The sequence below is a fragment of the Carettochelys insculpta genome, chromosome 1 (genome assembly GCF_033958435.1).
Source record: "Carettochelys insculpta isolate YL-2023 chromosome 1, ASM3395843v1, whole genome shotgun sequence".
NCBI classification, from domain to species: Eukaryota; Metazoa; Chordata; order Testudines; family Carettochelyidae; genus Carettochelys; species Carettochelys insculpta.
The window spans coordinates 300,922,212-300,994,300 of NC_134137.1; positions in this window are offsets into that span (position 1 = coordinate 300,922,212).

The following is a 72,089-nucleotide window of genomic DNA, read 5'->3' on the forward strand; positions in this document are numbered from 1 at the left end:
GCGCAAGGTGCCATATGAACTAGAAGCTATAGATATTTCCTGGCTGAGATTTGTCAGATGGTCTGGACTACATCTATGAGACTTATGAGGTTGGTGACTCTATGTTGTGGGAAGAACATTTCTGCTTGCTCATGGCTGAGTTCAGTGCCTATACACTCCAGTCACTGTGCCAGAATGAGTGTTGGTTTCTGGATGTTGTGCTGTACCCTCAGTTGTGCAAATATGTATATTGTCATCATATGGAGTCCTCGTACAATGGAGACCTAAGGATGCAGTCACCTAAGTATGGCTACATAACAATGCCTACTGTTCACAGGTATGCCACTATGGCAGAGAGGACCTTGGAGGCTACACTGGATGCAGAGGCCAAATGGGAGCTCTCTGCACTGATGATAATCCTGCCCTAAGGTAAACCATAGGACTCTCCTGTGTAATAGTAATACTGAGAAGTGGAAGTAGACATCCTGTAGATTGAGGGATGGACACCAGTCTCCTTGTTCTAGATCTGGAAAAACAGCTGCGAGCCTCACCGTCTTGAACTTCTGCCCCTTCACTTATCTGTTTAATGCCTTGGATCTAGAACAGACCTCCCATATTTGATTTGGGGATCTGGAAATAACAGAAGTAATACCCTTTCCTTCTGAAATGTGCCAGGGCTGCATCTATGGCCCCTAATTGTAACAGATGATCTGTCTCCTGGTGAAGTAGATTCATTTGAAAAATGTTCCTGAAGAGGGACAGGGAAGGTGGGTGAACACAAGGGAAGACATGAATTAAATGGCATAACCCTTTGCAATAATCCCCAAGGCCCATCTACTGGAGTTGATATTCTCCCAAATGGTGTCAAGGAGGGTGTAACAGGTTTGTCTTCTCTCCTAAAAGCATTGCTTGGTTGAGTGTGTGCATTCCTGCAATTTTTTACTTGATTTCTTCCTCTTAGCTGCTCTGTTCATCACTTTAGCCTTTAGTGGCTGTGTGTGACTGATGGAGTCACACACAGTCTGTGTGGAGAACAAGACAACCCCTTCCTGGGGTATATACTCACCAGGCCTTCAAACAGGAGATCCTTGGCCATTCTATGAAGTTCTTTGGTAGTAAAGGTGGTAAGTACAGCATAAGTTCTGGTTACATAACCGCCTCTGGGGAGGGATGGGACATGGGCCTTCAGGGTGCCCAAGGAGCTCCTGTAGTAGGCTGGAGAGTCACTGTGTTGGTGGGGTGGAGAGGTCCCTAATATTGAGGTGGCAGACCCCAACGAGAGGGCAGGAAATAAAATCATCCTAGTCACTGATTCCTCATTGGGTAAGGAAGGAACTGGCCAGGGTGCTGCTGGTAAAAGGCCTGTTGACATTGCTGAGTCCATAGGGTACAGGTAAAGGGGTAGAATGGTGCGGGAGCGGTGGTAGGGACAGAACAGCAGGGAGAGTCAGGGCTGTGCTGGAGGATCCCAGGCCCCACACCCTCCTACAGACAGCCATGCTTGATACTTATGCCCAGTACCAACTAATGGCGATTTCAGTTCTTCCACGATCACCATGTCCATAGGTTACCAGAACTCTGGTGGCATTGTTGACAGACCTGGTACCAAGAAGGAGTATTGGTACTTTGTTGTTGGTGCTGGTAGTTGTTTGTGTGACAAATGCTCCAGTGAGGGGAGCTTTGCTGCAACTCAGTACCAATTTAGTTGGTTCCAGTGTTTTTGAAGTGGTGAGGTCTTTGCCCTTTTTGTGTAGGAGGCAGTACTGCTGCTTCAGAGCCTGAGGCCTTGGCATCCTTCAGCAGTGCAGTAGAGTTCCTAGCAAAAGGCCCCTGAGATTTCTGGGTACTGCACTTCAGAGCAACCACTACTGTCAATATCAACATGGCCAAGCGTGTCAAGGAATCCCTCCAGCTGTCCAACAGCTCTCTGTGGCTTCTTTATCTTTTCCATGATTCTACTCCTTAGGAGGGTGAAGGCTTTGAGGACAGATTGTTGTCCTGGAGATGTTTTGGCACTGGTGTCAGCTGGCATGTAGTGCCACCTCCATCAGGAAGAGTTTTGAATTCAATATCCAGTTCTTACATGATCTTGCCATTAGTTACTGACGAAAAGAACACTTTTATGGGATGTGAGATTCGTTTAGGCATCAGACACAGCAAGGATCCCATCTGTCATTGTTAGTGCATCTTTGCAGGACACACCCCCTTAAAACCAGGGGAGATGGGCATCTCTCTGGTGAAACTATCAGATTCCAAAGGCAGGAATGAAAAAGGAATGTTATTGCTTTTTCTGATTTTTTTTCCTATGGGAAAATAGAAAAGTTTTGACTATTAAATGCCTTATGGGGGCCAGCTCCACAGAAAACACAGGAGAAGTGAAATGAAAGTTGTTTTTTTTAACCTAATAGGGAAACAAAAACTATAATTATTACAGGAAGCAAACAAAAAAGAACCAAATTTAAGTACTACTCACTCTAATGATACAGATAAGGAAGAGTTACTGCTCATTTCATTCAAGACCAAAGGTAATTAAGAAGGAACTGGGAGTGAGTCACCTCTGGAGTACTATATAGACTTGAGATAAACCACAAGGAAATAGTGCATGTGGGGACTAAATGGACACTGCTTCCTAAATCTGCAATTAGAGTCACAGAGGCAGAAATACTCATACAGAGGAGCATCCACAGAGATACTAGTCAAAAGGAGAACAGATAGCTCTTTAGAGACTCAACTTCTGGCTCTGGTGAGGGACGAATGTTGGACAGGCAAGGCCTTCTAACTGAGACTGCCCCTGACATAATCCCCCTCCATGTGCACGAAGAGGTTGTTAGCCTGAGCACTTCAAAATTTACAACTGCAGTGGTACCACTGCATCTCTAAAGAAGAGATTTCTCAGAAGTCAGGAATAAAAACCAGGTTTATAAAAGCTAAAATCTATACCTTTGCAGAGGACTAACACAAGGCCTATATGCTGTTTAAACAGGGTTGCTAGATTGCAGCACATTATCTCATGACCAAATCTTGTGACACCTCATGGCTTTCTTTCTTTCTCCTGGAAATGTGGAATCTCAGTTTACACTGAAAAACTAAAAAGGCTGACAGAGAAAAACCTGAAAATATAACCCGCATGCAGCTTAGTGACACAGACACAAGATAAATAATAAAGAAAAACTTTATTACTTTTGAAATCTCATGATTCATTAAGCTAACCGAATGACTTGGAGGCCAGATTCATGACTTTAAAAAAAAATTATTGGGCTTGGCAAAACTGCTTAATTCCCGCTTAAGTCTTCAAACCACTGAAGGTTGAGTAAGGTGGAGGTATTGTGCTAGCAGTCTGCACGTTGAGTGATAGAAAGTCTGGGAAGTAACACATTTAAAAAAAACCTGAAATGTAGATATATTAAAATGATGAATAATACAGTTGTAGTTAACTGATTCTCCCTCCCATTGTGCTTTTCATACATCCGGGCCATCATGTTGAGTCTCATATGAAAAGGAAACCACAGCTTGGCTGTTCAAGAATCTGAAAGAAAACAGGTAGTTGTATTTCATGCATGGCACATGAACCTCCCTTCCCCCATCATCACACATATAACAGAAAAAGGAAACTGCAGTAATATTGGTGATACTAGTGTATTATAAACCAGTTCTTTCTCAGAAGCAAAGGCAGTGGGAGGGAAATCTTCCTCTTTCTTGAAAGGTCCCTACAAGTAATGTCATTGTGAGACCACAATAACTGTGCTGGTGCTTCTTATTGTGAGGGAGCGAATTAGTCTTCTCAGTTTCCTTTGACTAACCACATAACAAACATACTAGCTCTGGCTTTGTATGATGAGCTTGGATTTGTACCAAATTTATTTAGTAGCTGAGGAAATACCTACACTTTTACTTTGAGCCGGACTGTACAATTTACAGGGGCGTCATGAATGGGGCAGGTGAGGGTCGTTTCAGAATACACAATCTTCCCATGCTGCTTAGTGGGCAAGGCACGCGCCCACTTTGCTCCATTCGTAAGGCTGGAGAAAAATGTTGCGGACAATATGTATCTTTTCTGCTGTGTGGGATAAAGCAGTAATTCCCAAACTTTTCAGCATCACATCCCCCATTTTGATTTTCGAGAATCTTCACACACCCCCACCTCTTTTTTACTACCATCCAACACCCTTTTAACAAAAAAATTAATTCATAATTTAAAATAAACAAAAAACTTGATATAAAAATGTTATTCAAAATTTAAAATAAGCACAAATGATTTTTCTTGGTCCCTTGTGGGTGCCTGGTACAGCCCCAGCTGGCCAGCTGTCTGAGCCCCTGCCAGCCACCAGAGCTGCCCACATAAGCCACCCACCTGCATGAGATCTGCACTGCCAGAGCTGCCTGCCTCATGCCTGAGCCCTGCGGTGCTGGGACCAGCTGCCTGCCCACCAGCCACTCACCCCAGCTATGTGCCAACCATGTGAGCCCCACACTGCTGAGGCCAGCTGCCCACCTGCCAGCTCAAGCCACCCAAGCCCCACAAACCCTGCAAGCCATCCACCTGAGCACCTCCCCTCACACAAAGCCAGGCACTACGAGCCCCCCCGCTCTTACCCCAGCGCCCATTTAACCCCATGATCCATCTCACGCTCCAACCCACATTCAATCACCTTTGCAGGAGGCAGCTAGCTCCACATGGGTCTTCGATGGCTGCCTGGTTCTTATAGCGGCTGCGCTGGGTCATCCATGTAAAATGGGAGGGGCTGACAGCTGGAAGCAAAGGCCAGCTCTTTCTTCAGGTGGGGAGAATGATGTGGGGGCTGGGTCACCTCACGTTCCCCCCCCCCGAATTTCTTCATGTCCCCTAGGGGTCATGCCCCCCAGTTTGGAAACCATGGGGTAGAGGAACAGGAGGGAATGGCCGTACCTTCTTTCTGCCTCATTTCAAACACTTTGTTTCCTGGAACAAACAAATACCAAGCTGTTTCCACACACTGGGAAAAAAGTCATAGTAGCTGCTTACTCAAGAGGACTGCTGACATGTGCCCACATCCCTGAACACTCATGTGGCAAGAGGAACAAGTTACTCCTTGTAACCTTTTTAGCTGACTTCCTCTCTATGGGCCATCATGGGGTTAAAAATATTTCCTGCACACTGTAAAATAGCACTTCTGTGAACAGATTCTTCCATTTCCCCCCTCCACCCATCTTTCAATAAAACATCACACACCCACACACCGCAACTACCTTTGATATCTCTACAGTGCACATTTCCCAATATTTCTGGCATAAAGGCAAATGATGTTCAAACAATATCACATCCTTTTGACTAATCTGAAGCCTGAAGTTTCTTTCTCTTTTTCATAGCAACAGCTGGGATGGGAGACCTTCCTGAGGTTTTGGCAATTTGGGGCTGTTACTGTATATTTCTAAGTAAAGCAATGAAGAATATTTGAAACTACAGGTTGGGAGATCAGTTGCTCATTCCTTGGCTTCCTGTGGATGAAATCAGAGATGACATTAAAGCCGTTGTGGTTAGGGTTCTGTTTTGCTATTTTAGTGTTTTACATAAAGTAACAAGTTTACACTAGTCTGTCAAATTTCATTTCTTTGCCTGTTCCCTGATGACATTTATGTTTTTTTTTCTTAAAGTCACAAAATGGAAAGAGAATTACAGAAGTTCAGAGAGACAGTGACAGCAAGGAAAGCATTGGAGGCCTTGTTCAGCTAGAGCCGTGGTGTCCAATACTCTCCCTGGCAGCACAGTGTGGCGAAGCGTGGCTTAGGAGAGTCGCACATGTGGGGCTCCCCTCTGGCTGCTCCAAACATGTGCCCTATGGAGGGACTAGTGCGTGGCAGCTGTGACAGAGGCAGCTCCTCTCACCCCGGTGGGCTCCAGTTACATTCTGGGGTGGTTTGCACGGTGTGGCATGGCGGGGCTGCAGCCACATTCTGGGGTGGCTTCCTTTCGTAATCTGGGAGCAGACGAGGTGGCACCTGGCAGGGGGAGTGGGCTGTGGAGATCTCTTACATCCCTTTTGAACACCACTGAACTACAGCAAGATTCACAGCTCCATGAGGTCAGTGACATCTTTCTATTGACATCCACAGTCTTTGGATCAGGCCTTAGATGTGACAAAATGCAGGCTGGGTGAACAATGGAAGGAGGCAGGAAGCATGAGTTCACCACTGCAAGCTAGTGTCCACAACACTGTCATTGTCCCTTTGGGAGTATGTCATCCATGATAGACATAATTACAGAAATTACATATTTAGCAAAATAGAAGACTGAAGAGGTGAGGAATTGCCTGGGTTATGCTGTAACATATAGGCTACGTCCACACTAGCACAAATCGAAGCACAAATACAGAGACAACCTAGAAAATTACATGGCCCATGGTCACCTATGTGGGCTGCTCTAGCATGAAGACCAAAATCTTTGAGGTTCTGGTAAGTTTCTTATTCATTTCTCCTTTCAGTGTGAATGTTTTCTCACCTATCACCTCCTGTAGAATAGCAGAAGATTTATCTTGCAAAACCCCAAGATGCTCTGACATACGAAAAGATTCAAATCTACCCGCATGCTAAAGCTTCTCTTTCCCTGACATCTTGGACATGGAGTTTTGAGGAAGGTGGGCAGATTAATGCTGACTCTAGACGTGAATCAATGTCCATTGAAATCAGTGGAAACGTTCCCAGAATCTTGGATAAAACCTTGAATAAACATGTACTTACCCTATGAAATCCTGTGCTGCCATCCTTAAATTCCCATCCACCCATGTTCAGATCCTAAGACCCTATCGACTTGTTCAGAGTGTGTCACTTCATTTTCCTGCATCCTAGGGCCAAGATCCACTACTCTTTTTACCCTGTGCTCCTTAAAGTGAATGGTATGTGTCACAAGAAAACTCGCAGCCAAGGTGCCGCCTGTTGGCTTTTGTGGGAATTAGCTTGACTTTCAGCTGGGTGCCTTCACCTGGCTAGCGTGTCATCTGTTGTCGCTCCTCACTCTCTCCTTGCTCTTGGTCTCTGGAGACACATCACTCCCTGGATTGTGGCATCCCCGTCACAACTCTGCCCTCCAGCACTGCTCACTACAGTCCTACAGTCTTTCACCCCCTTCTGGGGATCTCAGCAATCCTGGCTCAGTGCACCCATCACTGTGGCCAGCTGTAGGCTCTATCCAGCTCCTCATCTAAGAAGCAAGCCACACCTCATAATGGCCACTGTTTAGTCTGGGTACAGTACAAGAGGAAAGGGGAGGGACTCAGGCCTATCCACTACTCAGACTCCTGGCCCTGGGACCCTCTGGTGGCAGCTTTTTCCTGCCCTCCTCCTCTCTCCTTTGACTTCCTCTCTCTCCCTAGGCCACTTCCCTGTGACCCCTTACACCTATCTTGTCCTTCTATCAGGACGAGCAGTCTGGCACGTGTCAGGCTGGAGTCTGTCTCCTGCTCCTCTGAGCCTACACAGCACTGTTCTTTCCAGGAGCTTCCTCTCTTGCTGGGAGATGATCTGCCCAGCACCCAACTGACTCTGCTTTGCTAAGCAGCTACTTATACACAGGTCTTCTCCAGCAAGCTGACCTCTGACTGGATCACATAAGAGCCCTTTCCTCATTGGCTGGGGTGCTGTATTAACCCCTTCCCTGCAGGAGTGGGGCAGTGGACACACTACAGTATTATATGACCTTCTTGTACTGTGGTGCATTCTTGAAAATTCTGCACTGCTATCAACTTTGCCAAAGTGTGGCAGGGTGGGAACCTATAAGTGGATTTTTCAAAACCACCTGAGTGACTTCAAAGCATGTTGACAGTCACTGAGATATCTGCTCCTGAGCACTCTTGAAAATCTCGCCCTTCAAGTATTTCAGGCAACGTGAGGTATATGGGACAATAGATTCCTGCATAATCTGAATGTACAGATGCCTTCTGTTTTCTTCCCAATTTCAGACTATAGAACACAAACTAGGAAGCCTGCTGTGTTTTCTTTAAGTTTTTAGAATTTTTCAGAACACTTGGAAAAAAATTTGTTGCTTAACAATTTTATAAGTTAAAATAGCTGAATGTACATGCTCTATTTCTCTTCATATTATACATCTTGCACATTTGGCCTTTGATTTCCAAAAAAAGTAGAACCCAATTGAGTTATATGCTTAACTTCCATTGCTTAATTTGTAATGAAAGAAGTTGCAGGGCTCAACAATTATATGCTATGGCTCAAGCAATATTTTTGCATTCACAACTGATGCAGCAAGCCTGAGTTACCAGTGCTACAAATTGCCAAACCTTCAAGTGGAGGACCATGGTCCTGGCAAGTAGTGACACAAATTAAGCACTGCCTAATTCCCTTAAACTCCGTTGAAGACCTCAGCCTCTGTCTGAATGTAGTGCTAAATACTAGAACTCTGGGCAATGCATTGTTTTGTTTAATTGTTATCGCGGAGGGCAGTGCTGTGAAGTACAATGAACAATTTGCGTGCACTAGGGGAAACTGAGGCACGACACAAAATTTAAATTTTATTGATTTTTTATGCCCTCAAGACACTTAGCCACACCCCTGGAGATGCTAGCAAAGTGCCTCACTGGATTTTACCCCACAACCCAGCGCGGTGTGCACGGTGGTCGCTCACAATGGGGTTCACAGGGTTGTCATAGGATCTGCAGAAATGGTGCAATAACTGTCTGACCCCGAAAGAACGAATGAGGCCTTTAAGGTGAAAACACAAAAAAAAGTTTATTACAGGGCAAAGTAAACACACACAAAGATAAACCTAGAATGACAGACTAAAGATTTCCCTTTTCTCTACCCTTGTCTAGCACAGGGTTTGTCTATTTACTAGACTAGCCCTCGAACTGTGTAAAGCTGCAATGAGCAGCACCTTTAGAATGTCCCTCTACTTACAGCGTTTCCCAGGAATCCCATGACGTCTTCACTGAGTGCTGCAAAGGGGAAAGTTATTAATGCACAGTATTTTACAATCCTCTTTTACAGAGGTGCCAGGTAACAGCTATATAAGTAATGTATACCTGCCGCGGGGTTTTATCCCACACAAGCAGTGGGGAGAGCCACGAGGCTGTCAACCCTAGTCCCGGGATCACCTCTTACGATGATCACAGTCGCTCAACCTCCCTCTCGAACAGGGGGGAGCAGGTGGAATGGGACCGCCTCCTATGACAGTTCCCGGTTTTTGGGATTGCCTCTTACGACAATTCCCGAGGTTTGGGGTCACCTCCTGCGATGACTCCCAGATTGGATCGCCCGCTAAGCAGCTGATCCAAGTTTGGGACCACCTCTTACGGTAGTTTCCCAAATACAATTCTATGCCTCTTACTGGCAGAGTAAATTATACTACTATAGTGCTATGAGGGTTGAATAGTATCTTGGGCTGGCTATAAATAGCGCCCCCTGTGCTTTACATTAACTAGCAGAACTAAGGGTTACACAAGTTAGCAGAACTGGGGCAGTCCCAGCCTACCACCTATGATGCTGCTATTGGTTAACACATCCAGCAGCAAGCGAAAATACAACAACAAGCATGAAACATGCACATTAAGTAACTCATTACAACTACACCCTTTGGCTACCTCTTTCCTTAGTTCTGTTTCCAGGCGCTGGGCCTGCAATCACTTCTTTAAGATGCGAGGAAGTGATGGCTGCACAGGCGCGTTTTTACAGCGCCGCGCTAGGCCTGACAGGAAAGAGGAAAGAAAAGAGTGGGAGGAAAAAGGACCAACGTGGGAAACAAAAAACCTCCCGCAAGCAAATTTGCAAATAAACCAGCAAATTTGCAGTGATTTCAGAAACGGCCTTAAATTCTCCCCACCGGCCACTGGCGATGGTCAGTGAGGAGAAGGGCAGGACCACTGCTGCAGCTCATCCCTGTCACAGGGCACACACTCGTCAGGCGGCGTCACCTGCCGGAACGAACCCTCCAGATAAGCGCTGGAGCCTTCTAAAATGGCTGCAAGCAGGAGCTCTTCTACGTCCCACGACGCTTAGCACCTTGATGACTAAGGTCGCTCAGTTTGAGTTTCTGTAGTTGTCCCATGATGCTGGGGTGCGATGCTGGGGTTTGGTGCTTGTCTTCTTCTTTCTTCTTCAGCTCTTTTTAGTGATCAACTCAGTCCAAGGTCCAAGGTCCAAGTCCAAGGTCCAGGGTCCAAGTGAAGTCCAGGGGCCTCAGGCTCCTAACTTTATAGGGCCAGTGAGGACCTGGTTGAAAACTATGTTGCATTTTGGTTGCCATGGCAACCAAAGAAAGTTCCATGTTACATATTTATAAGGTTTTGTAAACTAACTAATTGTTTGTTAAAATTTTGAACTACAACTTATACATATTAACTACCCCTTATGAATATTAATACCAACTGTCATTTCCAACTGTCATTCTTGTTTACTTCATATTAGACAGCTTTATACAGTGGTTTTAAAGGGGATTTTTAAACTAAATCTTTTACAAAGCACTTCTATGGGATTGATAGGGAATAAAGTCACGAGTTAAACAACATAGATGTTTAAATGCTCAGTTCCTAAGGCTTTTTGGTTAAGATGCAGGGAGGAACACACAGACACCACAGCCCATGACCAGGGACATATCAATCACCTCAGGTGAGGATATTTCAACAATTGTGTCACCATATCATCTACTTTCAGAGGTGTTAATGGCTAGAAAGGACTATTATGTTGCTCAAGTCTTATATAGCACATGAAGAGAGGCACAGAGAGATGACATGCCCTCAAGTAGGGAATGGGGCTCATGACTCCTAACGTGTTTCATCCACCAAACCATGGTGTACAGAGTCTCTTTGTATCTCTCTGTTGATCTCTCTTTCATTCCATTTCTCATTTTGCTAGACCATTTCTCTCAACAGTGGTCAGACCCCTAGATAGTACCTCTTTCACTGAATTGTTACAATACATTAATTAATTTTAGACTATCTCCCCTACTCTTTATCATCCTTCTCCCTCTCCCTGTTTGGTCTCTTTCTCCTCCTTTCACAATTTGCTAAGTCATTTTCTTTTCTTTGTCTTAACAAAAGAGTTTTTAATGTTTGGAGTGTTCAAGTGTCTGAGTTGGTTCAAAATGCCTATGTGTCATTCTGACCACCCTCAGAAGGAAGAAACCCATTGTTAACTATTATGGATCAAGAACCTGGGTGTTGAGTAGATATTAAGAGGAACAGTACTTTACACAGTGTGCCAAGTGGAATAAAAGATTATTCTGGGAATGGGTGACAAGAGATGAATCATTTGAGGGTTTTCTGTTTTGTTCATTCCTTCTGGGGCATCTGGCACTGACCACTGTTGGAAGAAAGGATACTGGGCTAGATGGATCATTCATCTTACACAGTTGGGCTATGTTTATGTAATATCTGCTTAGAAGGTCTTTGTTTATCACCTTGGAAGGTTGAATTTTGCAGGTGATCGTTCTTTACCAATAAGATCACGATGAGAAAATACCACAAGATCAAAAGAATGATGCATGGAGTGAAAGAATTCAAGTCTGTAGTACAAGCAAATAAGCAAAAGGTAGCTTAGTACACTTAGAAACAACTTTAGGTAGAATAACAAGTAAATATCCACAAAAATGAGCCACAAAATATAAGCACGAAGAACCTCATAGCTTGAGACTATTTGTAGCAGTCTCATAGATCTACATAGTATACATTATTTTGCACAGATGCTATACAAAAAAACAGCAGAAACAAACACCTACCCCCACCATCTCTCCTCACTGGGCTTTGGAACCCATGTCCTCTGCCTATCAAGGGCCCTTTTGTTGAGTGTCACTCATCACTCAGGAAATGTTAAGTATAGTTTTGCTTCCCTTGATTCACACAACAAGGATAACAACCATTTATTACTGCTACCCCAAAAACAAAGAGACTGGGGGTCCACACCAGCCAAAAGAGACCACTTGTGCAAGCAATCCCATCATGCTGAGCAGCTAGGGTGCTTATGCAAATTAGATCAGCTCCTGAAGTCCTCTTCAACAGCTCCTCACTAGGTCTCAGGGGAGAGCTCTTTCAGATTCTTCTTATATCAACTTTCATTTCATAAGAATAATTAGCAAATCATAACTGTCCTCGTTGCAACCTACATCCTGAACCACACAGACTGATTAAGGAACATTTTCCTCTCAACGGTCCCCCTAACAAAGAGAGAGATTGAATATTTCACTTTTTTTGGTTTCAGCTACATGGTACTGAAAATTAAATATTTAAAATTCTGGCTAAAGCAACAGACATTTAGCTTCTGCATTTAAAAGCCAGTGAATGTTTCCTTTGCATTATCAAAACATTTGTAAAGCAGGTTATTTTCAGAAAGGAACTAAATCAACAACTCAGCCTAATCCTGAATTAAGGCTCGTGAGCTGAACCAGTGAGCCAAAACAACAGCCGATTGCAACATAGTTTTAAATATATGAAAGAACATTTGGAAATTGTCCAATTAATTTCCTGAGGAACTAAGGGAGTGAGGAAATCTTCTATATTTTCCTTTTTTGCTTATAGAACTTAATGTCTCCCTATGGAAAACTGCACAGCATCCAGTGCTCTCACTAAGCCAGGCAGGCTGTATTTCAGAGCTCTTAGAGTAAAATTAACACTAGTGCTTTCTGTGCTGTGTCATCTTATCTGAAATGGTCTTCCCTTTTCCACAAGAGTAGCAGGAACTGGTTGAGACTAATCTATCAAAAGCTAGAGATCGGATAGGCCAGGCTAAAGGTGAAGTATTTACTTACATTTAATGTATGCCTACCTGAAAAGCAGCATATAGAGCTCTAGTCATACAAAAAAAGTTTCAGATCATTTCTGAGAGACCTCTGCACAGGTTAAATGGAGTATTATTTACAAGTTTTAGGAGCCACATAATCTTGGAATGTTGCCTCCTCAATCCTTTTCTAGATCCTATGTTGTAGATAAAAATTCCCCAAGGCTATTGATTCTGCTCTAAAAATTTGAGGAGGCTGTCATTGAAAACATACAAACAAATGGTTAAGAACCATTTTATTTTATTTTGTTTTATTTTTGTGGACTGTGGCATTACTCCGAGATGATAAGGCAGTTTGTGGTTTGCATCTCATTTTGTCTCTGTCTTCTCTGGAGATGGTGATTTGGTTACTAGGGTTGCCTTGATTGCTTCTGTATGTGTTGTATCTGTGCCAGCGGTGTCCTGTGTTTCACTGCCCAGCCAAGTTCTTTATTTCTGTACAGAACTCCGGTCTACTGTAAACATCACATAAAGCCAAGCTACCATGTGCTATGTTCCAAGTTTGTCTTTAAAATCTTGGTGCTACTCCAAATTATGCGTTAACTCAGTTTTTACTATTCATCATCACAATTTTGCTTTACTTCTTTAAGATGCTCCCCACATTTGCAAATGCTTTAATTCCAATGTCTAATTGTTGCTGTTACTTTATTTGGGTGCCAATCTAGATAGAATTCACCCTCAAGTTAAGTGCATCAGGACTTAGAAGGAAACAAACGTTTGCCATTCAGAACTCGTAAATTCAGTGCCAAGTAGTTTTCAGCACATATTCAGTGGAAAATCCGATGCTCATGAATGCTATTTATTTATGTGGCATGTGTACCAGGGAGCAATATGGCATACCACATCCTTTTCCAATACATACCTTGAGATCACTGGTGCATGCAGAAAGGACATGGGAAAAACAAAGCCCCCACCCCACCCCCCAACACCTCCCTCCACAGAGAACATAGTCCAAAACATTTGCTTTTCCCTGCCCCTCCTGTCAAATCTCCTGCACAGATGGAGCACTGATGGCATTAGCACCTCTTATTAATCCTGGTCTAGATTAGTCCCATGGGAGTCAAAGAAAATGAACTGCTGCTCTGAAACCAAATCCAGGGCTTGTTTGTTGAAAGACACTGAGGTCAGTTGAGCAGCTTTTAAGTGGCATATGGGTGCATTATTGGCACAGGAGGAAAAAAAGAAGGGGAGAAAAAGTAGCTCCAACATCAGCTGAACTAGCTTCATAGTCCAATACTTTTTCTGACGTCCTCCCCAGCCAGTCACAAAGGCTATAGCCACACAGCTAAGTTATGGCGAGATAACAGCCATTATTTCAAAATAACTTTGAGAGCGTCTACACTGTGCACATGCTATTTTGAAATAAATTTGAAATAACTGGCTTGTTTTTTTGAATTTCATAAACCTCACTGCACGAGGAATAATGCCTGTTTTGAAACATGTGCTGTTCAGACATGGAATAGCACTATTTTGAAATAAGCCGTAATGGCATCCAAAGGCACTATTTTGAAAGAGGCACTATTTGTCCGGATATGCTATTTTGAAATAGTGGGTTGCTATTTCAGTATGCATTCTTGGGTGTGTCTACACTTTCATTCTTCTTTTGAAAGAGGTATTCAAATGAGGCAAATTGAAAATGCAAATGAGGCACAAATTTACATATCCAACACCTCATTTGCATATTCTAATTTCAAAAGAGCTTCTTTCAGAAGAAGAAAGCCAGTGTAGACGCTGCTATTTTGAAAGTAAACCCCATCTTCAAAAGAATCCTTCTTCACATTAAATAGCAGAGTCCTCCATGGTGGCAATCAGCTGAGGGGTTGAGACATGCTGTCCAGGCCCTGTGGAGCTCTATGATCACTGCATGCAGCAACCCTTAAAGCACACGGAGCCAGATATCCTGTGGCAGGAAGCTGAGAGCATGTAGGCAGCAGCACACACATGTAGCAGCCCTGCAAGCCCTCCACAGACCCCAACCCGTCCACCCAGCACCATGGCATCCAGCCAGCCCCCAGAAGGCCCACAGGGCTACCCCCCTGAAGGGACCCAGGGACCCCCAGCAGCCAAATGGTGGGGAACAAAAAGCAGTGGGGCCCCTCCTGGATGGAGGCCAAGCTCCAAGACCTGCTGGGGCTCTGGGGTGAAGAGGAGGTGCTCCACGTGATGAGGAGCAAGCAGCAGAACACAGAAGCATTCACCTGACTGGCCAAGGGCCTCACCACTTGGGATCACCCTGCCAACACTCCAGATCATGTCCAGAGCAAGGTGGAGGAGCTGCAGCAGTGTTACACCCAGGTCCGGGACTCAGCCAGCTGGTCTGGGGCCTCCACCATCACTCGCCCCTATTACTGGGACCTTAGGGCCATCCTGGCCCCCTGGGACACTTCCTCCCTGCCCCAAGACACACTGGACACCATGGCTGAGGAGTCCCAGCAGGCATCAGAGCTGGAGTCCGGCCCAGAGGCCAGCCTCACACCCCGGGGACCACCCAAGGAGCCATCCCTCAGGGAGGGGTCTAGCAATGAGGAGGATGTCTCCTCATTGACCTCCCCTCCCGGAGCACCAGACGGGCATCTGTTTCACCTGACCGCAGCAGTGGATGGTCAGGTACATACCCCATGGGACATGCACCCCTGGGCCATGGGGCAGGAGCAACAGAAATCACTGGGGGCCCCACACACCCCAGAAGACCCTGACCCACAACTGCCCAGCCACAGCATGGCCCCAGAATGGCAGCATGAACATCAGTGCCTGTCAGCACCCACAGCCACGGACAGCGCCATGCCCTAACCCTGGGGGTGGGGGCATGCAATGGGGCCACCAACAGGGACACAACACCTACAGACGGGGGATGGAGACCCAGCGCCCAAGGGGGGACAAGGGGCATGGGCCACAGGCTAGGGCACAGTACTGACAGCCTTCCTCTCCCTCTTTCCCCCTTTCCGCAGCCGCACCATCTGAGGCCCCAGGCAGCCAGGTACCCTCTATTGTCCCAGAGAGCCCACAGGCAGTCAGGCAGTGCCAGCGCCTAGGGACATTGCCGAGGTCAAGACAGGCGTGCCATCACCAGACCCAGGGAATGGCTCCCCTGGATTCCCAGCTCCTGGCAGCTCTCCAGCACCAGGTGGTGGTGGCTGAGGAGAGGCTGTGATTCAACCATGAGGAGTCCATCTGGCACTGGGCAGCATGGCAGGAGTTTATGGGGGTTTTCAGGGACATAGCTGTGTCATTCTGGGAGGCCATAGCCCGGCTCCTGCCCCCTGCTGCCCTCCCTCCTGCTTCACCTGATGCCTCACCTGCAGCCCTCCCTGCTGCTCCACCCAATGCTCTGCCTGCCACCCTGCATGCCAGCCCCCGCAGGACTGAAGCCTGCTGGGGCTAAAGACTAGGTGGAGGAGGCATCCCAGCCCTGCCAGTCGGTCCTCCTGGCTCCCAGCCTTCCACACTGGGGGCCCCAGACAAAGGGGGGGCTGTGACCCAAACCCACTGGGGGTTGCACCCCACTACTCCCACCCCAGTGATGGACTGATAGCTGAGCTGTCCGCTGGCACCCCATGTATATAGTTGTCCCCGCTTTTGTATATAGTTTTTCCCCCATTTGTATATTAGTTCCAGGTTGTTGTGCAAATACCATACCAGACAGTTTTACCAGTTACTCAATAATCCACAGTTTTATTTTTCAAAGAGCCCTGTGAGATGTGTGCTTGTTGGGGGCATAGTGTGAAGGTTGTGGGGGCGGTATGTGCGGGAGGCCTGCTGGGGATGGCCAGGGAGGTGGTCAGGGGACACCCTGATTAAAATGGGCCTACAGGGCCTCACAGACCTCTACCCCCTCCTGGTAGGCCTGGCAACTGGGTGCGGTGGCCAGCTGGGGAAAGCCCGTGCCGGCGTCGACTGCCCACCCCTGGACGAAGGCCTCCCCCCTGCTCTCGATGATGTTGTGGAGCGTGCAGCATGCGCCCACAACCTGCGGGATGTTCTGGAGGCCAGCATCCAGGCAGGCAAGGAGACACTGCCACCAGCTCTTCAAGCAGCTGAAGGTCCTCTCTACCACCTGGCGAGCATGGTTCATGAGACCATTGAACCGCTCCTGGCTGGCATTGAGGTGGCTGGTGTGCATGCGCATGAACCAGGACCGGAGGGGGTAGGCCGCATCTGCCACATGGCAGAGGGGCATGGTGGTGTCCCCCAGAGGCATTTCCCTCTGGGGGATGTAGGTCTCCACCTCCAGCCGGCAGCACAGACCCACGTCCCAGAAGACGTGGTGTCATTTGTACAGCCATGCCAGCCCACGTAGACATCCTGGAAGCCATCCTGGCTGTCCACCATGGCCTGCAAGACCACAGAGTGGTAGCCTCTCTGGTATATGTATCGTCCCCTGCTGTGGTCTGGGTGTGGATGGGGATATGGGCCCCATTTAGGGCCCCAAAGCAGTTCGGAAGCTCCATGGCAGTGAATCTTGTGACAGCCGTGTCCAGATGCCCGACTCGGACGACCCTCTGGAGCAGCAAGGCATGGAGTGCCTGTACCACCTGTGGGGAGGGGACACGAGCAGGGTGCCCCCACCCCCCCATGCATCCCCTCCAGGCAACCCCTCCTGGGCACTATCACCCAGCCCCCTCCTTCCTCAGGCCCCCCCTTAGCCCCTCCCACCCCAGGCCCCTCCTTCCCCACCCCCCCACCTGGCCCCCCCTTCGTGACCCCCCCAACCCCCGGTGGCCATATGCCCAGGCCTCCTTACCTACATGACGGTGGCCCTGACTGTGGCCTTTCCCACTCCAAACTGGTGGCGCACACAGCAGTAGCTGTCTGGAGTGGCCAGCTTCCAGACAGCTACTGAGACCCTCTTCTCCACATGGAGGGTGCCCTGCATCTGGGTGTCTTGGGGCCTCAGTGCAGGTGTGAGCCAGTGGCAGAGCTCCAAAAAGGTCTGCCAGCACACGCGGAATTTCTGCAGCCACATATTGTCCTCCCACTCCCCCATGACCAGCTGCTCCCACCACTCTGAGCTGGTGGGGTAGCTCCAGAGGAGGCAGAGCACCTGGCAGGGGAGGAAGAGGGGAGCCCAGTGGTCAGGGGCATCCCCGTCTTCCCCCAGGGAGGGCTCCCCTGCCAGGAGCTGCTGGCAGCTTCCCGTGCAGCACCTAGCAGAGCGTTTGCTGCCCAGGTGACAACCTGGAAGTCTTTCAGGTGCTGCTGCTGAGGGTCCATGGCTGCTGTGACTTGGTCTGAGAGAGTGTGACTAGTGCTCTGCAGACCTCATGCTGTGCAGGTTGAATGTGCCTGGGAGGGGCTCTTTAAAGGAGCGATTTGCTGTTGACCCAGAAGGGCTAAGCCACCCTGTGACCCTGCCCACAGGCTTTTCTGGCCCCTTATTTTGAAGGAGGGCGCTTGTGTGTGTGGACACTCTGCTCTTCCGTCTGGGGGGCCTCTTTCAATGTTCCCCGTCGCTACTTCAACATTGAACATGGACGGCACTAGCCCTGGAGATTGTGTGGACAATACGCGTCGAAGTAGCCTATTTCAAAGTCGTTACTTGGAAATACACTACTTTGACCTAATGTCTTAGTGTAGACGTAGCCCATTTGTCTATAAAACCTATCTCTATAGTCATCAGAGAAGAATAACAATATGAGAAGTAAAGAAAAAAGTAACATTCACAAGATAAATAAGATATTAAAAACAATGTGAGCTTCCCCAAAAATACAGCCTGCCTGTGTCTACACTAGCCCCAAACTTCGAAATGGCCACGCAAATGGACATTTCGAAGTTTACTAATTAAGCACTGAAATGCACATTCAGCGTTTCATTAGCATGCAGGTGGCCGCAGCACTTCGAAATTGACGCGCCTCGCCGCCGCGCGGCTCCTCCCGACAGGTCTCCGTTTCGAAAGGACCCCGCCTACTTTGAAGTCCCCTTATTCCCATGAGCTCATGGGTAGTGGGTTTGTCACCTGGGCAGCAAACGCTCTGCTAGGTGCTGCATGATAATTTTGAAGTGCTGCGGCCGCCCGCATGCAAATGAAGCGCTGAATATTGCATTTCAGTGCTTCATTAGTAAACTTCGAAAAGGCCATTTGTGTGGCCATTTTGAAGTTTGGGGCTAGTGTAGACACGGCCCCTGTGTGAAATAGTGCTTCATATTCAACTCTAGCTTGAATTAATCATGGAAGGCTACTTCTTATTCCCTCATTTATAATGAATAGTACCCTACTCCACAAATTGTCTTATTAATATCCATGGAGCTTAAGTGATATAAAGGACTGGCATAGGAAAGTAATCAGAAATCAGCCCAAAACTTGGGTGGTATAAATAGTCTCATTATAATATTGTCTATCATGATACATACCAAATTAGATTCCTGTAGCACAATCCCATACTAACTTGTAACATTTGCTGTGTTTTGAATTTGTGCATCTTTGTTAATACTGGGGAATGCTAACACTCAATACACAACGGCTACGGTTACACTGACCCAGACTGCTAGCATAAAACAGGCATAAGAGGCTGTCTACAAAGGGAGCGTGTTGACTGCAGACCCACATTTACACTGCTTTTTTTTCCTGGGGGACACTTCTGGCGGACATGCCTCTGAGGGACATCACCCTGCCCCTCTGCCTTGTGGCAGATGCAGGCTACCCCCTCCAGCCCTGGTTCACGCACACGTACACCAGCCACCACAGTGCCAGCCAGGAGCGGTTCAACAGTCCCCTGAACCAGCAGCAAGCTCTGCTGGCAAGTGAATATGCAAATGAGTGTCCATTTGCATTTTCGAAAAGTCCCATTTACCTACTGCTGCCAGCAGCTCGGATCAGTGTAACCATGGCTGTAGACATTTAAGCATTTTCTTTTAATTGGGCTTTTACCTATAAATTATTCTTATTTGTTAAGCATTGAAAATATGTTCAGCTTTGTACAAAACACAAAAGTGAAAGGGTACCCATTTGCAATAATTTATTGTCCAAGGCTGACAGCGAAGACTTCAGGCACCCAGAAAGAAATTAACCTGAAATTCCTTCCTTTGCATATTTATTAACTGACTTCTTGTAGGCAGTATCGTTTACTGGAATTCAGCAGTGTTTATTTTTCCAATAAAATGTTAACTCTCATGTGTATCTTACTATTTAAGTTAGGGACTTTATTTAACATAAATTAATACCCACCCCTTTAAATTTATTGTGCCTTTATTTCCTGAAATCTAATAGTTCCTTACACTTTTGTTTTTGATGAGAGATCAGGTTTTCACAGAAGGATTTCATACTACCAAAGGAGTTGCAAAAGCCCTCCTTTCATTTGGCAACGACTTCAAACGAAACCATTCATAAAACTTCAAAATTAAAGCTGATTTTTATTGAGATAGTGAAGCACATGATAAGTAAAATCATAGATTCAGGATGGTATTGAGAGGAAACAGTTAGTACTGGACATCCAGAAGCTAAAAATAGGTGGATGTTTCTCTTAAAAAGCTTAGCAGTGAATTTAATATTAATTTAAAGATATCATCATTACTCTTTACTCAACACATTTAACAAGATGCATGAGTATAATTAAAACTTCTTGGAAAGCTATTGTTTTAAACTGATGTCTTTTGCCTGAGGACGATATTTCTGCATAGTTCAGCATATTTCTGCATGAGCTCATGGGAATAAGGGGACTTCGAAGTAGGCGGGGTCCTTTCAAAAAGGAGCCCTGTCGGGAGGAGCCACGTGGCGGCGAGGCACGCCAATTTCGAAGTGCCGTGGCCGCCCACATGCTAATGAAGCACTGAATATGCATTTCAGCACTTCATTAGTAAACTTCGAAATGGCCATTTGCATGGCCATTTTGAAGTTTGGGGCTCAAGTAGACATAGCCTACAAAGTAGGGAAGGACATGAAGTTTGTGGGACAGTTAAGACATAGGGAATTTGTTATATGGCTGATGATTAAGCCTTTGAGGGTATGTCTGCACCAACCTACTCTAACGTGAATGGATTGATCTCCCAGAGTTCAGTTTAGTGCATCTGGTAAAGACATGCAATACCCACCTCTCGGGAGTCTTCAATCAGTCCCTTCTATGCCTGCTTTCATAAGGAGTAAGGGAGGTTGATGGGAGAAATGCACACATCAGCCTCCCTCAGTGAGGACAGATCTTACAGTCAACTACAGATATCTCAATTCTAGCTATGCAATTGCCATAGCTAGAATTGCATAGCTGCAGTCGACTGTTAGGTCTTGTGTAGACCAAGCCTCAGTTATTCTTAATATTATCTTCACTTAGATCCTCTGTTTCTTGCCCCCAGTGAAGTCCCTAGTGGATGCCCAGATGGTTCGAGCCTCGTCACGAGTAGTGTCGGTGGAGGCAGAGAACCAATTTGGTGCTAGCTTTTCAGACCTGGCTGAGATGTCCACAGAGAAGCAGACCAGAGAGTCAAGAGAGGACCCTGCTCCACTGAGAAGTGAATACCCTGTAAGATGGCCCTTTAGGGTTATTTAAGTCAGCTAATATTTGCAGAACTGCTGCAAGCATGTTCAGAATCATCCTAGATATTCCATCTGGCTGTGAAATTCCTGGGAAGGGATCTGTGGGACAGTTGTGATTATTAGGACATGGGGAATGTGTTATATTGTTGATATTTGAGCCTTTTAGTTACTCTTAATCCTATCCTCTTCAAAATCCTCTGTTTCTTGTCCCCAGGGAAGTTCTTCAGTTACACCATGACAGCTGGCTGTGGTATTTCATTGGTTGGGATTTATATTGTTGTATTTTGTTTCCTGTATACTGGATCATACTTCTTGTTAAGGGCAGTATAATTAGTTGTTTTCTCAAGTGCCAGTTGTCCTCATGTCCCAGACACAGTGAGGACTCATATTAGCTACAGTCACCACGCATTGGAACAAAAGAAGCCCCAATCCATGTGAGGTGTGGGGAGAAGCACCTACTCACAAGGTTGGATGACTTTGAGCTCTGTCTCAGGAAATGCATGACATGAAGATGGTAGAGGCAGTCACTCATCATAAAATCATCCAGTGTGTGTTCATCATAAGTTTGATTGTGACTTACTGCTGAGTCAGAATTTATTAACTCCCACTGGGCTCCTTTAAAGCTGCTAATTCAAAGTCATCATGCAGGAATTACTCAAAAGTTAGAACAGCTCCTGCAGTAGCCATATTATCAGAAATGAAAATCAGGAGGAAAAAAAGTCAGTTAAGCAATACTACAAAGGTGTCATTTATCCACACAGGCATACACAGGCACATCTTGCATGCAGTCTAGGGCCCACAGCCTTGAGAAGTCAGATCTTCAGGACTTTCTGCCTCTCCTAAATCAGTCTATGAAGCTTGGGAATCCCCTCCTTTCTCCTTCCTTCCCTGTTTTGTTTCCTTGGCATAATGTGAATAATTCTTTTACATATTTTACTTGGAACCGTTATCATCTATAGTATATCTATTTGCATAGAGTTAGGTTGAACAGCCATCACAATGCTCTACACTGGGTGTGGTACAGAGCCCCATTGCCGGGAGGAGCTCTGACACAGATTATGACTTGTGGTAGGTCTTCACAGCAGAGTTACTGTTGGCTCTTACTTAAGTGACACCTACCTCCCATTCACATACTCACACTCTCTTATCTGAGTTACATGAAGCTTTCAACCTGGGTTAGCTGGCACAATGGAATGTAGGTTAAGGATTGGGTTCTACTCCACTTGGGATGGTAAGCTACCTACTTTACAGTCAGGGCACAGGGTGAGGGTTGATAATCCTCCTCTGCCTTCCCGTAATTCCTCCTACGTTCTTGGAAGGACAGACAAGTTATGCCATGAGTCACCAGGAAGGAATCACACAGCAGTTCCATTTGCTGTGGTGTTAGACATCATGGAACATGCCCCCCAAAATGCCAGCAAAACCCATGAGGGAATGCAGCACTAGATAGGACACAGTAATTCAGGTAGGGCTTTGCATGGTGGCTGCTTATGCCCAGTTTACATCACCCCAGGTCTAGATGCAAGTAGCCACACTGCAAAGCACAATGGGCACTGAAGATGCTCGTCAGAGGTAAGACCATTTCCGTAAACAATAACATGCTTGCTTTGGATTTCCCACTGTGCAGCCCACAGCCATGAGCTGGTACATAGAGTTAGGACTACCTCCCCAGTTCTCTTTGGACTGATTTGTGGAACCTGAGAATACAAGAAGGAGTAGTCCTCAGGCTCCCTCAAACACAGGAATTACAACTGGGGCTGGGACTTGTATGTGGGGGGGAAGGCACAGTGGAGATTTCTTGCTGCTACAAACTGACCTACAGTAGTCAAAATGGTTACATTATTTATCCAATAGGACACAGTAGCCGTGTCTACACGTGCACGCTACTTCGAAGTAGTGGCACTAACTTCGAAATAGCGCCCATCACGGCTACACGCGTCGGGCGCTATTTTGAAGTTAACTTCGACGTTAGGCGGCGAGACGTCGAAGTCGCTAACCCCATGAGGGGATAGGAATAGCGCCCTACTTCGACGTTGAACGTCGAAGTAGGGACCGTGTAGTCTTTGCGCGTTCCGCAACGTCGAAATTGCCGGGTCCTCCATGGTGGCCATCAGCTGAGCGGTTGAGAGACGCTCTCTCCAGCCCCTCAGCTCAATGGTGGCCGCATGGAGCGGCCCCTTAAAGGTCCCCTCCCCCTCCCTTCCTGTGCAGGAAGCTGAGGGAACGTGCAGGCGGCAGCCCAGACACGCGGCCAGCCTGCACGTCCCTCAGCCAGCACAGCCACCCACCCAGCTGCGATGGCTGCCCGGCAGCCCCCCCAGGGGACCCCCCCCAAGGGGAGCCACGGCAGCCAGCCCAGCCAGGCGGACAGCCAGGCTGGCAAGCGGCAGCGGGGCCCCTCCCGGACGGAGGCCGAGCTGCGGGACCTGCTGGGACTCTGGAGCGAGGAGGAGGTGCTCCGGGTAATGGGGAGCAAGAGGCGGAACGCGGATGCGTTCGCTCGGCTGGCCGACAGCCTGGCTGCCTGGGGTCACCCTGCCTGCATTCCTGATCACGTCAGGAGTAAGGTGAAGGAGCTGCGGCAGGGTTACTCCCGGGCCCAGCATGCGGCCACCTGACCTGGGGCCGCCCCCGTCACTTGCCCCTTTTACAGGGAGCTCAGGGCCATCCTGGGCCCCCGGCACACCTCCTCCCCTCCGGCCACCCTTGATACTTCGGCCGATGAGCCCCAGCAGGTCCTGCAGCTGGAGTCCGCCCCGGAGGTAAGCCCCGCACCCCGGGCCCCCCCCCTGTAGCCCACCCCCGGGACATCGCGGCAGGAGGAGAAGGAGGGGGGCTCCTCCTCCACAGAATCCGGGCTGCAGATCATCCTCCTGCCATCCCGGAGCAGAAGCTGGGCCTCCGCCCCCCGGGGATCTCCAGACCATGGGAGTGGACCGACAGGTATGTACCCCCCTCTGGTGTACACCCCTGGGCTTGAGGGGCGGGGGGTAATAGATATGTGTCCAGGGCCCCCCACATGCTCACATGGCCATGGCCCCAAGGACAGCAGGGCCATGGCCCTCACAGCAGTGCATCAGCCCCTGCCCCCCCCACCCCGCACGACAGTGCCATGCCCCATCCCCGGGGCAGAGGGGAGCGGAACCTCGAGGGGCCCCCAGGAGGAGGGGGTGGGACACCCTGCAGCAGCAGCAGCAGCAGCAGCAGCAACATGTGATGGAGTGGGGGGAGTGCAAAAGGGAGACTCAGGCTAGATATGAGCAACAAGAGCCGAATAGCTCCCAGGGACAAAGGAGGATCCTGGGGCTACAGCTGGCAGGTGACACCTCTGCCCTGAACAAAAAGGAGGGAGGAGCCAAGCTGGCTTGGAATTGGGGGGGGAGGGCGGGGGCCACAGGTAGAGGCTAGGGGAAGGGAGAGCTGGAAAGCAGCCAGCCTGAGGAGGGGGAAAGCTGCATCCCAGAGGGGCCCCCCTTGGGGTCTTCTCCCCAGGACGGGTTGGAAGGACTGTCTCTTCTGACAGCTGGTGCTGTCACTCCTGGGAGAAACTGGGCATCTGTGGCCTAAGAAACCTCTCCTGCTGTCAGACCCTGCGGGGTGAAGTGAGAGTCGCTCCCACCAGGGGACGGGGTGCAGGGCAGGGGGCCCCTGAACCCCATCCATCACAGCAGCATCTCCTGGGGATGGGGAACCTGCAGCACAGGGCTGGCGGAACAAAGGCCACGGATCGGGGCCCACACTAACGCCTGTCTCTATTCTTCTTCCCCCCCTCCTCTCCTGTGTCCCACACCTGCACCATCAAAAGAACCGGAAGAGAGCGCCGGCGAGGCATCAGTGGTCTCGGAGAGCCCTGCGGGACCATCGCTCCAGGCCAACCCCTCGGCCGAGGACCGACCGGCCCCACGGCGGGCTAGACAGCGGACCCCGCGCCACCAACAGCCGACAGCGAGGGACCCCCAGCTGCTGGCCATCCACCGACGGCAGCTGGAAGTCGCGGAGCAGCACCTGCAGCTGCAGGCGCTGGCCTGGCGCCAAGAGGCATGGGGGGCCTACATGGAGACTTTCAACCGCCTGGTGGACTACCTGGCCCCCCATGCCACGCTGGCCGCCGCAGCGCCCGCCGTGCCTGCTCCACCAGCCGCACCGCCCGTCGCCGTCCCGTCCGCCGTCGCCCCGCCACCCACCATCGAGGGCCAGAGCGCCGAGGGACCCCGGAGCCAGCTGAGACTCGCCGGGCATATCTTCCGGTGCGGCCCGCCACCACCCAGCCCCGGACAAGGCTGCGGCAGGGCTCCCGGCCGCCCATGCCCAGTGCCGGACTGTAGGGGCGAGGGGCCCGGGACGTGGCTCCCCCCCCTTGTATATAGTTTGAGGTTATTATTTTGTGCCCCCCGTTTGCCCCATCCCCCCACGTAAATAGTTCTCCCCTTTATCCTCCCTCGTTTTCTTTTTATTAATGAGGACACTTGTGTCTTACTATTGTTTTATTTGTACATATTACTTTGGTTCCACATGTTGTACATAGTTTGTTCTTGTTTTATATATTTGTAGTTAAAAAAAAGTTCTCAAAGAAAAAGAAGTTTAAGTTCAGCCACAAGTGCGTGCTGTCATTTGTCCAGGAAAAGTGGGAGGGGGGTGCAGTTGGGTGCTCCATGGTGTGGGCTTTGGGGCAGGAGTGTGGTGGAGGAAGGGGCGGACAGTGGGGGGCCTGGCAGAGTTCACCCCGCGGCCTCATCATTGAAGTGGGCCCGCAGGGCCTCCCGGACCCGGGTCCCTGCGGGGTCCACCTGCCGACTGGGGGCAGCAGATGGCTGCACGTCGGCCCTGCCCGCCTCCACAGCCCAGCCCTGGAAAAAGGCCTCCCCCTTGCTCTCCACCAAATTGTGCAGGGCGCAGCAGGAACCCACAATCAGGGGGATGTTGTTGGGGCCCGCATCCAGGCGGGTCAGGAGACATCTCCAGTGTTCTTTCAGGAGGCCAAATGAGCGCTCCACCACCTGGCGCGCGTGGTTCAGGCGCTGGTTGAAGCGCTCCTGGCTAGCGGAGAGATGGCCCGTGTACGGGTGCATGAGCCAGGGCCGGAGGGGGTATGCCGCATCTGCGATGACGCAGAAGGGCATAGTGGTGTCCCCCAGAGGGATCTCCCGCTGGGGGATGTAGGTCCCCGCCTCCAGCCGGCAGCACAGGACCAAGTTCCTGAAAACCCGGGCGTCGTGGGTGCTGCCAGGCCAGCCCACATAAATGTCCTGGAAACGTCCCCAGCTGTCCACCGAGGCCTGGAGGACCACAGAATGGTAGCCCTTGCGATTCAGATATTGTCCTCCACTGTGATGCGGGGCGCGGATGGGGATGTGAGTCCCATCCAGAGCCCCGAAGCAGTTGGGGAAGCCCAGGGTGGCAAAGGCCGCGATGGTGGCATCTGGGTTCCCCAGCCTCACAAGCCTGTGCAGGAGCATGGCGTTGATGGCACGCACAACCTGCAGAGAAAGCACATGGGACAGCACCAATGAGGGGTGAGCAGGGTGTGCATGGCCCTGCCCTGCCCTGGCCTGGCCTGCCCTGGCCTCCTCTGCCCTGCCCTCCCCTCCCCGGGCCCCCCTCCCCTGCCCTCCTCTGCCCAGGCCCCACTCCCCTGCCCTGCCCTCCCCCCATGGGTTCGCTTACCTCCATGAGGACAGCCCCAACGGTGGCCTTGCCGACACCAAACTGCTGTCCCACGGATCGGTAGCTGTCGGGAGTGGCCAGCTTCCAGACAGAGATGCCGACCCGTTTCTCCACTGTGAGGGCACACCGCATGGCGGTGTCCTGGTGCCTGAGTGCGGGGGTGAGCCACTGGCACAGCTCCATAAATGTCTGCCGGCTCATTCTGAAGTTCCTGAGCCAGTGGTCGTCATCCCACTCCCCAAGCACCAGCCGCTCCCACCAGTCGGTGCTGGTGGGGTAGCTCCACAGCCACCGGCGTGTGAGGCGGGGTGGGGGGGCGGGGTGCTGCAGGGTTGGGGGTTGAGCCCTGCTGCCCTGGGGGCAGCTCCTCCTCCGGTGTAGCAAGGAGGTGCTCAGCTGCCTCCTGCATGGCACAGAGCAGGGCAAGCCCTGCTCCTGCCAGGAGGGCTGGGTGGACCTCTGGCTGCTGCTGCTGCTGGGGGTCCATGACTGCGTCACCTGGGGTCTGTGTGCCTATGGCTCCTCAGACCGCGTGCTGTGCAGGCTGAGTGTGTCTGGGAGGGGCCCTTTAAGGGAGCGGCTAGCTGTTGCCCCGGAAGCGCTAGTCCACCCTGTGACCCTGTCTGCAGCTGTGCCTGGCATCCCTATTTCGATGTGTGCTACTTTGGCGTGTAGACGTTCCCTCACTGTGCCTATTTCGATGTGGTGCTGTGCAACATCGAAGCTGAACATCGACATTGCCAGCCCTGGAGGACGTGTAGACATTATTCATCGAAATAGCCTATTTCGATGTCGCTACATCAAAATAAGCTATTTCAATGTAGGCTTCACGTGTAGGCGTAGCCAGTGTCTTCTTCCTGGATGTAAAAACGTGTTTAAACAAGTTTGAAAAGTTAGTGTTCAGAAAAAGAGCTGCTCCAAACACTTGCAAATGAGGGGTTGTTTTTAAACGAGCAATATGCACGAGACAAACATAATGAAAGGTTCATGGATTAGCGTATCATGAAAAGTTATCTCCAGCTGTCTAGCCACCCACCCAAAATTCAGGGCTGCTCTCACTGGCATAGTATTCTACAAGATTCCGATGAACAGAATTTCCATCTAATGCCATTCGAGTTCCAACTGTGGAAGACTTACGGAATCACACTTTTCTTTTCAAAGATCAGAAACTTCTGAAATGTGATAAAAAAATAAAACCTCATTTTACAACAACACCCATTTCCCTCCGCCTCCACCACCCCGTTTGGGGAAACAATGAACTAAACAATAGTCAAACATAGGTTTGGGCAGATGGATAATCAATGCAGTCCAATGCAATGGTAGGGTCAATTAAAAATAAAAAAACCAGGTGGCCTAAAACAGTTTCCTGAGTCCATATTTAAACATATTAATTAGCTAATTTTCTGCAGTACTGGACACCCAAATATCTCCCATAAATTTCTATGGGAGCCTCTTGGATGATCACTACTTTTGAAGATTGGGTTATACACATAGGTGCCCATAAATGGATTTAGGAGCACAATTTTAGGCCAGAGATGGTGAACCTCTGGCCTACTTGTCTAACAAGGTTCGTCAGGGTTAGCTGCTGGTGGGCCATGAGATGTTTGTTTACCTGAGCCTCTGAAGGCTGAGCCAGAGCCCGGCATTAGCTGGGAATGGTGAACTGTGCCACTTGTAGCTGTGAGACTCTGTGCCTGTGGACATTCCAGTAAACAAAGCAGTTGGCAGCCTGACAGTAGCTAACCCTAATGAACTGCATATGGTGCATGGGCTCAAAATTCAAAAAAGTGTTTCAGGCACTCTCTTTTTCCTGAGATCCTTGGCCTGGGCTCTGATTAACTTCTGATGGGAATACAGAGCTTGACTTTATTTATTATTAATTAAATAATTCATAAAAATATAATTTGTGATGAACTCTCAAATTCGTATTTCAAGTTTCAATCCAAGTTTATGGCTAGGTTGTAGTCTATTCCCCTAACTCTGTAAAGTGGAAATTTAAAAGGAACCACTGAGGGATATTGTAACTTTGCTGGACTACTTAGAGTGACTCACTTACTGCTTGCCCTGTAACCTTGGGGGTCTTTGTGCTGTGCAGCTAGTGGTTCAGATCCCTAAGGCCCTTGCTCTCTCCAGCTCAGTTATTCTTTGCAGGGTGACACCAGCCACCCATTCAGGTCCAAGCCTCCGCAGATACAGCATCAGGGGATTGAACCATAGCTGAACAACAGAAAGACCCTTAAAGTTACAGGTGGTGGTGACAGAACTCTTCACTGGTTTGTAAGCACCCCATAATATCACAGGTGTAATATGGACTCAGGAAACTGTTTAGGCCACCTTTTTTTTTATTTTTAATTGACCATACCATTGCATTGGACTGTATTGATTATCACCTACCACTTGGTCATAGTCCCATCGCATCCAATTGGAACACTCCTTATCCAGACACGTATGATGTAGTTTTAAAGAGCAATGCAGCAAGACAGACTTTCTTAGCAATACTATTTGACTATTTTGTAAGTAGTCAGGGTAAACTTAATGTTTAATAAAGTACAGTAGTTTTCCTCTCAGCTCTGCACCCTTTTTTGATCTTACCATTCATCCCCAGTGTACTGCATTTCATTTTCTTACAGAGAAGTGGGAAGACAAAATCTCCCATAAATCCACTATCAAATGCTTTTCAGTGCTGCCTTCAGATTTGAATTATGTTCTGGATATATATTGTTTTTCAAAACAAAACAAATCATGTAAAACCCAGATTACATCAACCGGATAATGACTTTTCAGTTGTTTCCGTCAGTATCTGGGATTTTCAGTTTTGATAGATTTGTGCTTTTATTTATGGGAGTCCTCTGCAATGCATTTACATTGGAGCATTGACAAAATGCTTCAGACAAAAGCCAAATGTCCTTTATTTAGCTACTAAGGGATCAAAAAAGATCCCTTCTCAATAAGTTGAAGTGCTCTATGTAAGTTCCGGTAACAAAGATGTCATCAGAAGCTTTTTACAAAGCAAGGCCCTGAAATATAGACATGGAATAAAATTGAGCTTTGCGTGTGAGCTACTAGAGGGGAGTACAGAACTCCTACTATTTATCTGAATATAGATCTGTTCAATACCCTGAAAGTTCTGATTTTAATTTAAGGAACAAATTTTCCTCACTAGATCCAGTCCTGCATTTACATAAAAATTAATTATCTGAAATTTCACAAGCATTTTAAATGAGAACAATGCCTCTTTATGGTCATTCAAAGCCTGACGCATTTCCTCAAACCTTCCTGCCCAAATTTCCATCCTTCTTGTTAATGATAATTCCCCCCATTATAGAATAGAAAGACAGCTTCTGTTGAGGCCACCAGTAAAGCTGATACAAGATTCTTTCACTAGTTTGGTTAGAATCAGTCTCTTTCCTCAGATACCCAGTTCCAATAGTATCTGAGATCTACAGAATTTTGAAAGAGGAAACTCTTTATTGATTTCCAACAAATTTCTCCAGAAATCATAACGTGTTGCCACCAAGACAAATACTTTAATGTACTAATGGGAAGGGCATACTGGAACAAGTTCTGCCACGATTGTTTTCTTAGAACTTGTACACACTTGTATCTACATTTCTGATTTCTCCGAAGATTTTTGTTTGGTAGGTTTTTGATGGAAGAGGACCTTATTCCTGAAATTAAATCATTGCGCATCATTTTTCAGTTATGCTTTCTTCTTAATTTTGAAAGCCCACCAAGATAAAAATTCTTGTATAAAATATGCCAGGCTTATTTTAAAATGTTGGGAGGCTGAGCAAATCTAACCTGCTCTTAACTTTTAAGACTTTTTCCAAATTCATAAGCCAAGAGTGAATATCAATTAATAATTTAAAGCAAAGTTTTCAGGACAAAGTGAAATCAAATGTATCCTAAGGTATTAAAATGTAAGCTAACTAAAAACTATTTTCAAATTCTTGTGGCGCTCTTTTTGGCAGATTTCATTCAAACTCATAAGTAATTCATTCACTAATACTAATAAAATATTTTAGCTCTGGAATATGTCAAAAAGTGTCCACCTGAATGAAACTGAAAGGGAAATAAAAAATATGAACATTTATTTCTATTTTCCAGAAAGTTTTACTTAGTACTTACATGACTTTTTATCCATAACTTAAATGTTCGCAAAAGTGAGAAAGCATCATTAGTGGATGAGATTTTAAAAAAATCTCAGCATTCATCTAACTCTTCTCCAATTGAGCTCAATGTTTTACAGAAGACTCCAAAGAGAGAAGAATTGGGCCAATTGCTAGAGTACTTTTAAAATCCCATCCATGGTGTGTAAAAGATGTTCTGTAGAACACAGTGGAAAGCAGAGAATTAGATCTACCTACAAAACACCTATTTGCTGTGTGACAAAGCTTCTCCTCAGCCTTGGTGGAGTCCATGCTTTCAGGTGGATTGTTTGCCACAGAAGCTCACTCATAGCAGCTCTAGGGCACCAACTGCTGTTTGCGGAGCTACTCTTATTATTGGCCAGCATGGAGAAAGGAGGGGAAACAAGATTCCTTAGTCTCTGTGGCCTGTCCAAATGGTACAGAACAGGGCAAACTCCTTTACCAAGACAGTCATTTTCCTGTTTTGCAATAGTGAGAGGGTGATGGCTAGAACTTGGGTCCACCTTCTTGTCTGGGTTCTAGCCCAGAGACCCTTATGAGAGCAGCTGTCTTGAAGTGCCCCCAGTAACAGCTGTAGGACAGCTACAATTCCCTGGGCCACTTTCCAACAGCCCTCCCCAGAATCTCCCTTACCTGCAGGTTCTTCTTTCTGGCACATGCTTGTGCTTTCTCCTTCCAGGTCCTCCACAGCACCTTCTCTCCTCAGCTCCTTGCGTGCACTGAGATAACAGAAGAGGAGCCCTTTTTAAGCACTCCAAACTGGTTCTTAATTGGTCATAGGTGTTCTAATTAGTCTGACTCACTTGATCTGGAAAGCTTGTAGTTGGCTCCAGGTGTTTTTATTGGCGTGATTACCCTGGCTGATTCTGAGAAAGTCCTGCTAGTTCTGGATTAGCCTTTGTTCATTTACCCTCAGAACAGGAACCTTCTTAATCTGGGGTTTATGTATTTCTCTTGTACTGCTCCCCAGCCTTCTGGTCTGTCTCTGTCACAGCTGCTAGGCTTCTCCTCCTTGGAGATGAAGGTCTGCCTCCATTCACACTGAAGGAATGATTTCACAAACACAATTTAAAAATGAGCACACAAAAAAGCGCAAGAATGAGCAAACAAAAACTAAATCCTGTGACCACAGAAATGTTAAAATAACATAAAACCCCACCACTTTAATCATCACCCTTTTGCATTTTATTTTAGTCTTGATTCTGCAATGGATATCACTCGAAGCACAAAATAAAATATTATTTTAATCTTACCTTTATTGAACATCAAAGTATCATAAAATTAGATAAACATATCAGGAAAAATGTCACAGGAAAGATTTAGTTTTGTTCTAGCTAGAATTGCTTCTGTCTCTGCGACTGGTTAAGGACAGATGCATGAGAGGGATTAATACATCAACAGATTCAGTCACAACCCAAATCTCAAACTGAAACACTTAGCTAAAGCCTTGTCTTCTCCTAGATCCCCAGAATATCCCTTCTGTTTTTTCATACCTCATGTCAGAATCTCACCTGGGCCAACAATCTGCTATCTTAACTTCGTGCAGTGAAGTGGGAACACGTTCTGTGGAAACTATAACCTGAGGATGACCCTGTAGGAAGAGAAATTTAAATAAAGAAGCTGGATACAGCACAAAATAAAAAACAATCAAGTACAAAACCTCTCCTATTCCTCTACCAGGATTACCACTGAAAGCTGAGGGTGAATGAGAACAAACTAGGAAGGGGATCTGTTGGAAGATCAAACAGCTTGGAAATTGTAGATGGACCATGGGAGAAAAATGGGAGGAAAAGGACATATAGACAGGAGACTGTCAACCTGACATTTTTTATTTACTTGTTTCAAAAAATTAAGTAATTTTAAAGCAGGTTTTAAAGAGTGTCCCTGACTTTTAATTTTTTAATGTCCTTAAAAAAATCAGGCTCCCCACCACCAGGCATGTTTAAGCCCATTCCTCCTCCTCCTCTATCTTTCCTTTTTATACACCTGTCCATGTGCTGCCTGTTCATTTTCAGCTTTATTGCTGCTATGGGTAAACACCCTCTTGTGCAGCCAGATGAAGAATAAATCTCTGAACACTGCATGAAATGACGCCATGTAGGTGTGTGAGATAGCTGACAGTTAACAAAGCAGTGAAATTGACTGCACACAAAGTGCTTCCAACTGGACAAAGTAAAACAATCTAAAGCCATATTTTTAATTGCTGGTCTTTTTCAGGTAAAATAATATTAGGAGGATGAAAATTTTCAGATGGATATGAGACTTTCAAGTTGGCCTTTAGATTGCAGATATGTATTTCGGTATTTCCAGAATTAGCCAAATTGAACCTGGATATCTTTTGAGGTTTACTCCCTCACCCTAATACTGTCTGCTCAAGTAATACACAGAATCTGCTCTAAAACACAAGTAAGTGTCCATCTTACTCTTATGTCAATCTCTGTGGGAATTAAAACCCCTGAAACATGCAATTCGGTCATCAATTATTTAACATATGGTAGCGGGCACTGACACTTTATCATTTTATAAATATTAATATACTTTAACTGTTGCAAAAAAGGATCATTATCACTGTTAATAATTGAAAAACATCTAGCCTAGCAATGAAAAATATATGTAAATATCTACATTTTTGAAGATATTTATCATGACTTTCCAATTTGGGCCTGCAGTTTTGAATGTTCAAGTAAATGAAGGGGCAAAAAGTCATTACATCTAGTTATCTGATATGTACATTCAGTCAAATATTTGGCTCTGTATGGGCTTCATGCAAAGCTCTCTAAAATCACTGGAAGTCTCTCTATGAGCTTCAGTGGAGTTACATATAGCTCCAAGTGACGTAAATTGTATCTGCCTTTATTTACACTGCCAAAATTGTGGGTACAAAAAGGCATTTGCATCCCTGGCGATTTGAACAATACGGAGGTCAGCAGTGCAATCCTCCCACGCAGACAGCCTGACTTAGGAGACATTTGTAGACAAAACACTGCCTCAGTCCTGATTCTGTGTGGTTAAGGGTTTTATGCATCCACTAGGCCATGATTTTGCTTACATAGATCTTTTCTTAAAAAAAAAAAAAAGAGAAAGAAAAACAGCATGCACTGTAACTCGGAGAATGGATTAAACTTCTGAATGTGCTTGTTTGTAAAGGTGGCGTGACTAACTGTTCACATGCCTTGCCTATTTGCTGAAGTAAACTCAGTGGCTGCCTCTACACTAGCACGTACTTTCAAAATAGTTTTCGAAAGAAGGGTGTCATGGCTCCTTCCCCACTCTAGCAAGATAAATGCAGAAGTGGGGGCCATCCCTGAGGCAGCACAGAAACAAAAGAAAAAAAAAGGGGAAAAAAAGAGAAAAAAAATTGCAAAGCTTGCAGCACAAAAGAAAAACCTGTGTCCTTTAAAAATCCTGGGTTCTCAACACCACTGCCATCATGTCATGGCTCCTTCCCCACTCTAGCAAGATAAATGCAGAAGTGGGGGCCAGCAAAAGTACCTCCAAAACCTTATCTACCAGGTTTTGGTATAAACTTCCCCCCAAATATCCTAACAACCTTAGATTTTGGGGATAAAATTCGCTGCCACCACTCAAGTAATAATAAGGAAACCAGGGAGAGACTACTTGGGAAATCTCAGCCCCAAAAGTAAAAACCAGGACACAAACATTAACCAATACCAGGTTAATAAAACGAAAAAGAGAGAACTTTTATTATTACAACAATATTCATGTTGCAAGCCTCATGACTAGATGGAAGAGTCACAAAGTAAAACACATGGGGAGTCTCCACCATGGGCCTAGAACTTAGTTACAAGGAGAGTAAAAGAACATTTCTAAAAAGTGCACAGACATCAGATCCCACTTCCCAAACCATTAAACAATAAAGCCTAACAGATCAATCTAAACTTTACCCTACTTACAGAAGATTGGAGGGCCTGTTCTTGGAGGAAGATATTCTGTGTCTCTCTCCCTCATGGCTGGAAAGAAGAAGGGCCAAAGAACAGAAAAGGGAGGAGCCAAAAAAAATCAATTCTTACCTACATTCCTATAGGGCAACCCCACCAGGCTAAGGAGGTTAACCCTTTTACTCCCAGGCTGCTGGCTAACCCGCATGATCATGACAAAGGGACTCTTTTGAAATATCCCGCGGAATGTCCACATGCAAAATGTGCTCTTTCAAAAGGAATTTTGAAAGAATGAGGTGCTCCTTTCGAACTCGCTCCTCTCCATTTCAAGAAGAGCACCTTCTTTCGAAAGGCTCTTTCTAAAGAGAACATATACCCTCTCCCCAGGTCATTCTTTAGAAAGAGGGAGGTCCTCTATGGCACCCGCCAGCTGGTGCGCAGAGACAACCTCAGCCAACATAAGCGGGGCTGTATGGTAAACATGTCTGTCTGTGTTTAAAGACACAGGGACCCAGAAACATAGCAGGAAGCTGAGACCATGCTGGCAGCAGGGACAGAACAGCTCTCACCAGCATGCCCTCCAGCACACCCTATGGCTCCCTGAGCCACCACAATGGCACCATGGCCATCACACAAGACCCATGCCTCCTCCAGCACCCCCCTCCAACCCATCCAAGTAGTCCCAGGAGCCCAGCCAGGCACCAAAGAAGAGGGCCCCCTCCTGAAGCAAGTGTGAGGTCAAGGTCTTGCTGGTGCTCTGGGGAGATGAAGAGCTGCTACTCCACACAACCAGCCAGCTGGAATGTCACCGCCTTCAGATCCCTCCCGACCAGCCTGAGCGCCTGGGGCCATCCCACTCACACAGCAGAACAAGTGCAGAGTAAAGTGAAGGAACTATGGCAGGCCTACTGCCAGGCCTGCGATGCTGTCAGCTACTTGGAGACAGCAGCCACCACCTGCCCCCACATCCAGAAGCTCAACCACCTTCTGGGGCCCAAGGAGGTGGCACCACCCACCTCTGTCTTGGATACCTCCAGGACAGACACGTCACCAAAACAGAAGCCCAGAGCAGCGATAGGGGTTCCAGTGATGGGACCCTCATCATCACTCTGTCCTCACAGGTGTCCAGGAAGGTCCTTCCAGCTAGGCCATCCCTGAGTTCCTGGAGGGACACCCAGGTAGGTCTCAGGCATATCAGATTCCCTGGCTTATGGGAAGGGATGCTCGCCTCTGCTACAGCTGGCAGCAGACCACTCACATGGCTGCCAGCTCCAGTCCAGATGCACTCAGATGACTGCACTCCCCAGGCCTCAGCAGGGCCACGCGCAGGACTCAGCAGCACCCACTCACGTGAACAGCACCACAGGCCTTGAGCCTGGGGATGGCTGACCTGCTCCCGTGCACGCCCTACCCATGCAGGGACCCCCAGCGAACTGGATCCAACAGGATGCCCAGGCCATTGGACAGTGGGGTGGTGGGGGACATGGTGGAAGTGGGGCATGGCCCCAGGGCCAGGTCACAGTACTGATGGTCCATCCTTCTGTCCCCTTCTATGTCCACAGCCCTACTGTCCAGGGGCCATCCAAGCCCCGTACATGGGCTGGGAAGCCACACCCCAGAGGCCAAGGGGACCAGGACTGCACCCCTACAAGTGCCCAGAGAGGGCTGCCACTGGGGCATGCACCAGCACCACTGTGGGGTGGAGGAGATCATCTCCGATGCCACCCACACCACTGACCTGCAGCACATGACCACCATCATGTGGGAGTGGCTGGAAATGGAGCAGGAAGCCTGGGATCGAGTGGCAGGCAGCTTGGACACCCTCATCCAGACTGAGACTGGCTGCCTGGCCCAGCCTCATGCTAGCATGCCAGCCACCCCCTGCAGATGTCCCCTCAGCTCCCATCATAGCTCCCCCACAGCTTCCCCCAATGGTCCCTGATCTTGCTGCCCTGCTTCCACCCAACATCCTCCCAGCCTCCCAACTGGTGCTGTCACAGTGGCTGATGCCCCCTGCACCATTTGCCCCCTGACACCTCTCTCTCCCTTCCTGTGGCCACTTGTGATCCCAAGCTTGAACCTGCTGGGCCCCTCCCATGCCCCAACCTTCCCAGGGTCTTGGCCTCAGCCCAACCCTGAGGTGGACCCCAGACCACAGGACCTCAGACCCGGTGTGGTAGGTGCTCCTGTGTCCAGCACAGGTCCCAGCCCTCCACCCTGGTGGAGCAGTAAGGCCCCACCCCACACCTTAAACCCCTCCACTCCAGCCCCAGGACCCCATTGTATATAGTCCCCTCCATCCCCCTTGTAAATAGTTTACTGCTCTGTTTATACAGTTAGGAATCTGTTGCCATAGTTCAACTAAATATTTTATTTGTCACCACTCCCATGTTCCTGGTGTATGCTGGGGAGGGCAGTGGGGGATGCAGGGATGGGAAGGGGTTCATGGTGGAGAAGCCGTGAGGAGTGGGGGTGCAAGAAGAGAGGTTTTAGTGAAGGTTTTGGGGCTGGTCACAGGGACCCCCGGGCGAAAGCTCCCAGAGGGCATCTCTGATCCGCACCCTGTCCCACTGTGCCTGGCAGCATGGGGCAACAGCTGGCTGCTCATAACTGTGGCTGGCCTTGGCAGTCATCTCTGCATGAAGGGCTTGTGCTTCACATCCACAATATTGTGGAGGGTGCAGCATGCACTCACCATATCCAGGATGTTGGGGAGGCCAACCTACAGCCTCATGAGGAGGGAGCAAACACACCCCTTCAGCTGTCCAAATGTCCACTCAGTGTTGTTGCAAGCCTTGTTTAGGGGCTCATTAAAAACATCCTGTCTGGGTTCGGTTTGTCCACCGTAGGGCTGCATCAGCCATGTGTTCAGGGGTTATGCACCATTGGCTGTACAAAGCAGCTCTACAAACCCCACAAGGGCAACATCAAGGTCTCTGACACGGATGACACAGCAAGGTAGGACATCATTGATCAACCAGATAACCTGTTTGGGGTGGAGGAAGAACAAGCCCGTGACTGCGTGGTGGGATGCTCCATGCATGCCCAACCCCTCCCCACAACGTGGCCATGTCCCCTGCCCGGCTCAGCTCTCCCCCTCCCCTTTCCCCCTCTCCCATCCTCTGTCCCTGTCCCCTTCCCTTCCCGCTTCAGTCCCCGTTCCCCTGTCTCCCTCCCCTCTCTCCCTTGCCCTCTCCCTCTCCCCCTTCCCAGTCCCCTCTTCACTGTCTCCCTCCCATGTCCCCCTTCTCATCCCCTGTCTCCCCTCTCATCTTCCCCCTCCCCGTCCCCACTCCCTGGCCCCATTCCCCGTCCCCTCTCCCTGTTTCCTGAGGGTCCCCCTTGCCTGGGAGTCCCCTCCTTGCACCCTGTGGTGAGTGGGTGTCCCAGACATGCCTTAGCTCCAGGAGGACAGTTCCAACAGTGGTCCTGCACACCCTGAACTGGTGGCCCACTGACCGGTTGCTGGCCAGGGTGGCCAGCTTCCATATGGCAATGGCTACCCTCTTCTGGAGTGGGGTCATAGGCCACATCCAGGTGTTGTGGTGCGGGAGGGCTGGAGTGAGCCAGTGACATAGCTCCAGAAACATTCACTTCATCATGTAGAAGTTCTGGAGCCAACGATCATCATCTCAGACCCCAGCACCAGCCAGTCCCACCACTCACTGCTGGTGGGGTAGGCCCACAGGCACCAGACAACCCAAGGGAGGGGACACAGGTGTCACCCCTGGAGGGTGGCCTGTGCCAGGGAGGCCATCAGGGTAGCCCCCCAGAGTTGCTGGAGGATGGCAGTTAGCAGCTTGGTCAGCCTCTAGAGTAGGGCATCAGGGAGCTGCTGGGGGTCCATAGTGTGCCCCAAAGTGACTCCTCTGTGTGGACATGGTCTGTGGAGCACTGGGTTGCAAGCCAGCCCTCAGCATGTGCAACATGAGGGTGTCAGGGAGGGGTCCTTTAAAGGAGCTCTGGGCTGAAGCACCCAGAAGGGCTTGTCTGCCATGCAACCCTGTCCGTGGAGTTTCCTGGTCCTTTCTTTTGAAAGAGCACTTTGGATATGTGGACACTTCCTTTTGAAGGAGGGGACTGGTCTTTTGAAAGAGCAGATTGCAATCTCGATCTGTTTTTTGTGTGTGGATGTGCATGTTCAAAATCTGATCTTTCAAAAGGTGGCTTTCGGAAGTTCACCTTCTCAAATTGTGCTGTAATGTAGATGCAGCCATTCAATGGTGCTTTTAATTTTTTATTGGAATGGCAACCAGGAAGGAATCCATACCTTTATGGACCTGAATATTAGAATGAGAGACTACAGACTATAACTCCAGTTCAAGAAGAGTACAACAGTGATGACAAATGCACCATCAGTTTCATTTTGTATGGTAGGTAGTCCATCATGTCCGGCGATGATGTCTTGAGCTTGCACAGGCTCATTGGTTGTGGAATCACATGTGTCTGAGGAGTGCAAGCTTTGAACAGCATGGGCGTTCACAGGGGGGGTAAGGGGATTGTCGTGGCTCTGTTGGTGAGGCTGCTGCTGTTGCTTTCTTCTTCTCACGAGCATTAATGAGGCGTACGCGTTGCTGCTCTTCAAAGTTGTCATACGCATGTTGTACAAGAGAATGCCAGCCTGTTCGGTCTTTTGCATGCTGCTCTAGCTGATCTGGTTTTAAACCAGAATGAGCAATGTTGGCCTTCCCGCAGTCTTATATCTCTTGCGAGGCCTACCTTGATTCCTTTCGCCCTGGGAGAGTTCACCGTAGAGGAGTTGCTTAGGGATTCTTGACTCCTCTATTCATATGATGTGCCCTGTCCAGAGAAGCTGCTTAAAACATTTGAAAAGGAGTTTGCTAAATATGTTCAAATCAACATAACTTTGAGGAAGATTTGATCTGCTCACAGGTATTCCAGGGGAAGAATAACATTCTAACTCAGATAATTTGCAAATTATTTAGTCAGTTGTCCATATAATTAAATTCACATAAACATATAATACCTCCATATAGTGTTTGTTTTTCCATGGTAATTTAGACTGAACAACCAACATGGTCGCTTCTTCCTCTAATTTTAATACAGACGAAGCTTTCTGGGACCTGGCTACTCACCTGATCACAGGCCCACCTAAGAGTTGTATGTGGATGTAGAGGTATGCTGCTATTGTAAACACTCTAGCAAAGGCATAACAGCTTAGAGTCTAAGTAGGTTCCTGCATCTGATTTTTCCTCTATTGTTATTTCTTAGACTTTTGCAGCTTCAAGCCCTTTAGGCTTCATCTTGGTTGACTGAGCTGCTTTATGTTACTTTTTGCTTTACAGACAGGAAGGAACTGTACCTTGAGGGCTTGGTTGCTATCAATAATAGTCTCCTCTTCCCTGGGTCCTCATTTAACCAGATCATTCCCAGAATGAGCTTGCTGCTTTTTCTCTTTGTTGCATTTCTTTTTAAGAACTTCTAACACACAGGAAGAAATGTACAAAACATACTACCGCAGCTGTTTCATTTTGTCCATGCCAACAATTCATTGCGATTCCTTAATCTTATACAAAAGGTTGCTGGCTAAAAGCTGGTTTGAACTCTCTCCTATAGTTTAGTTATATTCTTAAGATTGTGAAGCAGAGTGGACTGGGAATTAGGAAAAATAAATAACAACACGTCCTGGAGTTAGGAAAATTGGATTTCATAAAAATGGCATTCTGGCAATATTGTAGTGCTTTTATAAATACTAGCCAATGTGATCTCTGAACACATGAACTATGCATGCATTCAAGCTTCATTCTGATATTTCTCAATACACAGAAGAGAAAGGGATCTAATTAGCCACACTTCATTTATTTTTTTTACTCTCATTTCAAGCATGAGTATTTAAGTGTTGTCCTGCAAACATAGATTGAAAGCAAGCTTTTGTGTAAAATTGCATTACATGTGTCTAATTCTCTACTCTGTTGTCTAATGACCACAATTCAGAATGGAATATAAATATTCTGCTCAGAAACTTCATTAGTCTCTTTATTTGTAATGCTAATGCTGTATTTACCAAAAATACAGACATCTCACTTAAGTATGATATTTTTAAAATCAAAAAATTATCCACTTAGCATCAGATGCAAATGGTTCTGCCTGAGCTAGAAACATTGGATTCAGCAACAAATCCAGTGAACAAAGTGTTATCTGATAAATACATAATAATTAAAGTAAATAGCAGATTTTTCCCCCTTCTGTTTTACTAGGCAACTTGGGCAATCAACCTTTGTTCCATGAGAATTACATGAGTCTGAATTAAATTGCAATCAGTATTGCAACTAAATTCCAATTTTAACAGCAGGCTGATTCCAAAGTTTGTAGGGGAAGAAATAATTATCATCAGATATAATTCAGACCTAAATGCATGGCTTTACAAGTGGAAGCTTCAGTGGTTTAATATCTTACAAAAATTCATTTTTGATTAATTTATTTATTTGCACTAACAGAAACTGGTACAGAGCCAACTGATTAATTTTAATTTTGGTTCACTTTGACTGGTTGCGTGGTACAATCTTTATTCATCTTTCGTGATTAGATATTTCTCAAGTTTTTTTGTAAGGCTTTGTGGCGAACACAGAGTGACTGAAAATAGCTGAGGTGAATGACCATGCTATTCATGCTTTCAATCGATTGTTTTTCTTCTGGCAGATTGCTGCTATTCTAGTTAGTATACTAACATGTATCTATGACAAAAGTAGTGCAAAAATAAAAGTAATAAGTGTGGGAGATGAGTGTCCAAGTGTGTGTGTGTGTCTGTGTGTGTGTGTGTGAGAGAGAGAGAGAGAGAGAGAGAGCGAGCACACAAATTGATCCCAAGACTAAGAAAACAATATGGCATCTCCTTCCCATCAGGGGAGGGGAACTTTGCCTGGGTTTACTTTTCAAAGAATAATTTTCAAAGGTTTACTGAACTGTTAAAAGAAAGCAAGAAAAACCACCTTTGGTTATCCATCACATAGGGGACAGATTGGAGGGCAAGCTAATTCCATAGGCAAAGATTGGAACTTGCTAAAGGTAAATCTTAGATGTTCACAAATGTGTTTGCTTTTGTTTTGTTTCTAACCATTTTCTGTGTTATATCTACCTATTATCACGTCAGTTTCTGTTCTACAGGTTGCACCTACTTCGTCCGGCAACCTTGGGAACTCACTGGTCCTGGATGAGGGAATTTGCAGGACGAAGGGAGGTCCCCTGCTCCAGCCACCCATCCTGCTGCCTGCTTCTCTCCTCCCCACCTCTCCAGCCCTGGTGTCCCCTTACCTCCTGCCGGACCTTGGCTATGCCGGGCTGATGCTGGCCTGGCCATCTCCAGCTGCCAGCTGCAAATGCTGGTTCCAGGCCTCTGCTAGACATGGCCTTGACCTTGGACATGGCCCCAGTCTGAACCATAGCCTGGGCCATGTGGGCACCAATTGCACCACAACTGGGCTGCTAGCATGGCCCCAGAGCCACAGGCATGGCCCAGACCTTGCAGAGGCCAGCTCCAGCCATGGCCAAGGTGCCAGATACTGCCTCAGCCCTGCAGACACTGGCCCCAGCCTCAGCCCCGGCACCAGCCCCAGCCCAGAGGCCAGCTGTGGACTGGCCAGGCTGCTGGCACAGCCATCACTTCACATGTGCTTGGTGCAGCCCTGGCTAGGCTGTTAGCATGGTCTAGCCCCATGGGTAAATGGTGCAGACCTGGCTGGGCTGCTAATGTTGTCATGGCCCCGCAGGCACTGGCTTCAGCCCCGGGCACACACAGGCCAGCTCCAGCTGGCTGTTGCCTCTGGCCAGTGATGCAAGCCCTGCCCGAGGCATGTGGGCTCCCTTTACTAACCTTCCAATCTAGGTCCCTTATCCAGTAACATCTGTGGTCCTGCAAAAGTGACGGATGTTGCTGGACAAGAGAATTCCAGTTTGTGAAGGTTTACTTTATATCTGAAAATCTGAAGAAATGTGTCTTACCTGTGCAAGCTTATTACTTAATAAATAAATGTGCTAGTCTGTAAGGTGCTACAGGATTGCTTGTTTGTTTGTTAATAAACTTATTCTTAGTTTTACTAAGAAGCATTTTAGTGCTGCTTTGTTGACGTGCAGAGGCAGTCCTCACCTAATGTAGCAGGCTGGTGTGTGTGCTGCTTCTTTGGAAGCAGTAAACTTGCTTTTTGGGAGTGTTCTGTGAAAGGGCCTGGACTTACAAGGAAGTGTCTCTGGGTACTCAGGAAGTGGTGCTCACTGATTGTTACCTATAAGGCAAGGTTCAGATTTGCAGAATTTGTTTACTGCTGAAGCAGACAGACAAGCAAAGTGGGGAGTTCATACACAGTCTAAACGCCAGGAACGCTCATTCTTACTAATCCTATGTCTACACCTACAAGCAAACACTGAAACTTTTGTCATTCAGGAGTGTTAAAATGACACCTCCATGAAAATTCTGCAGACAAATGCCAGTGGAAACAATGTTTTGTTTTCTGAAAAGCTCTCTGACTAATGCCATTTATTGGAGGCAAAAGTGTTTTCTCAGACAAAGAGATGACAAACAGCAGCCACACTGTCCAACTTTAGCCATGTCACCAAAAGCCACATAGTGCTGACAACACCTAAAGCGGAGGAGTAACACAGAAGGCTAGTGTTCTAGGCTGCCCAGAGGGTAATATCACAGTGTGTGATAGTGACAGAAAGCTGTGCTAGTCTATATACTACCAAAACAAAAAAGCAGTAAAGTAGCACTTTGAAGACTAACAAAATAATTTATTAGGTGAGCTTTCGTGAGACAGGCCCACTTCTTCAGACCATAGCCATATCAGAATAGACTCAATATTTAAAGCACAGAGAACCAAAAATAGTAATCAAGGTTGACAAATCAGAATAAAAATTAACAAGGTGAGCAAATCAGAGAGTGGGGAGAGGAAGTTAAGAATTAGATTAAGCCAAGTATGCAAAAGAGGCCCTATAATGACCCAGAAAATTTGCATCCCGGTTCAAACCATGTGTTAATGTGTCAAATTTGGATATAAAAGAGAGTTCATGAGCCTTTCTTTCCAAAGTAGTGTGAAAATTCCTCTTCAGTAAGACACAAACTCTTAAGGGCCAGACGAATACCCAGAGACCAGCTACTCCAAGATAGGTCCAAAAAAGCCCAGAACAGAACACCACTGGTCATTATCTACAGCCTCCAACTCAAACCCTGCAACACATTATTAAACACCTACAACCTATCCTTAATCAGGATGCCACACTCTAGAGGGCCCTAGATGACAGGCTTGTTCTCTCCTACAGACAACATCCCAAACTTATGAGGATTCTCACCAACAGCTACAGTCTACACTACAGGAACACCAGTCCTGGAACTTTTCCTTGCAACAAAGCCCACTGCCAGCTTTGTCCACATATTTATTCTGGAGATATCATCACTAGACCTAACCAGGTTATTCACAAAATCATGGGCGCTTTCTCATGTTCCTCAGCTAACATCATATATGCCATCATGTGCCAACAATTCCCAGATGCTTTGTATATTGCACAGACTTCAAACTCTCTTAGACAAAGCGTTAATGGGCACAAAACAGACATAAAAACACTCCTGATCCACAAACCGATCAGCCAACATTTCAATGGAGTGGGCCATTCTGTTAATGACTTAAGAGTTTGCATCTTACTGAAGAGGAATTTTCACACTACTTTGGAAAGAGAGGCTGCTAAACTCTCTTTTATATTCAAATTCGGCACATTAACATGTGGTTTGAACTGGGATGGGAATTTTCTGGGTCATTATAGGGGCTCTTTTGCATACTTGGCTTAATCTAATTCTTGACTCCCCCCGCACCCCTCTACTCTCTGATTTGCTCATCTTGATATTTTTTTTTCTGATTTGTCAACCTTGATTACTATCTTTGGTTTTCTATGCCTTAAATATTGAGTCTGTTCTGGTCTGGCTATGGTCTGAAGAAGTGGGTCTGTCCCACGAAAGCTCACCTAATAAATTATTTTGTTAGTCTTTAAAGTGCTACTTTACTGCTTTTTTGTTTTGTGTGATAGTAGAATGCTTGTGTGTACAGCTCCATCCCCTTTCTATATTCTTTCAGCCCAGTCCTGAGGTGCCAGATCTCTTGCCTTCACTCACTGCAAGGGAGAATTATGCATTTCTCCCACACTTAGACTGAGTCCTGGGTTACAATATCCTGAGTATCTATCATTCTCACTCTGCAGGTCATTTGGAGGCAGAATGATATTAAACTTTCTACCTTTCAACAAAAGCACATAGTGCTTAAAGAGAGAGAAAAGCTATAGGGTGTTCTGTGATTTTTGCATAAAAATATTTTAGAATATTTTTGTTCCATGAGAAATTTCAGTATTCCAAGTTTTTATTCTCATTTCAGACTAAAGCAAATTTGAAATAATGGAATTACCTCCAGATGAAAAATTCTAATTTTTGCATGAATCCAAACCTAAGCAATCCCATTTGAAAAGTGAAGTTTCACATCTGCTTTGAAGTGTAAACTCTTGGCTACAGAGCTCATGGGAGGCATGTAAAGAACACTCTGGAAAGCTGTTGGGAGAATCTTTTGCACGTAGATGTTATTGGAAACATCATGCGGTTACAACAAATTGTATATGTGTGCCACAATTCTGATTCTAAATTGTTTCATTCACACAGTCACAGAACAGAAAAAGATGATGTGACTTATGTGTTTGATCAAAACTAGCATACCACCTGAAACAGAATACTCAGAAGGAGTTGCTCAGAAAATAGCTAGCAATCAAAAATGATGCACAGAAATCATTTTGTTAATTAGTTTAATAATAAATAAAAGATAATTGAAAACTGTGATTAAAACATGAACTGAAACTTATTTAATTATTTATTTCTCTATTATCCATGCAGGTCTGCTTTCTGACCTAAATTCAGACTTGTTTCAGCAAAGAAGAAATTAAGCCTGTGGATTTTAAATATCTCTACAAAGAGTGCTTTAAAATATAAAAGGATATTCAATTTTACTATACCATTACAAAATACCTTCAGCTTCAGTGGATTCTTTCATGGACTGCCTATCTATTGGCAATGTGTTGCAAAACACGTAATTTTGCCCTGCTTTTAATATTTGTATATGAATTTTTGGTATTGAACCCAGTCAGATACCTGCTGAGAAGCTTTTGGCTATATGTAAGGTATAGTCATCAGGACTCCAAAGACCCTATTTAAAGCTATATACCATTAAACAATGCCAAACGTTGGGGTAGTAATGTGATCCAACTTAATGCAGACATTATTGTTGTAAATGGAGGACAATGCATGTTACTATTCCACATCTAAATGTTATTTTTATTACCATGAAAGAGTGAGTAATGATAATAAAATTTTGAAAGGCTAGGAATTAAGAACTAGTGCACCAATAGGATTCCAAGTGAAGCAATATGCTGTTGTGTCTCTCCATTCAGTGGTAAATTATTTTTCAGTCAAAAAGACTTTCACAGGCACCAGCTTTAAAATATAAGAAAACATACGTCTCTTTTATTTGATGTGATTTATACTATCCTTGACCAATGACATTAGACACTATGCCATCAAAGGTTTGATTTTTTTCTTGACATTGAGTAATACCATGCTCTAGGGAGTAGTCCCACTGACAAAATGCTCTGTGATATAGCAGGTAGAATCAGGACTCTGATTAGAAGTTGGACCATTTCATTTTGGGGGAAATTACTGCAGCCTCTACAAACATGGAACACATAGGGTGACTAATGTGTTGAATTTTCTTTGTCTAGACCAGCAGCATTATCAGGAAATCACTATTTACATCAGACTTCACATGTTATGCTCAAGAAAGACTCGGGAGACTTCCTTTTGTTCATATTTATTTTCTGTGTAGGCAAAAAAGCACAAATCTGGTGATGCACCGTAAAGTAATCAGAACCAGACGGCATGCAATAGCTGTGTGAAAGATCAAATGCTGAGAACTGGGAGAAGTAACAGATATAGATTTAGTGCTGATAAGGGCACAATAAATTATCGTGTGTGGTCATTAATCTTTAAGTACTTGACAGCTAAATGATCCAGCTAAAGCTTAGGGAGTGTTTTTTTTAGTGTAACAAAACAGAAGAACAGGAATTTTAAAATCATAATTACTTTCTATAACCCATGCACCATTGAACTCATACACACATTTGATGTTCTATTTGCACTAGTAAGCACATCCATGTAAGTGCTTTTTTTGTGATGCATTTCACAGTTATTATATTTTTTATCACTCCATGGCATTATACCTCATGGTTCATTCTTACAGGCAATAAAGATTGTGCTCTCTCTGAAATGGTAACACTAAAATGTTTGGCACATGTTTCAGTGTCTTGCAATTCCAAATAGAACTTCAGTGTATGAACTGTGACTCTGAAATTATTTCTTGGTCCAGCAGCATGATTTTATTTTGATGAGAAAAGCAAAGTTCCATTCACACATCCTTTCTGATTTTATATTAGGGGAGAGGACAGATGTATTGTTAATATATTGTTTTAAATAAAAGTTGAAAATATAAATGCATACATTCTCCATAAAATTTAAGAATAAGCCAAAAATAACCTCTGAAATATGAATTAATAAAGCAGCTTTCACCACAGGACATACTCTATTACATAACCTCTTTGAGAATAAAGCTATTTTGTCAAATGATACACTAACAACAAGCAAACAAAAAAGCACACAAAAGCTCTGAAGAAGTTGGATGGCCTTTGTGATTTTGTGGAGTGTTGGGATAACACAGTACCTATCCAGTTGTCTTTCCTGTCATCATATTCCTGGCCTTCGCATCCAGATCACCTAACAACATTTCAGTCTAGACATAACAGAAGTGACACTGTAGGACCTGGTTGGATGAAATAACAGAATTAGTTCAATTCTATCTATAAAGGGTATTTGCTTCATTTTATTACTCAGGTTCACAGTCTGGGAGCTTGTTGCAGAAACTTCTTGTTGATCAAGTAACTGTAGTATCCAAGATCACTTATCCTTTTCTGCTTGACAGCAAGTGGGAGGAGGGGGCTGTTTTTGTTTTGTTTTCATTTGCAGGCTTCATCTCATTGACCCAAGCCTTAATCACTTTGAAATTGTTAAAATGGCACTGAACCATGCTGAATGTTTATAATTTCTACATTAATTCTTGTCAGTATTCTCCACCATCACTGTCACATTCACCTTTCATGTGAACATACTTGAAAATGTAATTAGTTTCCTGGATAGTCATGAAAAGCCAACATAAAAAGGGTGCAAGTATATTCAAAGCTAGTTTGTTTTAAAACACAAATTACACCTGGCAAAGGATATAAAAGTAATAAGAACAGGTTCTTTAAACAGATGAGATACAAGGGAAAGCCAAAGGAAACTGTAAGTCTTCTACTTAGTTGAAAAGGGGAGCTGATTGATAATATCAAGAAAGCTGATGCGCTTAATACCTATTTTGCTTCAGCCATTATTAAAAGGTTAATGATGACAATATACTCAACATAATTAATACTGGCACCCATTGGAAAAGAATGTGGGACAAAATAGGGGAAAAATCAAGTTAAAGAATATTTAGATAAGTTAGATGTATTCAAGTCAGCAGGGACTGATGGTATTCATTCGAGGGTACTTAAGGAACTAGCTGAATCAAACTTAGTGCCTAAAGCTATTTTCTATGAGAAATCTAGGAGGTTCCAGAAGAATGCAAAAGGGCAAACAGCACCTATTTTTAAAAGGAGGAATAAAGAAGACCTGGAGAATTATAGACCAGTCAACCTGACTTCTATCCCCGAAAAGATACTGGAACAAATGATTATGCACATGGATGATAATGTTGTTGTAATGAATGGTCAGCCTGGATTTATCAGGAACACATCATGTGAAACCACTTTAACTTTCTTTTTATCTTAGATTGCTGACCTAGCGGATGGGGAGGAGCAGTAGACATGATATACCTTGCTTTTAGTTAAGGCTTTGGACACAGTTCCTCATGACAATCTCATAAGCAAACCAGGGAAATGTTTTCCAGATGAAATTATTATATAATTGGTGCACAACTGCTTGAAAGACCATATTCAAAGATTTATCAATGTTTTGCTGTAAAATGAGATGACATATCTAGTAGAATCCTGAAGAGATCAGTCCTGGGTCTGTTACCATTCAGTGTTTTTATTAATGACTCGGATAATACAGTAGAGAGTATACTCATGAAATGTGCAGATCACAGCAAGGTGGGAGGGCTTGCAAGCACTTCTGAGGAAAGGCTTACATTTCAAAATGAGCCTGACAAATTGGAAAATTGGTCTAAAATCAACAAGGTGAAATTCAACACAGAGAAGTTCAAAGTACTTTACTTAGCTAGGAAAAATGAAATGCACAGTTACAAAATGAGCAATAACAGTCCGGGTGGTAGTACTGCGGAAAGGATCAGGGAGTTATTGTGCATGTGAGTCATCAATGGGATTCAGTTCACAAAAGACTTCTGGAGTGTATTAAAGGGAGCACCGTATGCAAGATATAAGAGATAATTTTTTCCCATTCTGCTCAACACCGCTGAGGCCCCAGCTGAAGTACTGTGTCCGATTCACACTTTAGGAACAATGTGAATAAATTAAAATCAATATGGATGAGAGCACCAAAAATGATAAGTTTAGAAAACCTGACTTGATGTGAAAAGATTAAAAATAACTGGACACATTTAGTCTTGAAAAAAGAAGACTGAGGTAGAACTTCACAACAGTATCCCAATACAGAGAGTGACTAATTTTTCTCCATGTCCAGTGAAGGAAGGACGAGAAATAATGCATTTAATCAGCAGGAAGGGCAATTTATATTAGATATTAGGAAAAACATTCTAAACATAAGGGTAGTTAAGGTCTGAAATAGATTTCCAAAATCATGTCCATTAAACTCTAGTCAGGGACAGTCTAGGTTTACTTGACCCTACCACAGCACAAGGGGATAGAACTGGTGACTTCTCAAGGCCTGTTCCAGACTTATGTTCCTATAATACTTTGGGGGTAATTCTAGAGGCGGTGGGAGAGGGGATTGGAATATTCAATGAATCCCACTTGAGGGCCCATATTATTGGAATGTGTCCGCATTTTAACTAGACTTTCAAAGAATTTATTTTTCCTTGAAGATGAAGTGTCAGGTATTCACTCAAGAGCACTGCTGATGGGAAAAAAAAAAAGCGCATTGCGTATCTTTGCCTATTGGCATAAGGCCTGTTCCAAGTCCAGCAGAAGTTAATGGCTATCTTGTGTTTCCATCTGTCTCTTACGGCTAAACTCACTAACGTGTTTCCCTTTTAGACAAACCTTATAGGGGCAAAGAAGAGTATCTATATAGACAGGTAGCCTAGTAAAGAGCTAATTCATCATCATTGAGATGAGAGGATTTGGATGCCCGGACAGAACTTTTGTCAGAAAAGAATGAAGAGCCTCTAACCACCTGAAGTAATAAAGAGTCTGGATGAAATAGCTGTTAAGAGGAACACAAATTAAATTTGTTCTTCTTGACTTCTCCCTGTTGATAACAAAAACATACTGAGTAAGGTAAGAGAGAATTCTGATGCATACAAAAGGGACCAAGGCTACATTTATCCTTTTCTAGGAAAGATCATCATCGTTTTCAGGATCTTGATAAAAAGCCTATTGCTGCCATCACAAGTAAGGACTTCAGAATGAATTGTATTCTAGCTCTGATCCCTCTTTGTGCTACACCTTTTAGTAAAGCCCCCTATCATACAGGTATCATACAGCCTTTCTAGATTAATTGGGAGTCCAAATTACAGATGTGTTAGTATATTAACTGAACAAACCTGGAAAAGCAAACAATGAGGAAAAAGAACTGGGCAACACTTAAAGAAGCACCTTCCTGGGGTGTCCTACACAGTCTTGTCAAGAGCTATGCAGAAGTCAAGGGCTTATGTTTTTAACAAGTATGCGTACACCCTCAGCATCATACAGAAAGCTATATTTTAGAAAGTGATATGAACCAGATATATTGAAATGGCTTTTGAAAGGTATTTTAATGCAATTATCTGAAAACAAGGCCCTAAGCATTAGTATCTGTCTAGACTCTTTCCTGTTTTGTAAGAAGCACAGCTATCTCTCTGTCACTGTTTTATAAGAGTATGTGACGTAAGTGTCCCCCGAGTGAGTTACTTTTTGATTTCTAGGTGGAAGATTCTGAGATCATTTTTCTATCACTAATATCAGAAATATACGGCTTGCATAAGGTTCGAGCCGTTCCTTTTACTCATGTGAGCTCCATCAGCAGTACCATTCGATTTAAGGACCTGTCATCCTTCTATTAAATAATATTGCATTTGAAGGGTTTATTACTTTAATTAGCAAAGTGCTGAAAGTTGGTGCACTAACTTTTAGCAAAGTTGCACAGGGGAGTTTCACCTCTCTTCAGCATAAAAATTAATTTAATTTGTGACATTCATTCATTGTTTCCTTACTTTGGAAGTTTTGTGCTTTAATCATTTAAAATAGCTTAATTAAAAAAAGAAAAAAAAAACTCTGGCTATTGTTAGCCTTAACTGTTGATTAGACCATTCTGACATGTTAACAGAAGGATTTGGAAGGGGCCGGGTTCTGAGTTTGTAAAGCCTTGATTATATATGCATAGTAACTCCTTTCTGTAAGTGTTGCATATTATGCGAAGAGCAAGGTAACGATGAGCTGCAAGTCACAGTTATTTCAACGGGACTTTGCATATTTAGTGTACATTGTTATGTTCCCACTGCTATATATGATGGAGGGACACGCTCATGGTTGTTAGATCTTAAAATGAACCCAGCTTTATAATTGTTTTACAGGATAACTTTTACTTTATGGATTTGAGCCGCTTCTTATAAGCAAATCTAACTCTCGTGATGTTTTTTTATAACACAGAAGTTGTGTGCACAGCGTATAGCACAAAGGGCCCAGTCTCTGATTAGGACTTTCCAGGCACTCATGCTACTCAAATACTAATAAACATCACATCCAGTTGTAAACTAATTGGCAGACAAATGCATTGATTTATGTATAATGTGAAGCAATGTCTCACAGAAGGAAGTCACTATTGTTATTTCAGCATCCAATTCCAATTAGGAATCCAAAAGAATTCTGAGGCTGTGGAATAATTTAAAGATTTGAGGACACAGTCTCTTGCTAATGAGGTAGGCTAGAGAGGAAGCAAATTTTACAGATTTATTTCTTAGAAGCATCATGTAAATCTTGCCTACATTCAACTGCATCTGGATGTTGACAGTAGGTAGTGAGAAAACTGAAAGATGGTGCTGTGTATATTTAATGCAAAGCAGAAGTAATGTCAGATTGGATGTCATCTGTGCACTTGAGCACATGCTATCTCCCCATTTCTCTTAACTACTGCATTATAGAAGTGAAAGAATACTGGGAGAGGATTCAGCCTTGTGGGAATCTCAAAATGTTGTAGCTAGAGAAACTGTTACTTTTAATGATTCTGATTTTGGTCTGAGAAGAAGGACTGGAACCATATTAGGATGTTTCTGTTTAACCTTAACGATTCTTGCAAGAGCTAGAGGGGAATCTAGAGATATCTAGCTTTAAATATTTCTAAGATGTTAAACAGGATGAATATGGGAGCTATACTCACTCTTTTTTTGGGAAAAAAGCAATTGTCATGTTCAAATTCTTTCTCAGAATCTGATAAGGATACATGGTTCTGGGATGGCAATGGAAAGAATATGCAATGCATAATAAAAAGTTTGTCTTATTCCAAGACAAGCCAGAGAAATTGTGCTTCTTAGGGACAACTTTAAAGTCCATCTGACAGTCAAACTGCACCAAATGGAGTATATCCATTCAGCTTCAACACACAGACATCTACAAGAATATTCTGTGACACATATAGGCTTTGTCTACACTTGCTCCCAACTTCAAAAGGGGCATGGTAATCAGGGTCACAGGAGATTACTGATAAAGTGCTGTGGTGAATACACAGCACTTTATTAGGCTTATTTTCCCCCACAGCAACTTCAAAGCTTCAAATTTCGAAGTGTTGGCTTGCGTGTAGCCGCAGGCACTTCAAAGTACTTGCGCTACTGCAAAGTCCCTTTACTCCTCAACATTTGGAGAAGGTGACTATGGTACAGTTTTAAAACAGCGTGGCTGTGTCTACACTTGTCCCCAACTTCAAAGAGGGCATGGTAATCAGGGCCATTATGAAAGTTTTTTACTAATGAAAATTTTGAGGAGTAAAGGGACTTCGAAGTTGGTGGGCAATTTGAAGTGCCCATGGCTACATGCGTGATGGCACTTCAAAATTTGAAGCTTTGAAGCTCCTGCAGGGGAAAATTAGCCTAACAAAGTGCTGCAGATTCATCTCAGCAGTTTGTTAGTAATCTCCCGTGGCCCTGATTACCATGCCCCCGTTGAAGTTGGGGCAATTGTAGACACAGCCATATTGTTTTAAAACTGTACCATAATCATTTTCTCCAAATGTGTTGAATAGCCAGTGGTTGGTAATATTATTAGTCCACAATAGAAACCAATATTAAAAACACAAACAAATAAAATATTGGCAGAAATATAGACATAAAAATTCCACTTTAGCTATTAAACACATTGTATTAGACCCTTGTCAGCTCTCATTAAATTAACCGGGTACAATGAGGAAAAAAAAGTAATGAATGACCTGAAGATATGATATAATGAGAATGACAACTTCTTTAAAATAATGCTGAAAATACTAAAAATACCCACCCTGAGTTAACTAAAAGAAAAGGTTTAAATCATGTTAAAAGTCTTCCTTTAAATGAAACACTAGCAAATAATAATTAAGGTTGCTACTCCTCTGTACATTAGTACAGGTGTACTCAACATTCTCCATAGAAGGACCCCCTTTCCCATCCTGGTACCAATTGCTTTTTAATTGGATTCTGTCTGTCAACCTCCTTCCATGCAAAATATGGAAAAAGTGGTGTGACACTGATCTCTCACCATTTTTGAGAATCATTTAACTAGCCTCTTACACTGCTAGTACAACACAACATCTTTGGAAGTAAGAAGCAACACTGAAGATGAGGTAAGAAAATTTAAAGAGTGGCAGACTCTCTCTGTTGTCATATCCTCAATAACATTTTTGTATAGTTTATGTATTTCATATTTTCTTGTCTTGGTTATATTGGTTCAAAAAGTTCTGTTCATATTTTTCAATGTAAATCTCATTACATTGGCAGGCCCTGTCCTATAATGTGTCCTTTCTACAAAACACTGTCACTCTGTAATAGTATATTCTCCTACCATTTGTTTATGTAAAACCAACCATCAAGTTAACATTCATTGTTGTTATTGATTCATTCTTTTCTCCGTACTTTATCCTGGAAGATTTATACTCATAGAATTTTAAAATCTCTACTGAAAATACATGTTTGAGATTTCAGACTACATTATTATCTAAGAAAATTTCTAAAACAGATTTTGATAAATTGCAAAGAATTACCTGATGTCTTGAGTTCTCAGTAGCAGCTCACGTACTGGAAAACCTGCCTTGTGATAATAATCTCCTAAGAAGAAAGCAACATAAAGTGTAAATCACACAAACTTGCACAACAATTTAAATGAAGAAAACGTGTAAGAGTTCAGAATCTGCAATCTAAATATATGCAAAATTCCCCTTGGTTTTAATAGGTGTATTTTCTACATGGGAATTACAGGATTAGCCCCTTAATGTAAGGTTTTTGGATGCAGACACATTTGCCACTGCCTTTGGCAAACTAGGAAAACGTCTAGATGAAATTACCATGAGGTGATACCCTAATTTATACTGGATACCCTCCAGGGTTACACTCATGTAGTTTTTATTAAATGCCACTATTGGGTTAAAGAGCAAAAGAGAGCTGGGTTTCACACGCACACTTATACCCTTATGCGCTTAGAATCCTGCACAGCTGAACTCATGCAGGTGAAAAGTTGAATAGAGATAGCGGCAAAAGCCAAAGCATAGTGTGCCTGGTGTGTGCCAGCAGTCACAAACCCAGGGTGGCAAGCTGCTCACCTGAGCCCCTTGACAGTTTATGCTTTCTTGTCAGAATACAGCCCAGGAGCAGTTAGTACCATTCATCCTGGGGAGAGGAGGAGTTGTTCAGGGCTAGGGCCCTGGGCCTCCTTCAGCCATCCCACCCAACTGAGACTAACTCCAGCGGAGTGAACCTGCAGTCATGCAGCACTTTAAAGACTAACAAAATAATTTTTTAGGTGATGAGCTTTCATGGGGCAGGCCCACTTCTTCAGATGTGGAGATATAGCTTTCCGTACAGACTGACAGTTATATAACATATAGGTCCAAAAAAAAATTGAAATAAAAACTGACAAATTAGATACTTAGAACTGCAGCAAGTGGGGTGAGGTATAGGAGATACTAAGTGTCCTGCCTGAGATCATTATGAATACCAGAGGAAAGGAAACAGCCATTGTAATGTGTGAAGCAATTGCTATCTCTATTGAGGCCAAGTGTTAATGTACCAAATTTGAGTATGAACCCCAGTTCACACATCTCCCTTTGTAATCTGGTGTTGAAGTCTCTTTGTTGCAGGACACAAATTCTCAGGTCTTTATCAGAATGGCCCCCACCTTTGAAATGCTCAGGGACAGATTTATGGGTATACAGATTCCTACTGTCCGCTCTGTACCCATTCATTCTTTGGCGAACTCTTTGTCCAGTTTGTCCGATGTACTTGGTCAGAGGTTCATCTAATGCAGTATCCTGTCCTCTGACAGTGGCCAATGTCAGATGCCCCAGAGGGAATGAACACAGCAGGTAACCATCAAACAACCCATCCACTTTCACCCATTCCTGAATTAAAGTGACATTGTTCTCTTTCCCTCCAGTTTCAGATATTTTAGAACCACTAAATTGCCAAACAATTTCCAGACTGTCAAACCATGCTGTCTAGAATCTCAAAGTTTGTCTCCTCGTATGGTCTAAAGCAATAATTCTGTTTCTTTTTCAGTTTCATCAGTTAGATCCCTGAAGTGCAAGTTTGCAAGAGTTCATGGGATCCGAGAGGATTTCAAAGCGCTGGAGGGAAGATATTTTCAGAATGCTTTGAAACATCTATATTTCTATTCCAAAAGATTGTAAAATTTCATCAGATTAATGAGTTGATGGTAGAACATAAATATTGTGCATTTATCTTCCTTTGTCCACTCCAAGGTCTATGTTTTATGGATTTAAACAAATGGTCTCACTCTCTGTATAGTGTCAAAATATGTGAGGTACAAAAGAATAAATTTAACCTTGTTTGAAATGTTCAGAGGCTATCCCAGAAAATGAATACAGGGATATTTCTTTTTAATCATAATATTCCTTCAACCTTATTAATATGCTATTCCTCATTCTTCTGCCTGTTCTTGTCTTCTGCATGCACTTACCTAGAGCCATGAAACAATGTGGTTTTTTTTTTGTTTTGTTTTTTTCCTGTATATTGTGGCAATGGCTCCAACAGCTCTTCCTGACAAAGCTATTAGATTTTACTGGCAGAATGACTGCTTGATGGTTCAGTGGCACAATTTTCAGTTTGTTCTTGATTTCAAACTTTACAGCTCTGAGTGAATTTGGAAGTTTTTATAAGTAAATTATGGAGACTTGTTTGGAAGCATTCAAATTCTGGTGAAAATCTCTTAGCTATAAGAGACTTACTTATTTCTATAGGGTATAACACAATGTATGAGACCATATTTTTCACAAGACCTGGAATATTGCACAATAATTAATTGGACTTATCATTATGAACAGGTTAACATTTCTCTGATTTGAAGCTAAAGAAAATTAATTGAAACACAGAAGATCTACACAACAAGACAACTCATTTACACAAATCATTTAAATTCTTTTTCAGAGTGATTATATGAATCTGTCAACGGGACCGCTTATTTCCATTATTAGTGGCAATTACCTAATATGTATTTTTTAATGTGTGAGGTAGTCTACAATATTTGGAATACATAATACATAGCTGATTCTATTCTGAGTATCAGAGGAAATACGCTTGATAGCCTATTGTATGCTGAGAATACATGGAGAGAATTTTACTATTCTTTGCATGTGACACATAAAGAACTGTAATATATTACCCTGAATCTGTCTTAATAAAGCTTTCATTTTCAGAGTTGTGGAGCCAGGATGAGACAGAATGTCTCATCCTTGACCTGGTAAATAATGGGCTAAAGGGGAAAAAATGACCTTCTCAGGAAGCAACAAACTGATTAATGCTGATATCATAGAGAAGTAATGTAATGGAACAAATCATATGTAATAATCACTTATATAGTTAATTAGATTTCTCATTGATAGTAGAATTAATATTTAAGGTCCATGATAACCATACAGTATATCTTCATTAACAATATTTGTTCCTATCTAATTTTCTGTTAACTAGTCTCAGTTCGTACCAGCTCCCTTATCAATGTGGCTTGGAGATCATTGTCTTGCCTTATAGAAAGGAAAGGAGACATTGACATGGTTTTAATCAGGTCTCATCTTTATTATGAGGTGTCTAGGACTACTCAGCAAACACAGGTTTAGAGTGCTGGTAAACCCCATATTTATTCCATAATTACTCAGGGGGCTTTTACCTGTTCCTTCTTTTTTTCCACACTGTTCCCTCCAGAAAATCCATTTCTGGGACAGTGCTGATCACCCAGTCTTACAGGAGGATTAAGGTGGGCTACAGGTGTGGGCGGGGGTGTGTCTGGTTCCCTGCCATAACAGTCACAAGTATTCCCAACACCTCTGGCTGATTGCTTTAATGAACACATCTTTCAAAGTCCTTTCCCAATCCATAAATCAAGTTACTGTATGCCTTCCTTATGGAGTACCTGCTCTGGATATTGGTTATAAGGTGCCATCAATTAACTCGGCGGTCTCTTCCACATACCCAGTTGTGCTCCCAGACATCTTCTAATGCCATCTTTTATATTGGTTAAAACATAAAAGCGCCTAAGTTGGACAGGTGAACCCCACCCTCCCAAAAACAATTGCAGCTGCAAACTTCGAAGCGCCAGCAAGTCGTGTAGCTGTGGGCACTTCAAATTGCCTGTGCAACTTTGAAGTGCCCTTACTCCCAAAAATTTTTGGGAGTAAGAGAACTTCAAAGTTTGGGAGTAAGGGCACTTCAAAGCTAGGATGTCTATACAGCATGCCAGCACTTCGAAGTTCCCACAGGGAGAATTAGCCTAATGAGGTGCTGCGTATTCATCGGCACACTTCAATAGTACTTTCCGCTCAGGCTGATTACCATGCCCCCTTTGAAGAAGGGGACTAGTGAATACACAACCAGGGTGTTGTATTCTGAGTATTAAAATGTTTATCAACTAGTTTATAACTAGTTGAGAAGAACATAATTCCAAAGTAACAGAGAGAAAGATATGCTAGTCTATATACAATCAAAACAACAAAGCAGTCAAGTAGCACTTTAAAGACTAACAAAATAATTTATTAGGTGAGCTTTAGTGGGATAGATCCACTTCTTCAGACCATGGCCATACCAGAACAGACTCAAATGAGACACAATCTCAACTTTGCTGAACACTATGCTGTCCAGAGTCTCAAAAATAACTCAGACACTATAATCAAACCAGCTGACAAAGGGGGTGCTGTTGTCATTATCAATAAGTCAGACTATGAACAGGAGGCAGCCAGACAACTCTCCAACACCACATTTTACAGACCTCTTTCCTCTGATCCCACTTTGGAATTCCAAAAGAAATTACAACAACTACTTAAGGAACTCCCTGCTGCTACTCGGGACCTTATTCACTCAGACACACCATCTGAGCCTCATCCTGGATTATACTATTTACTTCCCAAAATCCACAAACCTGGGAACCCCGGACGACATATCATTTCAGGTATTGGCACTCTTACCACTGGACTATCCAGTCATGTGGACTCTCTCCTCAAACCCTATGCCACCAACACTCCCAGTTATCTCCGAGATACCACTGACTTCCTGAGGAAATTACAAAACATCAGAAAACTTCCTGACAGCACTATCCTTGCCACCCTAGACGTAGAGGCTCTGTACACTAATATTCCACATGAAGATGGATTGCGAGTGATCAGGAATACCATCCCTGATGGCACCATAGCCAATCTGGCATCTGACTTCTGTAACTTTGTTCTCACCCACAATTATTTCTGATCTGGGGACAATTTATGCCTCCTGATTAGTGGAACTGTTATGGGCACCCGCGTGGCCCCACAATATGCTAATATATTTATGGCTGCCTGTAGCCAGACAAAGTCTCCCCCTTACAAGCCAGCTTGCTCGCTGCCCCCCCCACCGAGGAGCACACAGGGCACGGAAATGGCTGCTCACAGCACAGTCTTTCATGCCCTCATTGAGGCCCAGATATGCTAGCTTATCGTGACCCTGAGAAGCAGAAAGTACAGATGGAAGGCTAACAGGCCAGACTGTCAACAAGGGGGGGGGACCCTCAGAAATCACCCCAGCTGGCATTGATCGATATGATGCACACACACACAACCATCCCAGAAGGGGACGTGTCCCGCCCGCACAAAAGAATGTCCTGTACTATCAAATTGCTTATCTTCTGTCTTACAAGTGCAAATTAAGTAAGAAATGCCCTTGTAACAAACTGGCGTCACAAAGACAGACCAGTATGATCTGGCACCATACATAAGAAAGAGAATACGTAACCCAAAAAGGGGTATAAAAGATGGGTCCAGCAGAACTCTAACTTTGAGTGCATTCCACCAACTACCTGCTGGTCGGGTCAGGTGATTGCCTCCCGAGGTCCACTACTGGGGACGCCCAACCTCGTATTCGTCTTTCCGCGGAATTGAGTGACCGATCCGGCTTGGCTACGCTGGTATCGAGAGACGCAGAGAGGGTAAGATACACCCATGCTAGGTCTCTGACTTTTTTGTGCACAGCTAAAGAATTAGAGCTCTGTAACTAGATGTCATTGTGTCAAGATATCATTGTGTTAGATGGTAACAGATATCTTTGTATTGGATTGTAACGTAACTCGTTAACACCTGTACTTTGCTAGCATATAAGAAGTAAACAATACCCTTTTGTAACCACACGCTTATAACTGTAGCTAAATAAACTTGTAACTAGTTAAGATCCAAGCCTAACTATTTTGTTAACCCTTTTGTCACTGCAACGCAGCCGGCACAACAAAAGAACTTTAACCGTTTGGTTACTACAGCCTGGCCATGGGTGAGAGTGCTAGGAGCTGCCTCCTCTAACAGTAAAAAACTGGGTTGCTTAGGACCCAGGGGAGTACCTCACCGCACATTACCCAGCCACCGGCTAACACTGCCCTAGAACAAAGATACCTCGGCTCTTGTCCCCTATTACTCCTCCTCTACTTAAGATACATTGATGACATCTTTATGATTTGGACCCATGGTATAGAGACTCTAGAATCATTCCACAGAGACTTTAACAATCTGCACCACACCATCAACTGATGCCTCGATTACTCCATGTGAGAGATACATTTCCTGGACACTACAGTACAAATCAAGGATAGCCTGATTGGTACCACACTCTACTGGAAACCCACGGATCACTATAGTTACCTTCACGCTTCTAACTTCCATCCTGCACACACAACTAGATCCATTGTTTACAGTCAAGCCCTGAGGTGCAATCCCATTGGCTCTGATCCTACTGACTGAGACCGAAAACTACAAGATCTTTACCAAATATTCATAAACCTGAATTACCTATCAGGAGAAATAAAAAAAAAAACAATCAAAAGGGCCAGACGAATACCCAGAGATGAGCTACTCCAAGATAGGTCCAAAAAAGCCAAGAACAGAACACCACTGGGCATTACCTACAGCCCCCAACTCAAGCCACTGCAACACATTATTAAAGACCTACAACCTATCCTTAATCAGGATTCCAGAAGGTCCTAGTCAACAGGCCTGTTCTGCCCTACAGATAACCTCCCAGCCTTATGAGGATTCTCACCAACAGCCACAGTCTATACCACAGGAACACCTGTCCTGGAACTTTTGCTTGCAACAAAGCCCACTGCCAGCTTTGTCCACATAGCTATTCTGGAGATACCATCACTGGACCTAACCAGGTTATTCACAGAATCATGGGCACATTCTCATGTTCCTCAATTAACATCATATATGCCATCATGTGCCAACAATGCCCAGATGCTTTGTAAATTGGACAGACTTCATACTCTCTTAAACAAAGCGTTAATGGGCACAAAACAGACATAAAAACACTCCCGATTCACAAACCGGTCAGCCAACATTGTAATGAAGTGTGCCATTCTCTTAATGACTTAAAAGTCAGCATCTTACTGAAGAGGAATTTTCACAACAGTTTGGAAAGAGAGGCTGCTGAACTCTCTTTTATATTCAAATTTGACACATTAACACATAGTTTGAACCGGGATGTGAATTTTCTGCGTCATTATAGGGGCTCTTTTGCATACTTGGCTTAATCTACTTCTTAACTCCCACCCTTCCTCCGCCCCTCTACTCTCTGATTTGCTCACCTTGATAATTTTTCTTCTGATTTGTCAACCTTGATTATTATTTTTGGTTTTCTATACCTTAAATATTGAGTCTCTTCTGGTATGGCTATGGCCTGAAGAAGTGGGTTTGTCCCACAAAAACTCACCTAATAAATTATTTTGTTAGTCTTTAAAGTGCTACGTTACTGCTTTTTTGTTTTGATAATTCTAAAGATGATCCATCATAGGAAATGCTGATTGCACTTATTTTAAAGTAAAATGCATTTTCATGGATCATTTAAATATTCCTTGCTAACTTTTCACTTCCAATGGTCTCCAACTGAGCTAGATACAATGGAGCATTTTCTTAATACTTTGTTATAAAACAATCACATTTTTGTTTTTGTTTTTCTTAAGGAGATCACTTAATGAACCATCAGACTGATGGTCCAAGTCCTGCCCTAATTACATCCCTGAAAACTAGGTGTCTTCAGTAGTATAACTGAGGGTAGAATATGGCTTATACTTTAGCAAGATATTAAATTTTGCCCAAAGAAACTTTTAGATTCTCCTATTGTTGCTTGTGTGTTCCATCAATGCTTGTATGGAGTATGTCAGCCAGAAGAGCTTTTCTTTCCCCTTAGAGATCACAGATAATTTAGTTTCATTTCTTAGACATTTCTTTCATTATGTTCTGTGCTTCAACAGGTACTGGTTTTATTTGAGCAAATAAGCACTTAGACAATGATGAGAAAAATAAAATAAAATGAAAAAGTTACATCATTCCAAAGTTTACCACACAATACACACAGTACCAGCAGTCACACAACATACCACAGAAACACTAACTCAGGAATCTATACCTGCAACAAACCTCATTTCCAGCTCTGTCAACATATCTGCAGAGAGACACCATCACAAGACCTAACCACATCAGCCACACCGTCAGGGGCTCATACACCTGAACATCCACTGGTGATATATGTCATTATGTGCCAGCAATGTCCTTCTGCCATGTACATTGGACAAACCAGACAGCCTCTACACCAAAGGATGAATGCACATAAATCTGACATCAGGAACTGGAATACATATAAACCTATAGGTGAACACTTTAACCACCCTGGCCATTCAATAAAGGATTTAAAAGTAGTCATTCTTCTACAAAAGGACTTTACCACAAGATTACAGAGGGAGACATCTGAAATGGAATTCATTTGCAAATGTGACACATTTAAATTAGGCTGTCAAGTATCTTATGCACTACAAGGGCAATTTCCCCACCTTTGATATTCACAGGAATAGCACATACCCTACTTAATTTGCTCCACCTGCTGGTCCCACTGGTGACAGGAACCCCGTTTTTTTCTCCTTCCTCCCCGCTCCCCACAACTCCCTTCCATATAAACCCTGGATTCTAGCTGTCTACTCCAATAATCTGAAAAAGTGGGTCTTACCTATGAAAGCTCATGGCTTAATAAATTTGTTAGTCTTTAAGGTGTAACGGGAATGCTTGTCATACGTTCTCATTGGTCATCTTCCTGTGCCATGAATTTAAAATGAATGTAATTAAAATAAACTAAGAAACATTTGTTAATGGGGTCTTCATTGTGGTGTTTTCACTGCATATGACAGAATACATAGCTATGGCTACAAAATCAACAGGTGAAGGAAGAAAGGAATCAGGCTTGCCTTTAAAAATAAATGAACATGTGAGCAGAGCATACATTACTGGGATAATTTACTCACGTACACAATGGCAACAATTTCTTGAGTGAACACTAAAGCCTGGTTGATTTGGAAAATAGATTTCCATGACATGTGCCTGGACTGCCAGTGTGATTTATTTATCACAATATCCTATTCTGTAGCGACAAAAATAGGTAATTTAATGTGACAGACTGGTTATATCTTGCAGCATTTTCGTATGTTTAGCAATTATAACCCCTATAGTCAGGGCATAAAAGATTAGGCTAAGTAGGTTGCATGGTATAATAGCAGACTTCTGATTTTAAGTAGTCCAGACATTTCACTTTAAAATAACAAATGAATCTGACAATGTCCCAGATATAAACTCACCCTTTCATAGTTCCCAGGCCTCCTATTTTATTTAACTGGAAACATTTGTTCACAGGTAATGATAGAAAACTGACAAACGTTAACTGACAGGCACCTGGTACTTGTTAAAAAAAGATAGATGGCTATTCATTAATCATATCGCACTCTTCAGCTATGGAAGGGATATAACAAAAGCAAGAGATTTTAAAAAACATTGGAAAACATACTGTCAGACTTACCAAATGAGACTGTCTTTTTTATTATAACAGCAATATAATGACAGTTAAATCAGCAATGCTAAAGGCCTCTTCCTGAGGGTTTTGTCATTCAACAACTTTCTAAAGGAAGTGAAATGTGGGTTGAATTTTGGCATTGCAGTAACCAGTCTGTATTTCTGATGGTTTTAATTTGTTATGTTTTGGTTTGGGTTTTTCTTTTTTTGGTAAATCTTTTTTGTGATGTGAATTATAAAACTGACAGTCAAAGGTTAAAAAAGGAGAAGTTTTTTTATTCTTGTGTTTATCTATAACATGAGAGCTTTCACCTTCTAAACGTATTAGTTGCTGAATAATTTCTGTGGAGCAGTAAGTTACTGCTCCCTCCTGTTGTTGGTAGTAGAGAGAGCAGTTTGCTATGTTTCAGCCATTCTGTTGGGGCTATGCTGAAGGGCTTTGAGGAGGCAAAATCATGCTACACTTCCAAACTTTTGAATCCCCATATCTGGGAGTGGAGGGTACATTGCACATACAGACATGATCTGCACACTGCTAAGCAAGCTGCGTAAGAAAACACACAGAGGATTTACTTTAATATGTCTCCATTATGCCCCAAGTGCATAATCAAAATCCCTATATTAACGATGCCCATCAGCACAGTATGTGAGCCACAGGAAAATATAAAAATTAAGTAGTGCGTTTATGCTGTGGTGAGATGTGATAAAAAAGAATTCCAGAATATTAGTAATATGCAAATAACCCAATGGAATTTAAGGTACCATACATGACAGGAACTTTTTTTTTCCTTTTTACAATACTGAGCTTAATATATATCATGTTAGTGTGCAAGGCACAACAATCTACCTTTTACATTTAAATGCAGGGAAGGCATATTTGCAGATTTCCCATTCTGCATCAGATGTTTAAATAATTCAAATAAAACAAAATAAAATCAAGTCACAAAAGAAAAACCCAGACATATTTTACAATACAATGATTGTAGTAGCAGGACACTGTTAAATTGAAGGTCAAAATCAGATTGTTATGAATCATAGTTGTTCAGCTTTATGAGGAAAATGACCTTTGAATGCCAAATTTCCAGATGTTGCTATTTGCTGTGTAATGGTCAAAACAGATCTGCAACCGTAATCCTCACTGAGAGCTGGCAAATATCCAGCATCAAAAACACCATGACATATATTTGTGTGTGTGTGTGTGTGTGTGTGTGTGTGTGGTATGGGTCAGAAACATTTGCATAAATCTTTAGCGTGAAATAGTCTCCCAAGGAATTTATGAGCAATGAACTTAATTTTGTTGAGACAAGTGCTTTACAGCCTTTCACTTTGGTTTGGGTTCTGAAAAGATAATTAATCTACACAGTTTTTGGCAGAAAACTCAAACAAACAAGGCAAAATTAAGTTATATAAACTTAAAATAAATTTATTGATTCAATTTTATTTTAAAAATACCACTAGCTACCCAATCTGTGCTATAATTGCCTCTGCTATAAATGGATATACATAACTTAATACAAAAACTTCCCACTGTGACAAGGTCAAGCCAGAGGGTTACTGCAGAGGAGGGAAAAGGCATCTTAAAAGGGCAAAAAGGCCTACTGATAAGAGGCTGAGGTCTGCAGGACAATTAGGTTGCATCTACACACTTTAACTGGCCCCCCCGAATCCTCCCCACTCCCTGCTCCTACAAGGACCAGATGGTGGGGGTAGCTGCCACCGAGGGCAGCTCTCCCCCAGCAGCTAAGATTTTCGGCACATTGTTACCATCCCCAGTGTTGGCAATGTCTGTGTAGTGAAGAGGGAAGCCAAAAATCCTTTTTCCTTGCCTTTTGCATCATCTTTCTTCTAACTTTGGACCCCTTCACACAGGGAAGAGTGAGTGGAGGACCAGTTGAGAAGACAGACTGTGCACAGAAGCTGTATAATGAAATGGGAAGCCAAAAACCCTCCCTCACCAAATCTCTTTTTTCAAAAACTGTACTATCTACTCTTTCTTTAAGTTTTGTTTTGTCCCTGTAATATTTTCAGGGATCAGATGTACTAAAAGGATGAGGGGCACTGGGTAGAGGGCCACACACCTGATTCTTTTTATAAAATCCTTGATAATTCAGTTACAGCTAGAGTTTTAAAAAGAAATTCAGTTATAGAAGAAAGAGATTTCTGTTAATTTGGCAATCTTTCTCGATGCCCTACTTTTCCTTCCTTCCTCCTGGAAAAATGGACGTTTGCTTACCATGGGAGGGGAATGAGGGCAATGCAATGTGGGAAAATGAGGTCAAATTCCCACAACCACTTGCAGGGCATTTTCCCATGCTGCACTAGTGAAAATGCTCAGAATACTACGGGGATGAAGGAACTGTGGGATAGGTTCCCACAATGCACGGCTGCAACAATCAATGTTTACCAATTGAGTATGGCAGCAATAGGTCAACTTTGTGAGGAGCATGTTGGGGAGGTGAGGATAGTCAAATTCAAATGTATAAAATCCAGTGTTACAAAATCAATATTAATGAATATGAATGTATCTCATAGTGCAGAATTAGCCTTAGGAGCAGCTGGCAGGGAGCTGGCCCAGGCAGAATGGAGCCATCTGACTTCACTTTAGGTCTGCTGGAGACCTGCTGGAAGCCCATAAAAGCCTCTCCAGCCTGAAAGAGGCAGAGCATAAGCACAAGAATTAGAAACCTTTGAAGCACCAACAGTGTTAGAGCTAGAGACAGCAGGAGAGGAAGTCCCAGAAGGAATGGCTGGACTCCACAACCCAGAAACCAGCTGCAAGCTGCAACCCAAATGCTGGCCAAGGAAAGAAGGGCCCTTGCCTCACCAGAATTAAAACATCAACTAACCCCCTCCAAATTCAGCCCACTTCCTCCTACGAGCTGAAAGAGAAGATAGAATTGGAAGCATGTCCTGAAAATTAAGAAATCTAGGCTCTGACAGAGCAAGATCTCCTGCTAAAAGATGCCCAATTAACAAATGCCTCATTTGTAAGGAGGAGAATCTAGCTGGCTCTCCCAGCTCTCAAATATCTGTGCAGAAAGGCTTTAAAACAGTATGTGCTGTATAGTATAAGAACTATAGGTAAGTCTGAGAAAAAATGCTGGCATTTCATATAAAAATATTCTGCTGTGATCTTAGATGAAAAGCTGCAGGGCTACAGTTGCCCCTTTTGGGGACAAAGCACAATTAATTGGCAATCTGTTGTTAAAAGAAAAGTGTTCAGAAAAACACCATGAGATTCACTTGATGGGGCTCCTACAACATTCTTCTCATTCTGCCTTCTTCCTCCATGCAATCCATTGACCCCAGACACCCACTTCTGCGTGGCTTCCTGCATCCTGGTTCATTCACAAGCAAAGCTGACACCGCCTTTCCTACCACCATTCCACTATCCCTCTGTCTGGTGGACGAGGAGAAGAGACAGAATTTATAGTGGTAATCATGCAGCTCAGAGCAGTAATTGTTTCCACATAGATGTATGGATTCCAGAAGGGAAGCTAGTTCAAAGTCAGTAGTAGCTTTAAAGCAATTACCTGAAAGTTAAAAGGATACTCAAAGTAGCTGGGGAGAAAAAGATTCCCTAACTTTCTTACCAGCAGTCTGCAAAGTCCATATAATTCTCTCTTTCCCTCAGAAGAAATGCTTGTGTATTTATACATTTATTTACTTATTTTCAAATAAATACAGGAAGCCCAATGCTTATGAAGAAACTATATCAGCATAAATCAGGCTACGCAGTCAGTGAATACGGAAAAGTTTGACAAGGGAGCAAGTTGTATAAATTCATAAGCACATAAAAAAGAATAAGAAACTACTCTTTGAAAACTTACATTTGAGCTACCAGCAACGCTGTTGTTCAGTCTTCTCTTTCAGAAGGTGTAAGCATGAATATCAATATGTTTCAATTTTTCAAATACAGTTCTATTCCTCTTATTATACTGGTGTAATATAAGAGAAAAATAACAACAGTAAAGAAAAAATCACCCACAGATGCTCATGTTAACTAATGACTGTCCCCAAACAACTAAAGGTTTGTTCTCTTTTCACTGAAACATTGCAGTTACAAGTGTTATACAGATTTCTGGGCTTTTTTGTTAAGCTGTGAAAAGAAGCTTTGGGAAGCATGAAGGGAAATCCAATTAACATTTTTGCGTGGTGGGAGTCATGAATCCAATGTGAAAGTGGAAAAGGGCAACCTCAGTTTACAATTTTGACTCTAAGAAATCATTTGGGCTGAGTCTACACAGCCCCATCCCTTCCAGCAGGGGAATGGTAATGAGAAAAGGGGAATATTCAAATGAAGCATAGACTTAAATAGCTCATGTTCATTTGCATATTTATGGAAGATTTCACTTGTGAAAGAGCCCCTTCCAGAAACTACAGAGCTGTGTAGATGAGGTCCTTCTGGAAGAAACCCCCTGCTTCCAAAAGCTCCCTTATTCCTCAAACATTTCAGGAATAAGCATTTTTCGGGAAGGGGTAGTTCCTTCCTTTTGGAAGGGCCTGGTCTACATGATGCTGTAGCTTCTGGAAGGGTCTCTTCCAGAAGCAAAATCTATTGGAAATATGCAAATGAGGCATGAGAGATGTAAATTTACACCTCATTTGAATATTCCCCTTTGCTCATTATCATGCCCCTTCTGGAAGGGAGATGGCTGTGTAGACACAGCCTTGTTGTTTATTACCAGTATATTCCTAGCTCCTACCTGGAAGCACTGTCTGCGACACAGTTGCTATTTCAAACTACAAAAATATATTTAGGGCAGAAGAATAAGCCCTGTGGTTGATGTTCAGGGGGCAGAGGGAGAGGGGGAGCTGTAACTTCATATATCTTTCTGACTACATCTACACTAGCACACTACGTCAAAGTAACCTATTTCGAAGTAAGATGATATTCTTACTTCGAAATGGGCTACTTCGACACGTATCGTCTACACACGCTCCAGGGCTGGTGCTGTCAATATTCAGCATCAACGTAGCAACGGGGAAGGTCGAAAGGAGCTGCCCTGGAATGAAATGCAGAGCGTCCACACACACAAGCACTCTCCATCGAAATAAGGGGCCAGCAAAGCCTGCGGATGGGGTCACAGGCTGGACTAGCCCTTCTGGGGCAAGAGCAAGCCGCTCCCTTAAAGTGCTCCTCCCAGACACAGTCGGCCTGCACAGCAGGAGGTCCACAGAGCCAACAACTGGTTGCAGACCCCGTGCACACAGCATGGATCCCCAGCTGCAGCAGCAACAGCAGCAGCAGCCAGAAGCCCTGGGCTAAGGGCTGCTGCATACGGCGACCATAGAGCCCTGCAGGGGCTGGACAGAGTGTCTCTTAACCCCTCAGCTGATGGCCACCATGGAGGACCCCACTATTTCAATGTAGTGGGATGTGGATTGTCTACACACACCCTACTTCAATGTTGAATGTTGAAGTAGGGCGCTATTCCCATCTTCAGATAGGAATAGTGATTTCAACGTCTCATTGCCTAATGTCGATTTCATTGTCGAATGTTGTGTACTTGAATGTTGAATGTCGAATGTTGAATGTACTTCGAAGTTGCTGGCTAGTGTAGATGCATCCGCCATAGTGTTACAGTGTGAAGTAATACCAAGACTATTGATGTTAGCATATCTATAAAGGTACATCTACACAGCAGCTTATTCTTAAATAAGCTATTTCGAATAGTTATTCTGAAATAGCTTATTTTGAAACAATGTTGCTACAAACAAAAATTAATTTTAAAATAGCAGTTTAAAATACATCATCTAAACACACAGGCTGGAGCTAGCAAGTACTTTTGAGAGAAATTTCAAAAGAAGAGGCCCTTTCAAAATTTCCCACAGGGTGTCTACACACAAAATAAGTTTTTTCACGAAAGGATTTATGAAACTGCATGGCCCCTCTTTCAAAATCGCTCTTCTGTTGCAGTTTCAGGAAGAGCGCCCCCTTTCAAAAACCTCATTAAAAAAAAAACAAGTGTAGACACTCTGGCTGCGTCTACACGTGCACGCTACTTCGAAGTAGCGGCAGTAACTTCGAAATAGCGCCCGTCACGTCTACACGTGTTGGGCGCTATTTCGAAGTTGAAATCGACGTTAGGCGGCGAGACGTCGAAGTCGCTAACCCCATGAGCGGATGGGAATAGCGCCCTACTTCGACGTTCAACATCGAAGTAGGGACGTGTAGACGATCCGCGTCCCGCAACATCGAAATAGCGGGGTCCTCCATGGCGGCCATCAGCTGGGGGGTTGAGAGATATTCTCTCTCCAGCCCTTGCGGGGCTCTGTGGTCACCGTGGGCAGCAGCCCTTAGCCCAGGGCTTCTGGCTGCTTCTGCGGCAGCTGGGGGTCCGTGCTGCATATACAGGGTCTGCAACTAGTTGTTGGCTCTGTGCATCTTGCACTGTTTAATGAAAGTGTGTCTGGGAGGGGCCCTTTAAGGGAGCGACTTGCTGTTGAGTCCGCCCCGTGACCCTGTCTGCAGCTGTGCCTGGCTCCCTTATTTCGATGTGTGCTACTTTGCCGTGTAGACGTTCCCTCGCTGTGCCTATTTCGATGTTGGGCTGAGCAACGTCGAAGTTGAACATCGACGTTGCCAGCCCTGGAGGACGTGTAGACGTTATTCATCGAAATAGCCTATTTCGATGTCGCAACATCGAAATAAGCTATTTCGAAGTTTGGGGCACATGTAGACACAGCCTCTATGGGCTTCTATTTCAAAAGAGCAGTTTTCCAAGGTGTTGGTCAGCGGGAGCGCAGAGACGCTCCTGGCAGCACTGGTGGAGCTCTATGGTCCCTGTGTCTGGCCCCCTTTAAAGTCACACAGACCCAGAAACCACATGGCAGGAAGCTGAGAGCATGCTAGCAGCACCAGAGGCACAAGCCGCCAGCAGCACGCCCTCCTCCCAACGTTCTGCCTGCAAGAGCTACTCCACTGCTCCTATAGCCAGAGGACATGATACCTGTGCTGCCCAGGGGCCCTCCTCCAAGTTGGCAGAGAGCTCTCAGGAGCCCAGACAGGGCCACAAGAAGAGGTCCCCTCTCTTAGACAGAGGCTGAGGTGAAGAACCTATTAGGACTTTGGTTCTTCAGATAGGCAGCTGGCACCGGAATGCTGTGGCATTCAGCTGGCTATCCACTCGCCTGAGTGCCTGGGGACACCCCCATCACATAGCAGACCAGGTACACAGCAAAGTGAAAGAGATCTATCAGGCATACTGCTGGGCCCAGGACATGGCCAGTGGCTCAGAGAAAGCACCCACCAACTACCCCCACTTTGACATGATCAACTGCCTCCTCTGGCCCAAGGAAGTGGCACTGCCTGTCATGGTGTTAGACACCACTGGGCCAGAGCCCAACACTGAAGCTGATGACCTGCCAGGACCCTTGCCGTCATCCCCTGGTGGACAGACCATAAGACCAAGCCCACCAGCAATGACCAGGGATCCAGAGATGGGCTCCTCATCATCGCTATAACCTCAGAGACCACCAGCCAGGCCCCCTCCACCTGGACCTCCCTCGAGTTCCTGGAGCAACCCTTATAAGGTCTTGTGCATTTCAGATTCCCCAGCACGTGGAGAGGGGTTATCCCCCTCTGCCACAGCCCACAGTGGGCCACTCACACAGCTGCCAGCTCCTGTCCGAACACACCCTGGACAGCCACACTACCCAGTCCCCTAAGATGGCCACATGCAGTGCTTAGCACCTGTCCCCCTGGATAGCACCACAGGCTGCATGCCCTCCTCCTCCCACCACAGGCTGCAGGCCATATCCCCCACCCCACCCCCCACCTCTGTTGGCCTGGGAGCCTTGAGGGGTCCCAGTCACTCAGGGTTCCTGTATGGGTGGAGCACATGCAAGCTGCAGTGATGGAAGGTGAGGAGTCTTACTGCAGCCTGCATGTGCTCCACCCATGCAGGGACCCCCAGCAACCAGGATCCCTCAGGGCCCCTGGGCCAACAGAGAGCAGGGTGGCATGGGGGACATGGCCCTCAGGGCCAGGTCACAGTATTAATGGACCATTCCTCTGTCCCCTCCTGTCTCCACAGGTCCACAGTCCAGGGGCTGGCCAAGCTCTGTACACAACTGGGAAGACTCACAATGGAGGGCAAAGAGGCCAGGACCCCACTATGTCCCGTGTCCATGCAGGGCCACAGCCAGGGCATGCACAAGCATTACCAGGGGAAGGAGGAGGCTGCCTCCACCACCACCACTGCCCGCAAAGATGCCCGGCAGGACATGGTCGCCATCCTACGGGTGTGGCTGACAATGGAATGGGAGTCCTGGGATTGAGAGTCAGGCACCCTGGACACCCTCACTCAGCTGTGACTGCCTGCCTGACCCAGACTCCCATTCCCTCACCAGCCACCCCTGAAGATCTCCACAACTCCCCACCCCCAGCTCCCCATGCAGTT